At 44.8% G+C, this 61,573-nt stretch overlaps 1 protein-coding gene across 3 annotated transcripts; it reads left to right on the top strand.

Annotated features, from left to right (window-relative positions):
- Positions 1-8,549: 8,549 nt before the first annotated feature.
- LOC129695120 (interferon-induced protein with tetratricopeptide repeats 5-like) lies at positions 8,550-48,755 on the top strand. 3 transcript variants are annotated; one of them, XM_055631866.1, is made up of 2 exons: positions 8,550-8,689; positions 44,644-48,755. In XM_055631866.1, the coding sequence occupies exons 1-2, from the start codon at positions 8,676-8,678 to the stop codon at positions 46,112-46,114; spliced, it is 1,485 nt and encodes a 494-aa protein (XP_055487841.1). In that variant the 5' UTR covers positions 8,550-8,675; the 3' UTR covers positions 46,115-48,755. The 3 variants fall into 3 exon arrangements, with proteins under 3 accessions (XP_055487841.1, XP_055487842.1, XP_055487843.1); XM_055631867.1 differs by lacking the exon at positions 44,644-48,755 and adding an exon at positions 25,587-31,129 and having other exon boundaries at positions 8,551-8,689; XM_055631868.1 differs by lacking the exon at positions 44,644-48,755 and adding an exon at positions 25,590-31,129 and having other exon boundaries at positions 8,569-8,689.
- Positions 48,756-61,573: the final 12,818 nt, after the last annotated feature.

The following is a 61,573-nucleotide window of genomic DNA, read 5'->3' as shown; positions in this document are numbered from 1 at the left end:
TTCAAGTTGGCCTTATTAAAGTCCCCTGCGATTATGTGAACACCTTCGGGGTGATCCCGCTGCTGTTCGTTAATGGTGTTCAGCAGGAGAGAGAGCGCCTTGTTTACATTGGCGTCAGGTGGAATATACACAGCCGTGACAATCACTACAGTTAGTTCTCTCGTTAGAAAAAAAGGCCGGCATCTTACAGACATGTACTCGAGGTCGGGGGAACAATGTTTGTCTATGATTATCCCGTTGTTGCACCAATTCTCATTCACGTATATACAGAGGCCCCCTCCCCTGCTCTTACCGGAGTCCATTGTCCCGTCCCCGCGGAGCAGAAAGCGTCCTGCTAGCTGCATGCTAGCATCAGGTATCCCCGGGTGAAGCCAGGTTTCGGTGATAATCATAACACAGCAGTCGCGGACATATCGATTTCCAGCGAGTTGCACTTCCAGGTCATCCATTTTGTGAACCAGGGATCTGGCGTTGGAGAGATACAGGCTCGGTAGAGGTGGCTTGTGTGGTCGATTTCTTAGCCTTAGCAAAGCACCGGACCTGTGGCCTCGCTTCTGCTTCCTCTGTCTCCTCCGTCTGCGCCGCCTCCTAGACCCGACAACAATCCACGGGGACCCCGGTGGTCTTGATATGTCGCCCGGGATGTTATACTTGCGATGGAAGACACCCGAAACCGCAGTCTGACGCTGGTCACCGATATCACCGATATCCACGAGGTTCTGTCGGGTGTAGCGGATGTTCACAGAACCGACAGCAAAGACGTACACGGACAACACAACGTACACAAACAACAAAAAAGAGCACCGAGACAGAGAGCCGTGAGCCGCTGCGACCGTGCGCGCCGCCATCTTGGATCCGAATCCAGTAGATGGCGCTTCCTTTTTCGATCTCATTTTGTAATTAGCTTAATTAATTAATGTGCAGCTTTTGTCACTGACAGGTTACGACATCCTTCTCAATAATATTTTATAATTGTCCGTATTGTATATTTTATAATAATAATTCATGGCCCAAGTCTGGGATCTATTTGATATTTAGCTCAGATTTAGAACTGTACAACATTTCGTGAATCACAGACATGGGTCACGAAAGTTAAATTCGAGACACATTTTCGATGCTCGACCCACAGCCTAAATGTGAGGTTATCCACTTTGGTGGCAAGAACATGAAGTCAGATTATTATGTGAATGGTGTCAGATTATGTCAGAATGGTGTCAGTCGGTGGGGGTGTTGCAAGCCGGCAGCCCTGCCAGCAGCGTGTTCTTTTTTTTCTACATTTTAAATTTTTTTTTGTCTATCTTAATGTGTGTTTTTGGTGTCTCTCTGTGTGTCTTGTGTGGGGGTGGTGTGGAGGGGTAAGGGGGAACCGTTTTGGTCGCCTCATCCACAGAGAGGCGAGTTTTTCCATGTCGCCTCCCCCGTGGTCTAACATCGAGGATCGGTGCGGCCTTTCCCGGAGACGTGCCCGGGGCTTCAGCGGCGGGTGCAGCGTGGACTCTCATCGTGGAGCAAGCGAACTCTCACTGCTGCAGCCTGGAGCAGTCTGCGGAGCTCCAGCTGGCGGCCTCCTGGGCCTGGTTTCCCTCGTTCGGGACCTGGGAGGAGAAGAGCTCCGACCACTGGCCCGCGGCCTACTTTGGGCGCTGCGGGGACTTACCATCAGAAGCGGGGTCCCTCACCGGGGACCCCTGGAGAGGAGCTCCGGCCCTGCGGTCTGCGGTGCTTCCGGCTGCAGAGTCTTTATAACTTCGACCACCAGCCTGCGGCCTACAACAACCTGAAGCTACGGGCTCCGATAGGGAGGCACCGATTCAGGACTTACCTGGACTTTATCTGGACTTTACCTTGTCTACACATCTGGACGCCCGCAGTGGCGACTGCGGTGGTTTGAGGTCCCGACCACGGGGGAAAATGGAGGAGGACTGGCCAAATGTTGTGCCTTCCACCACTGTGATGAATGCTGTGGTGGATGTTTGTGTTAAATTTTTATTGTGTTTTGGCGTGTTCTATTTTCATTGTACCACTGCTGGCAAATTCATTTCACTTGCACTTTAGGTGCAAGTGACGAATAAACGGATTGTATTGTATTGATTGATTAGGAAAAGGGGAAGTACGAGACCTGGGTGGCCTTGTACATCAGTCACCGAAAGTAAGCGTGCAGGTACAACAGGCAGTGAAAAAAGCCAGTGGCATGTTGGCCTTCATAACGAGAGGATTTGAGTATAGGAGTAAAGAGATCCTTCTGCAGTTGTACAGGGCCCTGGTGAGCCCACATCTGGAGTATTGTGTGCCGCTTTGGTCTCCTAATTTGAGGAAGGACAACCTTGCTATTGAGGCAGTGCAGCACAGGTTCACCAGGTTAATTCCCGGGATGGCGACACTGTCATATGATGAAAGAATGGAACAACTGGGCTTGTATTCACTGGAATTTAGAAGGATTAGAGGGGATTTTATAGAGACATATAAAATTATAAAAGGACTGTACAAGCTCGATGCAGGGATTTGACACGCGAGATGCAGGCAGGAAACATGGTCCCAATGTTGGGGGAGTCCAGAACCAGAGGCCACAGTTTAAGAATAAGGGCTAGACCATTTAGAACTGAGATGAGAAAAACCTTTTCACCCAGAGAGTTGTGAATTTGTGGAATTCTTCTGCTTTAAAAGGCAGTGGTGGCCGATTCACTGGATTCAAAAGAGTTAGATAGAGCTCTTAGGGTTAACGGAATCAAGGATATGGGGAGAAGGCAGGAACGTGATACTGATTGTGGATGATCAGCCATGATAACATTGAATGGTGAAGGCTGGCTCGAAGGGCCGAATGGCCTACTCCTGCACCCTGTTTCTATGTATCCATGTGACTTGCTAATCTTGCCCTGTATATTCTCATCCAAATCAATCATGTAGATGACAAAGAGTAACGGGCCCAGCACTGAACCCTGAGGCACACCACTAGTCACAGGCCTCCAGTCTGAGAAGCAACATTCCACCATCACCCTCTGCTTCCTTCCATGGAGCCAATTTGTTATCCATTCAGCTATCTCTCCTTGGATCCCATGCAGCCTAACCTTCCAAAGCAGTCTACCATGCGGAACCTTGTCGAATGCTTTGCCAAAGTCCATGTACACAACATCTACAGATCTGCCCTCAATAAACCTTTTTGGTCACTTCTTCAAAAAAATCAATCAGATTTGTAAGTCAGGATCTCCCACATACAAAATCATGCTGACTATTCCTAATCAGCCCTTACCCATCCAAATGCATGTATAACCTATCCCTCAGAATACTCTCTAGTAACTTTCCAACTACAGATGTTAAGCTCACTGGCCTATAATTCGCAGCAATTCCCTGCAGCCCTTCTTGAAAAGAGACATAACATTTGCCACCCGTCAGTCTTCTAGCACCTCTCCTGTATTTAAGGACGACTCATAAATTTCAATCAAGGCTCCCGCAATTTCCTCTCTAGTTTCCCACAATGTAGGTATGTTACAATACTTACCTTCAGCGGCGCTGCAATTCTGCCACTGGCCGTGTGCGTGATTTTGGCGCGTTTGAGGGGGGGGGGGGGGGGGGGGGGGGGGGCAGGGCAGGGTTAAAACGTGTTTTTTTCTTGCCTTGTCCAGGATTATATTTGGTTGGAGTGCAAGATTAAATCGCCCGACTCGTTCAGCGCTGGAGTGATTTTAAAATCAGCTTCTGAAGCCGTCTACGCCGACAACGGGGACGGATTTCATGTAGGTGACAGGTAAAAGAAAGCGGTTTATTTTTATGTATAAAAGTGGTCCTTAAGATACCTTTAGTTCATATTTTAAGTTGCAAAATCTGATTTAGTCCCCATACCAACCGGCAGTGTTTTCCATGCAGATATGGGGATCTGAATCACTGCAAACCGCAATGTTCCAAATGGTCGCCTTCCAGAAAAACCCACAGGCAAGTTGATTTAAATGGCCATTAATTTACAGGCATTAAACATTAAATTCCTTCCATTTGGCCCATAAATCCATGACAATGAGACTTAGAAATTATGTTATATTGTGAATTCTTGTGTGAATGTTATTTGGACACTTAGACTATTTTAAAATGTGAATCTAATCTTAAGAAATTGATAATGTTTAGATCTAGTATTTAAATTTTGTAACTAGCTACAATTAGGTAACTAGCTAATTATATGCTTTAATTTGAAGTCATCTAAGTAAGATTGTTTCATATCTGTTTCAAAATGCTTCAATCTATAATAACTGAAAATTTATTTTCGTTCTCTTAATTTTTAAGAAATTTATGGCCATTTGACTGTCCTCGATCACAGCTTTTGTGTTAAGTCAATGGAAAAGCAATAGAGAACAAGGTGCTAATTCCCGAGTATGAAAATGGTCATAACTTTTTAAATACTGAAGATATGAAAGTGAATTAGATGACAAATTCAATTTCTTTTTATGCTTTATCTGATGGGATAAATAACAGACTTGATTTTTCCACATTCCAAATTCCCCACATTCCTCACTGTGATGAAAGGCAAAAATGTCCAAACTTCTTCCTCTTTATTCTCCTGCAGGGCGGTTGAAGCTCCCGTGTCGGGGTGATTGAAACTCCTGCGTCGGGACTATTGAAACTCCCGCGTCGGGGCGGTAGAATTTCCTGCGGCTTGGAGTTCTCGAAGTCCATCTTTGACCGGAGACCGCGAGCTCCGTGATGTAAAGTCTGCAGGCAACCATAGTTGGAGCTACGCAGACGATCCCTGGCAAAAAGATCACGGGCTACGTGATGTTATAGTCCCGGAGGCTCCCCGCGGTCGAGCTCTCAAAAGTCGGTCTCCTCGATGTTTGGCCACAGTGCGGACGGAGATATGATACGGAAAAAAATTGCATCTCCGGCGAGGTAAGACATTATAAAAAATTCACCCACCCCCCCCCTGTTAAACAAGCTAAAGAACACTATAAACTTACATTGAACACATACTATTAAAACACAAAGAAGGGACAGACAGACTGTTGGTGAGGCAGCCATTGCTGGCACCACCTGGTGGTTAATTGACCTACTTCCATTGTCTGGTCCAAGTTCCTTCATCCTACTGTCTTTCTCCTCGGTAAATACAGAGTTGAAATACTCATTGAGGACCTTGCCCATCTCCTGTGGCTCCTCACAGAGGTGACCGCCTTGATTGCTGAGAGGTCCCTCTCTCTCTAGTTACCCTTTTCCCCTTACGTATTTATAAAATCCTTTGGGGTTGACCTTAATGCTACCTGCCAGAGCTATCTCCTGGCCCCTTTTTGCCCTTCAGATCTCCCTTTTCAGTTTACTACTTAGTTCCTGAAACTCATCCAGGGATACACTTGATCCCCGCTGCCTATACCTGTCCCATGCAATCTTCATGTTTTTGACCAACGCCTAGAGTTGCCAACTTTCTCACTCCCAAATAAGGAACAAAAGGTCAAAATACAGGACAAATTTCCGACGGCAATTCGTTGACCGACTTGGCCATGACTGGGTGAGTGATGGGTTGGCCTAGATGCTGGACTGCACACAAAGCCCAACCGGCAGGCCAGATCAGGAGTTTTGGCCTCGACGACGTCACCCACAAATTCCGACATCCCGTCCAACTCATGAACCGATGATCGGCCATGAAAAGGAGGTTTGGTGGTGTCAGCGATAAGCGAAGGTCCGATGGCCGGAGGGCTGCCGACCGACGGGGCCATGGGCGAGGCGCTGCTGCTGCACTCCATGGGCTGGACTACGTCAGGACGGGTGAGGTGGGGCTGGACGCGGTGCTCTGACCTGACAGTCCATTCGACCCGAGTAGTAGCGGTCAAATATGGGACAAGGGCGGTTCCGTATGGGACAAACCAATTTAGCCCCAAAAACAGGATGTCCCGTCTAATACGGGACAGTTAGCAACCCTACCAACGCCTCAATTGCCCTTGTCAGCCAAGCTTCCTTACGTTTGCCTGCTACGCTCTTCATTCTAACTGGGTCGTAAATATCCGAGCTTTTGTCAGCTCAATTTTAAAAATGGTTGGTGCACTCAGTGGGCCGGAGGGCCTGTTTCCCTGCTGTATATCTAAACTAAACTGAACTAATCTAAACTAAAGAAGGGGAGTTGTGAGTTCAAAACTGAGAGACTCCTCGACCAACAGAGTGAATCTGGTCAATTCATTAACGTGGGTAATATCTGAGTCAATAGACAATAGACAATAGGTGCAGGAGTAGGCCCTTCGAGCCAGCGCCGCCATTCAATGTGATCATAGCTGAGCATCCACAATCAGTACCCCGTACCTGCCTTCTCCCATATCCCCTGACGCCGCTATTTTTATGAGCCCTACTTAGCTCTCACTTGAAAGCATCCAGAGAACCAGCCTCCAATGCCCTCAGAGGCAGAGAATTCCACAGGCTCACCACTCTCTCTGAGAAAAAGTGTTTCCTCATCTCCGTTCTAAATGGCTTACTCCTTATTCTTAAACTGGCCCCCTGGTTCGGGACTTCCCCAATATCTTGAACGTTTCCTGCGTTTATCGTGTCCAAACCCTAAACAATCATATATGTTTCAATGAGATCGCCTCTCATCCTTCTAAACTCCAGATTGTACAAGCCCAGCTGCTCCATTCTCTCAGCATATGGGAATTAATCTTGTAAACCTACGCTGCACTCCCTCAATAGCAAGAATGCCCTTCCACAAATTAGGGGATCAAAACTGCACACAATACTCCAGCTGTGGTTTCACTAAGGCTCTGTACAACTGCAGAAGGACCTCTTTGTTCCTATATTCGATTCCTATATTTCCTTTTCCCAACTTGACGCCATTTAGATAGTAATCTGCCTTCCTGTTTTTGCTACCAAATTGGATAACCTCACATTTATCCGCATTAAATTCCATCTACCATGCATCTGCCCACTGCCCCAACCTGTCCAAGTCACCCTGCATTCTCATAGCATCCTCCTCACAGTTCACACTGCCACCCAGCTTTGTGTCATCTGCAAATTTGCTAATGTTACTTTGAATCCCTTCATCCAAATCATTGATGTATATTGTAAATAGCTGTAGTCCCAGCACCGAGCCTTGTGGTACCCCACTAGTCGATGCCTGCCATTCTGAAAGGGACTCGTTAATCCCTACTCTTTGTTTCCTGTCTGCCAACCACTTCTCTATCCATGTCAGCATTCTACCCCAATACCATGTGCCCTAATTTTGCCCACTATTCTCCTATGTGGGACCTCATCAAATGCTTTCTGAAAGTCCAGGTACACTACATCCACTGGCTCTCCTTTGTCCATTTTACTAGTTACATTTTCAAAAAATTCCAGAAGATTAGCCAAGCATGATTTCCCCTTCATAAATCCATGCTGACTCGGTCTGATCCTGTTACTGCTATCCACATGTTTGACTATCTCATCTTTTATAATTGACTCCAGAATCTTCCCCACCATCGATGTCAGGCTAACTGGTCTATAATTCCCTGGTTTCTTTCTCCCGCCTTTCTTAAAAAGTGGGATAACATCAGCTACCCTCCAATCCACAGAAATTGATCCTGAGTCTCTAGAACATTGGAAAATTATTACCAATGCATCCACGATTTCTAGATCTATTTCCTTAAGTACTCCGTCATGAGTTTTGTAAAGCAAAGTAAATGTGAGGTTATTAGAAGTCAATGGTTTGCATGCATGCTTAAGTAACTTGAGTGTTAATAAAGATGAAGTTGTACTAAACCTAGGCTTAGTCTTTTGTTCGACATATCAGGTGACACCTTATAGAGGATCAACACAACAAACCAGGATCCCCTGGAAACAGTGAGAAATCACTACCAAACACTAAAAAAGACAAATTACCAGTCAAATTTTATTCTTGACAAGAAGTATGAACTGACAGAATTATGAATCTAACCCTATATCACACACACAAACTGTTGCCCGCAACAGTGATTACACTGCGAGTCGCGTCGGGTCAGGTTGGCTCCGGTTACTAAAATGGGCGGGGAAAATGCCCAGGATCCCCTCCGTAGCGTTCTACACGTCAGCCCATTGTATTTCGCAGGAGTAGCCCATCTTGCTCTGCTCTAAGATCTTTGATCACTACTACCAATGTTTCACACGTCCTTTTGAATGCGGCCTTGCAAAAAGAAAAACTTCTTTTATAAAATCAAAATCAACTTTATTCAGAATATACAGTATATACAAAACAAGAACTGGGAAAAATACTACCGACATTCTCGGAGGCTGCACATACATTTGTTTGCATCGCTTCCAAATGTTCACAAATGTTTTGCCTGCCACCCTTGTCATTCATGTGGCCTCCTGGGGTGATATCCCTTCTCTTATTTGATGGCAAAGAGATAAACATGTTATTTTCCGTTGGGCACAAAGAGTCAAAGGTGACTGGTGATAACTGACAGACGTGTTAAACAGGCAGAGAAAAGATCACCCAATCAGGCCGGGTGTGACAAATGCAGTGATTCTGTTGCTATCCTGTTCTGGGCTTGTATTGGATCCAGGCAGTTCCGCCACAGGCACACTGCAATATCATTGCCGTAATTTCTTGCAAAGCTAGTTTCACTTTCGAGGCTGAGTTTCTATTCAGCATCAGGAAAAGACTGAGTGAGGAAATCATTTCCTGCAGCACCTTCTCAATCGACTCAACAGTAAAAGTGCAGCTAAAGCTGTGAACAGAAATTCAAAGAGCGTTGTATCTAATGAACACCATGAGGTAGAGAACACTGTAATTCCTTCTGTATTAAGTTGATGTGTTAATCATTGTTGGTTTGAAAGTATGTGTAATGCGTTATGTTACATTTGATGCATGTAGTTGGTACTGTATGTTCAGAGATACATCATTAAATGTAGGTTCACGTGTAGAAAGAAAGTTATTTCAAGCTGATGAATTTTCATTATTAAAACAGCATCGTATCTCCTATCTGGCAAAATTGCAGCCAAACTTCAGAAAGCAAATGTCTTTGTTGTTATTCAGACAACTTGCATGTGTCATAGTTTCTCTGTCATTGTGGTTACATATGTGTTATTTCGATTAGCCCTTGCTGTCTCATCCCAACCCTCAGCCCCCGGGCTCCTCCTTTTCCCCATTCTTCTCCCTGGCCCTCCTGCAGCCTACCTTCGAGGCACTGGAGACATTAACCCGGTTCACCTTCCTACCGGCCCTTGGTCTCCACGCCCAATGTCTCCAGCAACTTCATCCCAGTATTCCACATCCGATGAGCTATCGGGCGGTTCCGCGTCCAAGGAGCCTCCAAGCAAGTCCAGCCGCCCGCTGAATGCGCCCGGTTTCGGCTCTTCTGCCGTCTGATGGACTGTCCAGTGACGGAGCCTCCGGCGGTTCCACGTCTAACGAGTTCTGGGTTGGTTCGGCCGTCCGACGAGTCTTCTGTGGCTTGGTGATGCAGTGCTCGACGAGATACATCTTAAACATTGTTCCTGTCTCAACACGCACTCAGGCGCTGGGTTTAGATTTAAACTATCCTCCTCTGTAACTAATTCCTTCTTGAGCTCTCTCTAAGCCTCTTATCTTTCATTCTAAATCTATGCCAGCAGGCAGGTTTGCCACTGCTACACGGGTGGGTTTAAACTAAATAGTGTGGGAGGGGGCGGAGACAAATTTGAAATGCAAGGATGGAGTTAAAGGGAAAGAGAGTATAGGGAAAGTTAAAAAAGACCCCAGAATTAACGGGGCGGAAAGCTCATGAAGGGAAAAGAGAGTATGGTCAAGTGAAATAGGAATCGGTGTGAAAGGTGAGGCAGTAATGGATTATAAGTATTATATATGAATGCGTGAAGTATTAAAAGTAAAGTGGATGAACTTGAGGCTCAGTTAGAGATTGGTAGATATGACATTGTGGGGATTACAGAGACATGGCTGCAGGAGGATCGGGGCTGGGAAATTAATATTCAGGGTTATACATCCTATAGAAAGACCAGGCAGGTGGGCAGAGGTGGTGGGATAGCTCTGTTGGTGAGGGGTGAAACTTAGTCCCTTGCGAGGGGTGACATAGGTACTGATGATGTACAGCCACTGTGGATAGAATTGAGGAATTGTAAAGGTAAGAAGACACTAATGAGAGTTATCTACAGACCCTCAAATAGTCGCCTGGATATAGGGTGCAAGTAGCAGGAGGTAAAATTGGCATGTAACAAAGGTAATGCCACTGTGGTTATGGGAGATTTCAATATGCAGGTAGACCGGGAAAATCAGGTTGGTTCTGGACCTCAAGAAAGGAAGTTTGTAGAGGGCCTCCCAGATGGATTCTTAGAGCAGCTTGTTCTGGAGCCTTGGTTGACTGGAAAAGGATCCTAGCAGGAATGATGGTGGAACAGCAATGGCAGGAATTTCTGGGCATAACCCAGAAGATGCAGCTTCATTTCATTCCAAAGAAGAAGACAGATTCTAAGAGGAGTAAGAGGCAACTGTGCCTGACAAGAGAAGTTAAGGATGGAAAAAAATAATAATAAAAGGTGTATAACACAGCATAGAGTACTGGGAAGTAGAGGATTGGCAAACTTTCAAAGGACAACAGAAGGTAACAAAAAGGGCAATACCAGGTGAAAAGATGAAGTACGAGGGTAAGCTGGCCAAGAATATAAAGAAGGATAGTAAAAGCTTCTTTAGCTATGTTAAGAGATAAAGATAAGTAAAGACAAATATGGGTCCCTTGACGGCAGAAACAGGTGAAATTATTATTGGGGACAAGGAAATGTCAAAAGAGTTGAACAGGTACTTTAGTTCTGTCTTCACTAAGGATCTGTCTTCACAAACAATCTCCCAGATGTACTAGAGGTCAAAGGATTTAGGGAGGAACTGAAAGAAATTTGCATTAGGTGAGGAATAATATTGTGTAGACTGATGGGACTGAAGGCTGATAAATCCCCAGGGCCTGATAGTCTGCATCCCAGGGTACTCAAGGAGGTGGCTCGAGAAATCGTGGACGGATTGGTGATCATTTTCCAATGTTCTATAGATTCAGGATCAGTTCCTGAGGGTAGCTAATTGATGGATAGCTAATGTCGTCCCACTTTTCATGAAATGAGCGAGAGAGAAAACGGAATTATAGACCAGTTAGCCTCACATCGGTAGTGGGCAAGATGCTGGAGTCAATTATGAAATAAGTGATAACGGGAAAATTGGATTGCAGTAAAAGGTCCAAGTCAGCATGGATTTATGAAGAGGAAATCCTGCTTGACAAATCTTCTGGAATTATTTGAGGATGTGACAAGTAAAATGGATGAAGGAGAACCAGTGGATATAGTGTATCTGGCCTTTCAGAAAGCCTTTGATATGGTCCCACACAAGAGATTAGTGGGCAAAATTAGAGCACATGGTATTGGGGGTAGGGTATTGACATAGATAGAGAATTGGTTGGCAGACAGGAAACAAAGAGTAGGAATAAACAGGTCTCGGTCAGAATGGCAGGCAGTTGTGAGCGGAGTGCAGCAAGACTCGGTGCTGGGGCTGCTACTATTTACAATATATATTAATGATTTAGATGATGGTATTTAAAGTAACACAAGCAAATTTGCAGATGACACAAAGCTGGGTGGCAGTATGAACTGCGGAGAAGATGCTAGGAGGTTGCAGGGTGACTTGGACAGGTTGAGTGAGTGGGCAGATGAATGGCAGATGCAGTACAATGTAGATAAATGTGAGGTGATCCACTTTGGCGGCAAGAAAAAGGAAGCAGATTATTATCTCAATGGTGTCAGATTAGGAAAAAGGGAAGTGCAACGAGACATAGGTGTCTTTGTACACCAGTCACTGAAAGTAAACATGCAGGTACAGCAGTGAAGTCAACTAATGACATGTTGGCCTTTGTGACAAGAAGATTTGAGTATAGGAGTAAAGAGGCACTTCTGCTGTTGTACAGGGCCCTGGTGAGACCACATCAGGAGTATTGTGTGCAGTTTTGGTCTCATAATTTGAGAAAGGACATCCTTGCTATTGAGGCAGTGTAGCGTAGGTTCATAAGGTTACTCCCCGCGATGGCGGGACTGTCATATGAGGAAAGATTGGAAAAACTGTGCTTGTATTCACTGGAATTTAGAAAGATCAGAGGGGATCTTATAGAAACATCTAAGGACTGGACAAGCTAGATGTAGGAAAAAATGTTCCCATTGTTGGGGGAGTCCAGAACCAGGGGCCACAGTCTAAGAATAAAGGGTAGGCCATTTAGAACTGAGATGTGAAAAAACATTTCACCCAGAGAGTTGTGAATTTGTGGAATTCTCTGCCACAGGCAGTGGAGGCTGATTCACTGGATGAATTTAAAAGAGAGATATATAGAGCTCTAAGGGCGAACGGAATCAAGGGATATGGGTAGAAGGCAGGCACAGGTTACTGATTGTGGATGATCGGCCATGATCACAATGAATGGCGGTGCTGGCATGGGGCCAAATGGCCTCCTCCTGCACCTATTTTCTATGTTTCTATGTTTGTGCCCTCAATCGTTAGATACCTCTGCCGTGGGGAAATCTTTGCTACAACTTACACTCTCTATGCCTTTTATAATTGTGAATACCTCTGTATGGTCCCGCTCAGTCACCATTGTTCCACGCAAAGTAAACGCAGCCTTTCCAGTCTATCCTCAGGAATCTTTGTACACAAACAGCAGATGTTCCAGCATTTCTTTCTTTGCAGTATCGTATCTCAGTTTAGTTTATTGTCTATTGTACCAAGGTACAGTGAAAACATATCTGGTGATAACACAAATAAAAACTAAAAAGTGCTTCCATTTGGGTCTCGGCAAATGTACAAAGTAATTATTTATTCAGATATTGTTGTTTTAAAGATTGTATGAGACCATGACTTCCTGCTTTGTTTCAGGTAAGATGCAGGTAGAGAATAGATGGGTGACCAGCAGCATAGGGTTCAGGAATGCCCTGTGGCCTTTCCCCCTTTTGGATACTGTTGAGGGAGATGACCATGTAGTGGGCAGCAGCAGCAGCCAGGTCTGTGGCACCGGCCATGTCTCTGAGACAGTGGGGTTGGGTGAAGGCAGGCAGTGCGATAGTGAGAGGAGACTCTATAAACAGGGGGGACAGACAGAAGATTCTGTGGCAGCAAATGGGATTCCAGGATGATCTGGTGCCTTCCTGGTGCCAGGGTTCTGGACATTTTGGATCAGCTACAGAATATTCTCAAGAGGGAGGGAGAAGTCAGAAGTCATTGTGCACGTCGACACAAATGATGTTGGTTGGAAAAGGGATGAGGTCTTGCAGAATGAATATAGAGAGTTAAGCCCTGTCCCACTTAGGAAACCTGAACGGAAACCTCTGGAGACGTTGCGCCCCACCCAAGGTTTCTGTGCGATTCCTGGAGGTATATGAGATGAGATCTATGCCAGGTTATTGAGAGAGGCAAGAGAGGATATTGTGGGGGCCTTGACAAGGATCTTCGTTTCTTCTCTAACCACAAGCGACGAGCTGGAGAACTGGGGAGTGGCCAATGTTGTTCCTTTGTTTAAGAAGGAATGTGGAGAGAATCCAGGGAACTATAAGCCAGTGAGCCTCACGTCAGTCCAGGGAAACTGTTGGAGAGAAATCTTCAAGATGGGATTTACTCCCAGGTGGAAGAGAATGGGCTAATTAATGATAGCCAACGTGGCTTAGTATGCAGCATCGTATTTTACTAACTTGAGCATGTTTCTGTGAGGTGACAGAGATTGATGAAGATAGGGTGGTGGATGTTTTATACCTGTACATGGATTTTAGTGAGTCTTTTGATCACGTCCCTCATGGTAGGCTGATCCAGAAGATTAAGATGCATAGAATGCACAGACATTAGACAACAGACAATAGATGCAGCAGTAGGGCATTCGGCCCTTTGAGCCAGAACTGCCATTCACTATGATAATGGCTGATCATCCACAATCAGTACCCCGTCCCTGCCTTCTCCCCATATCCATTAACTCAACTATCTTTAGGAGCTCTATCTAACTCTCTCTTGAAAGCATCCAGAGAATCGGCCTCCATTGAGGCAGAGAATTCCACAGATTCACAACTCTCTGTATGAAAACGTTTTTCCTCATCTCCGTTCTCCCCTTATTCTTAAACTGTGGCCCCTGGTTCTGGATTTCCCCAACATTGGGAACATGTTTCCTGCCTCTAGCATGTCCAATCCCCTAATAATATTATATGTTTCAATAAGATTTCCTCTCATCCTTCTAAATTCCAGTGTATACAAGCCCAGTCGCTCCTTTCTTTCAACATATGACTGTCCCACCATCTCGGGAATTAACCACGTGAACCTACGCTGCACTGTCTCAACAGCACGAATATCCTTCCTCAAATTTGGAGACCAAAACTACACACAATACTCCAGGTGTGGTCTCACTAGGGGCCTGTACAACTGCAGAAGGACCTCCAATGTGACTAGGTCGTGTTCATTCAGAACTGGCTGATTCATAGAAGACAGTGTGGTGTGGTGTGTTGGAAGGAAGATATTCTGGCTGGATGTCTGACCAGTGGACTTCGCAGGGATCTGTGCTGGGAACCCTATCTAGCTCTCTCTTGAAAGCATCCAGAGAACCTGCTTCCAACCCCCTTTGAGGAAATGAATTCCACAGACTCACCACTCCCTGTGAGAAAAAGTGTTTCCTCGTCCTTGTTCTAAATGGCTTACTCCTTATTCTTAAACTGTGGCCCCTGGTTCTGGACTCCCCCAACATCGGGAACATGTTTCGTGCCTCTAGTGTGTCCAAGCCCTTAACAATCTTATATGTTTCAATGAGATCACCTCTCACCCTTCTGAACTCCAGAGCGTACAAGCCCAGCTGCTCCGTCCTCTCAGCATATGAAAGTCCTGCCATCCCGGGAAATTAACCTTGTCTGCATCCCAGGGTACTTAAGGAAGTGGCTCTAGAAATTGTGGATGCATTGGTGATAATTTTCCAATGTTCTATAGACTCAGGATCAGTTCCTGTGGATTGGAGGGTAACTAATGTTATCCCACTTTTTAAGAAAGGTGGGAGAGAGAAACCAGAGAATTATAGACCTATTAGCCTGACATCAGTGATGCTGGAGTCAATTATAAAAGATGAGATAGCTGAACATTTGGATAGCAGTAACAGGATCGGTCTGAGTCAGCATGAATTTACGAAGGGGAAATCATGCTTGGCTAATCTTCTGGAATTTTTTGAAGATGTAACTAGGAAAACAGGTTGGGGCAGTTGGCAGATGCATGGCAGATTAAGTTTAATGCGGATAAATGTAAGTTTATCGACTTTGGTAGCAAAAACAGGAAGGCAGATTACCATCTAAATGGCGTCGTTGGGAAAAGGGAAGTACAACGGGATCTGAGGGCCTTGTACATCAGTCTATGAAAGTAAGCATGCAGGTACAGCAGGCAGTGAAGAAAGCAAATGTCATGTTGGCCTTTATAACAAGAGGACTCGAATATAGGAGCAGAGAGGTCCTTGTGCAGTTGTACAGAGCCCTAGTGAGACCACACCTGCAGTATTGTGTGCAGTTTTGGTCCCCTAATTTGAGGAAGGACATTCTTGCTATTGAGGGAGTGCAGCGTAGGTTTACAAGGTTAATTCCCGGGATGGCGGGGCAGTCATATGCTGAGAGAATGGAGCTGCTGGGCTTGTACACTCTGGAGTTTAGAAGGATGAGAGGGTATCTCATTGAAACATATAAGATTGTTAAGGGTTTGGACACGCAGGAAACATGCTCCTGAAGTTGGGTGAGTCCAGAACTAGGGGCCACAGTTTAAGAATAAGGAGTAAGCGATTTAGAACAGAGACGAGGAAACACTTTTTCTCAGAGAGTGGGGTGAGTCTGTGGAATTCTCTGCCTCAGAGGGCGGTGGAGGAAGGTTCGCTGGATGCTTTCAAGAGAGAGCTAGATAGGGTTCTTAAAAATAGCTGAATCAGGGGATATGGGGAAAAGGCAGGAACGGGGTACTGATTGGGGATGATCAGCCATGATCACATTGAATGGCAGTGCTGGCTCGAAGGGCCGAATGGCCTATTCCTGCACCTATTGCCTATTGTCTTCTCCGCACTGGCCATAAGCCTGGGCCATCATTCCCATAAGTCCAGGCAGAGCTGTAGGTTAACCTGGTGGGACAGGCAGAGTTGAGCTGGGTTTAGCGCTGCTTCTCTGTGCTGGATGTGGCCTGGGGGCACCGTTCCTGTCTGACTCCCAATGTCTCTGGCCACCAGGGGGAGGGGGAAACTCGGGTAGGGGCGGGGGCACTCAGGTAGGGATGGGGATGGTCCAGTGGCTGTTCGGCAGCGATTGCATCGCCAGAGACCCAGGATCGATCCTGGCTGTGGATGAGGCGCAGGTTTGTGTCCAGGGCTGCCGAGAGTGTTGTTTGCTTGTGACGTATGGCCTGGGCATGCAATTCAAGCTCTGCTCTCTGATCTTTGCTCCACCAGGACGTCTCCAATCACTGCGCTCTATCCTCAGTCCCACCCCCCTCTTCCGCCTCTCACCGACACCTCCCTCCTCCAATCATCACGCTGAATCATCATGGTCCCCCCCCCTCCCCCCATTGCCTGCTGGCCAACGTGTCTCTCGTCCAATCGGCGCCCTCGATCATCAGTCCCACCTCCACTGTCTCGTGCAAAGCAGAGATTTCACGGAGACAAGCGGACGTGTCCCCCCTGGCATCCCAGGGATTTCCGCCCCTGCACCATGAGCTCTCCACTCAGAAGGTTGAAACACACTGCATATATCGGGGGCTTCACTACAGCCACTGGTTTATCAGTGTGTCTGCTAACTCTGCAGGGACAATGTCAAACGTCTGCAGCATTCAAAGAGAAGCTTTATCTTGCATCAGTAAGTTGTGCCCTTGATGTTACAGCCACCATGCCAGACCATTGGTGGACTATTTGGGGAAAACACCTCCACTTGACTCCTGACCCTAACCCGGGACCATGTATATTAGTGGGAATGCTGCTACTACCTGCAGAGTCAGTGACTGCATCATCAGTGTCATCACTCACAAAACACATTCCCAACCTTATTACATGAATCAAAATTCGGTATTCCTACTGCGCCTGCCCAGGTCATAGGTCACTAGAGATAAACATTCACGGCAGCTGAGCTGCTGCATGTATACAGACCTGCGTTTCATCCGTAGTCAGGATCGAACCGGGTCTCCGGTGCTGCAAGCACTGTTCAATTGCTACTGGTGTTAACGACACTATTTCTCCACTGGTCCATGCAGAAATCTCAGCAGTGACAATCTAATGCATCACGGTCCGGTCCGCCTCAGCCTGGGTGTATGGGTTCCATTCTCACTCGAGCTGCCCTCCCGGGTTACACAGGGTTTTTATACAGGGGTGAACCACGCACCGCTCTCCTGCATATCCCCAGGAGGCAGATTTGTGAGTGGAGTCTCACTACCGTCCCCGTACCCACCCGAGTGTCCATCCTTGTCCAGGGGCGGCCGGAGATGTCCAGGTTGACCCTGGACTGACGGGACACCGGCCCGGAGCAGTGGCGGCCCCAGGCTTACAGCCAGCGCGGGTGCGGTTAACTCCAGCTCAACTCTGCTCCATCTCCCGAGGAACCTGTTCCCCGATGGGCCGGGGATAGTCAGCTGCACCTCTCACCTTATCCAGCGGCTGTTTGTTAACCCCCTCAGTGCCGGCAACAGCCGAGCACCAGACATCACTGGGGATACACACAAAATGCTGCAGTAACTCAGCGGGTCAGGCAGCATCTCTGGAGAAGGGCCTCAACCCGAAACGTCACCTACTCCTTTACTCCAATGATGCTGCCTGTCCCGCTGAGTTACTCCTGCATGTTGTGTCTAACTTCAGTGTAAACCAGCATCTGCAGTTCCTTCCTACAGTGTGACACGTGTCCACGGGTAAAGGCGAGGGGGCGTGAAGAGAGATAATAGACAATAGGTGCAGGAGTAGGCCATTCGGCCCTTCGAGCCAGCACTGCCATTCAATGTGATCATGGCTGATCATCCCCGATCAGTACCCCGTTCCTGCCTTCGCCCCATATCCCCCGACTCCGCTATTTTTAAGACCCCTATCTAGCTCTCTCATAAAAGTATCCAGAGAACCGGCCTCCACCACCCTCTGAGGCAGGGAATTCCACAGACTCACAACTCTCTGTGTAAAAAAATGTTTCCTCGTCTCCGTTCTAAATGGCTTACCCCTTATTCTTAAACCGTGGCCCCTGGTTCTGGACTCCCCCAATATCGGGAGTCGGGGATATGAGGAGAAGGCAGCGTGTCCAAACCCTTAATAATCTTACGTTTCAATAAGATCCCCTCATCCTTCTAAACTCCAGAGTATACACGCACAGCCACTCCATTCTCTCAGCATATGACAGTCCCGCCACCCCGGGAAGTAACCTTGTAAACCTACGCTGCACTCCCTCAATAGCAAGAATGTCCTTCTTCAAATTAGGGGACAAAAACTGTACACAATACTCCAGTTGTGGTCTCACTAGGGCCCTATACAACTGCAGAATGACATCTTTGCTCCTATACTCAACTCCCCTTGTTAAGAAGGCCAACATGCCATTTGCTTTCTTCACTGCCTGCTATACCTGTATGTTATGCTGTAGATTTGGGAGGAACAACAGCAGCAACAGATTAGCAAGAGATACGACTGATTGGCTCTAGCCCAAGTGGGAGGATAGGGGTGAAAACAGTTGAAAACTGAGGAATTTGCTTTGTAAATTGGTAAATCAGGCAATTTATCAGTCAATTTAAGCAGGACAGCTCTGAATGAGCGGCCTTGTGAGGGAAGTGCCCTGTGAGTAAAGTGTGAGTCTTTGGCGAGGAGGCTGAGGAGAGGAGACGAAAGAAGGAGATGTCAGGCAAGCTGATTCAGTGCGATGCTTGCAGTATGTGGGAGGTCAAGGACACCGCTGGTGCCTCTGGCTGCTACAAATGCGAAACGTGCATCCAGGTAGAGCTCCTGAAGGGCCGTGTTGGGGAACTGGAGAAGCAAGTTGCCGACCTCCGGTTCGTACGAGAAACGGAGTCGTTCCTCGACAAGTCCTACAGTACGATTGTTACACCTAAGGTACTGGAAGAGAGAAGGTGGGAGACAATGAGAAAGGGAGGGAAGCATGGAATGCCAATGTCCCCGGGTGGTGTACCTCTTGTAAACAGGTTCATCCGCTTAGAAGCTGTTGGGACAGAAGACGTGAGCGGCGGACTGGCTAGCGATGCGAATAGGGCTGTTGAGCCAAAACCAAAAAGGCCTAAGGCAGGCAAGGCCATTGTAGTGGGAGACTCCATCGTGAGAGGTACGGACAGGGGTTTCTGCGGCAACAGACGGGATGCGAGGATGGTGTGCTGCCTTCCCGGTGCCAGGATCCAGGATGTCACGGACAGAGTGCAGAAAATCCTCAAGGGCGAAGGTGAACCATCCAGAAGTGGTAGTGCATGTCGGCACAAACGATGTCGGAAAAAAGGGGATGAATATTCTGCAGCGTGACTTTAGAGAGCTCGGAAAAATGTTGAAAAGCAGGACCTCCAGGGTTGTTATCTCCGGTTTGCTTCCAGTTCCCCGTGCTGGCGAGAGCAGGAACAGGGAGATACGGGACCTGAACGGGTGGCTGAGGAACTGGTGCACGGGGCAGGGATTTAGATTCTTAGATCACTGGGATCTGTTTTGGGGTAAGGGGGTACTGTACAAAAGGGACGGATTGCATCTTAACAGGTGTGGGACCAGCATTCTGGCAGGCAGGTTTGCCACTGCTACACGGGTGGCTTTAAACTGAATAAGGGGGGTGGGGTGTCGAATGGGATAGTGGAGGATGGAGTTAAAGGGAAAGGGTTTCTTAAATGTGTGAGCGTAGAGACCGAGGGGTGTAAAATGAGGGTAGAAGAAATAGGTAGCAAGGTGAAAAGTAAAAGTGGCAGGCAGACAAAACCAGGGCAAAAATCAAAAAGGGCCACTTTTCAACATAATTGTATAAGGGGTAAGAGTGTTGTAAAAACAAGCCTGAAGGCTTTGTGTCTCAATGCAAGGAGCATTCGTAATAAGGTGGCTGAGTTGAATGTGCAGATAGCTATTAATGACTATGATATAGTTGGGATCACGGAGACATGGCTCCAGGGTGACCAAGGCTGGGAGCTGAACATCCAGGGATATTCAATATTCAGGAGGGATAGAGAGAAAGGAAAAGGAGGTGGGGTAGCGTTACTGATTAGAGGGGATTAATGCAATGGAAAGGAAGGACATTAGTTTGGAGGATGTGGAATCGGTATGGGTAGAGCTGCAACACACTAAGGGGCAGAAAACGCTGGTGGGTGTTGTGTACAGGCCACCTAACAGTAGTAGTGAAGTTGGAGATGGTATCAAACAGGAAATTAGAAATGCGTGCGACAAAGGCAAAACAGTTATAATGGGTGACTTCAATCTACATATAGATTGGGTGAATCAAATTGGCAGGGGTGCTGAGGAAGAGGATTTCTTGGAATGTATGCGGGATAGTTATCTAAATCAACATGTAGAGGAACCAACGAGAGAGCAGGCTATTTTAGACTGGGTATTGAGTAATGAGGAAGGGTTAGTTAGCAATCTTGTTGTACGTGCCCCCTTGGGCAAGAGTGACCATAATATGGTTGAGTTCTTCATTAGGATGGAGAGTGACATTGTTAATTCAGAAACAATGGTTCTGAACTTAAAGAAAGATAACTTTGAGGGTATGAGACGTGAATTGGCCAAGATTGACTGGCAATTAATTCTAAAAGGGTTGACGGTGGATATGCAATGGAAGGCATTTAAAGACTGCATGGATGAACTACAAAAATTGTTCATCCCAGTTTGGCAAAAAAATAAATCAGGGAAGGTAGTACATCCATGGATAACAAGGGAAATCAGGGATAGTATCAAAGCGAAGGATGATGCGCACAAATTAGCCAGAAAAAGCAGCATACCGGAGGACTGGGAGAAATTCAAAGACCAGCAGAGGAGGACAAAGGGCTTAATTAGGAAAGGAAAAATAGATTATGAAAGAAAACTGGCAGGGAACATAAAAACTGACTGCAAAAGTTTTTATAGATATGTGAAAAGAAAGAGATTAGTTTAAACAAATGTAGGTCCCTTGCAGTCAGAAACAGGTGAGTTGATCATGGGGAACAAGGATATGGTGGACCAATTGAATAACTACTTTGGTTCCGTCTTCACTAAGGAAGACATAAATAATTTGCCGGAAATAGCAGGGGACCGCGGGTCAAAGGAGTTGGAGGTATTGAGTGAAATCCAGGTTAGCCGGGAAGTGGTGTTGGGTAAATTGAATGGATTAAAGGCCGATAAATCCCCAGGGCCAGATAGGCTGCACCCCGGAGTACTTAAGGAAGTAGCTCCAGAAATAGTGGATGCATTAGTAATAATCTTTCAAAACTCTTTAGATTCTGGAGTAGTTCCCGAAGATTGGCGGGTAGCAAACGTAACCCCACTTTTTAAGAAGGGAGGGAGAGAGAAAATGGGGAATTACAGACCAGTTAGTCTAACATCGGTAGTGGGGAAACTGCTAGAGTCAGTTATTAAAGATGGGATAGCAGCACATTTGGAAAGTGGTGAAATCATTGGACAAAGTCAGCATGGATTTACAAAAGGTAAATCATGTCTGAAGAATCTTATAGAATTTTTCGAGGATGTAACTAGTAGCGTGGATAGGGGAGAACCAGTGGATGTGGTGTATCTGGACTTCCAGAAGGCTTTCGACAAGGTCCCACATAAGAGATTAATATACAAACTTAAAGCACATGGCATTGGGGGTTCAGTATTGATGTGGATAGAGAACTGGCTGGCAAACAGGAAGCAAAGAGTAGGAGTAAACAGGTCCTTTTCACAATGGCAGGCAGTGACTAGTGGGGTACCGCAAGGCTCAGTGCTGGGACTGCAGCTATTTACAATATATATTAATGATCTGGATGAGGGAATTGAAGGCAATATCTCCAAGTTTGCGGATGACACTAAGCTGGGGGGCAGTGTTAGCTGTGAGGAGGATGCTAGGAGACTGCAAGGTGACTTGGATAGGCTGGGTGAGTGGGCAAATGTTTGGCAGATGCAGTATAATGTGGATAAATGTGAGGTTATCCATTTTGGTGGCAAAAACGGGAAAGCAGACTATTATCTAAATGGTGCCCGATTGGGAAAGGGGGAGATGCAGCGAGACCTGGGTGTCATGGTACACCAGTCATTGAAGGTAGGCATGCAGGTGCAGCAGGCAGTAAAGAAAGCGAATGGTATGTTAGCTTTCATTGCAAAAGGATTTGAGTATAGGAGCAGGGAGGTTCTACAGCAGTTGTACAGGGTCTTGGTGAGACCACACCTGGAGTATTGCGTACAGTTTTGGTCTCCAAATCTGAGGAAGGACATTATTGCCATAGAGGGAGTGCAGAGACGGTTCACCAGACTGATTCCTGGGATGTCAGGACAGTCTTATGAAGAAAGACTGGATAGACTTGGTTTATACTCTCTAGAATTTAGGAGATTGAGAGGGGATCTTATAGAAACTTACAAAATTCTTAAGGGGTTGGACAGGCTAGATGCAGGAAGATTGTTCCCGATGTTAGGGAAGTCCAGGACAAGGGGTCACAACTTAACGATAAGGGGGAAATCCTTTAAAACCGAGATGAGAAGAACTTTTTTCACACAGAGAGTGGTGAATCTCTGGAACTCTCTGCCACAGAGGGTAGTTGAGGCCAGTTCATTGGCTATATTTAAGAGGGAGTTAGATGTGGCCCTTGTGGCTAAGGGGATCAGGGGGTATGGAGAGAAGGCAGGTACGGGATACTGAGTTGGATGATCAGCCATGATCATATTGAATGGCGGTGCAGGCTCGAAGGGCCGAATGGCCTACTCCTGCACCTAATTTCTATGTTTCTATGTTCATCCTCGACCAGAAAGCCCCCCATCAGGATGGTCTCAAAGCCCTCCGGTTCTTCCTCGACCAGAAACTGCATCTCCTCCAACCTCATCTATTACATCCGCTGCTCTAGATGTCAGCTGATTTACATCGGTGAGACCAAGCGGAGGCCTGGCGATCGTTTCGCCGAACAGCTCCGCTCGGTCCGCAATAACCAACCTGACCTCCCAGTGGCTCAGCACTTCAACTCCCCCTCCCACTCCGTGTCCGACCTCTCTGTCCTGGGTCTCCTCCATGGCCAGAGCGAGCAACACCGGAAATTGGAGGAACAGCACCTCATATTCCGCTTGGGGAGTCTACATCCTGGGGGCATGAACATTGAATTCTCCCAATTTTGTTAGCTGTCTCCTCCCCTTCCTATCGCTCCCTCAGCCCTCGGGCTCCTCCTCCTTTTTCCTTTCTTTTCCCCTCTTCCGAATCATTAATATATATGGTAAACAGTTGCGGCTCCAACACCGAGCCATGCGGCACTCCACTCGCCACTGCCTGCCATTCTGAGAGCCGGGTGTAGCAGCGAGAAAGACTGGGCAGATGCTAGTGGGAGATAGGGGGAAGAGACTGGACAGGCGGAGCCCCCTCCCTCACCCCCCTTCAGTCTGGAGAAGGGTTTCGGCCAGAAACGTAGCATATTTCCTTCGCTCCATAGATGCTGCTGCACCCGCTGAGTTTCTCCAGCATTTTTGTGTACCTGCTTACTTTCATTGACTAATGAACAAGGACCCCAGAACCCGTTGTACTTCCCCTTTTCCCAACTTGACACCATTTAGATAATAATCTGCCTTCCTGTTTTTGCTACCAAAGTGGATAATCTCACATGTAACCACATTAAACGGCATCTGCCATGCATCCGCCACTCCCCCAACCTGTCCACGTCACCCTGCATCCTCAAAGCATCCTCCTCATAGTTCACACTGCCGCCCAGCTTTTTGTCATCTGCAAATTTACTAATGTTAATTTGAATCCCTTCATCTAATTCATTCATTGATGTATATTGTAAATAGCTGTGGTCCCAGCACTTAGCCTTGCTGCACCCCACTAGTCACTGCCTGCCATTCTGAAAGGGGAGAGACGGGTAGAGAGATGGGAAGAGAGATGGGGAGAGAGGAACTTGCAGCTTCACTGCAGATCCCGGACTCCCCGTCTCCACAAAACTTCCCAGCGCTAGGACAATCCTTCCCCCCCACCCCCCTCCCTGGACTGGAGGGAGGGACTGGGGGACGTTGCCCACTTCTGCAACCAACGTGCAAACTCCGGCACTCCCCGCGGAATGTTAAACTAAACACATCTGTGAGCAAAACACAAACACGCATGTCTTTCACCCCATTCTCTCTTCTCACCATCTCTCCGCCTGTCCAGTCTCTTCCCCCTATCTCCCACTCGCATCTGCCCTGTCTTTCTCGCTTTTACACCCCGCTCTCAGAATGGCAGGCAGTGGAGAGTGGAGTGCCGCAAGGCTCGGTGTTGGGGCCGCAACTGTTTACCATATATATTAATGATTTGGAAGAGGGAATTAGGAGCAACACTAGCAAGTTTGCGGATGACACAAAGCTGAGTGGCAGTGTGAACTGTGAAGAGGACGTTAGGAGGTTGCAGGGTGACCTGGACAGGTTGAGTGAGTGGGCAGATGCGTGGCAGTTGCAGTATAATATAGATAAATGTGAGGTTATCTACTTTGTCCGCAAAAACAGGGAGGCAGATTATTATCTCAATGGGGTTAGGTTAAGTAAGGGTTAGGTTAAGTAAGGGGGAGGTACAGAGAGACCTGGGTGTCCTTGTACACCAGTCACTGAAAGTTGGCGTGCAGGTACAGCAGGCAGTGAAGAAAGCTAATGGAATGTTGGCCTTCTTAACAAGAGGATGTCAGTATTGGACTAAAGAGGTTCTTCTGCAGTTGTATAGGGCTCTGGTAAGATCGCATCTGTAATATTGTGTACAATTTTGGTTTCCTAATTTGAGGAAGGACATCCTTGTGAATGAAGCAGTGCAGCATAGATTGATCCCTGGGATGGCGGGACTGTCATATGAGGAAAGATTGAAAAGACTAGGCTTGTATTCACTGGACTTTAGAAGGGTGAAAGGGGATCTTATAGAATCATATAAAATCATAAAAGGACTGGACAAGCTAGATGCAGGAAAAATGTTCCCAATGTTGGGCGAGTCCAGAATCAGGGACCACACTTAGAGTAAAGGGGAGGCCATTTAAGACTGAGCTGAGAAAAAACTTTTTCACCCAGAGATTTGTGAGTTTGTGGAATTCCCTGCCACAAAGGGCAGTGGAGTCCAAATCACTGGATTGATTTAAGACAGAGTTAGATAGAGCTCTAGGAGCTAGTGGAATCAAGGGATATGGGGAGAAGGCATGCACGGGTTATTGATTGTGGACGATCAGCCATGATCACAATGAATGGCGGTGCTGGCTCGAAGGGCCGAATGGCCTCCTCCTGCACCTATTTTCTATGTTTTTATGTTTCTCCCGCTACCTGGCACCCCCGTTCGATTTTTTCCCCTCAAATAACCATTGACAGATCCTATGATTCCTTGCGTTTTTTCGAATACCAAACTCACTTGTTCTTGACACTGTGTTACTCATCCGAAATGATAACGCCCATCTGATCAGCTGTTACGACCTAAATATGTAATGTTTTTTTGAAGCCTTAGCAATAGAAACTGCATGAAAAGACAGACCTGCCTCAGCTGCTGTGAGATGGACTTTGATGAGTTTTATTCTCTTACAGCAGCACACCAAGGACTTTGCTGAAAGAGAAGCTCGATCAGCTTCAGTGTCACTTCACGTGGAGCCCACAGAAGGAGACCATTGACCTGGATGATATGGTGTACAGATTACAAGATTCTATCAATATTGCTGTCGAATATCAAGCTGCATCCTACAACCAACTCGCTTTTGTAAACTGCCTGCAAGGCAACAGTGAGGAAGCTATTCAAAACTTAAAGGAAGCTGAAAAGATTCTGAGGGAGAACCACAAAGATGCATTTGAAAGAAACAGCATCATCACCTATGGAAACTATGCCTGGGTGCATTACCACATGGGACAACTGGCCAAGGCCCAGTCCTACCTCGACAAGCTGGAGATGATCTGTAAACCGCTCACTGATGGTCCTCTCTATACAGCAATGATACCTGAAGTGTATGGGGAGAAGGGGTGGTCATTGTTGAGATCGGCATCTCAATACTATGAGGAGGCAAATAAATGTTTTGAGGAAGCTCTGGAGAAAGATCCTAACAATACAGAGTGGATCATGGGCAAAGCAACTGCTCTGTTTCGTCTGGAAGCATTTTCTGGAACCCAAGAAAATCATGAACGGAATCAGTCAGTGAAGTATCTGCGGCGTGTACTGGAGCTAGATCCAGATGATTCAATGGCCATGGTGCTGCTGGCTCTGAAACTAAGAGAGTGCAAGCAAAAAGAGGATGCAAATAAATTAATTGAACAAGCGTTGCAGAAAACCCCTGATTTTCCTTATGTGCTTCGTTATGCAGCCAAATTTTACAGAAAAGAAGGAGTTTTAGAGAAATCTGTCCAGCTGCTGAAGAAAGCATTAGAAATAACTCCACATTCTGCCTTTTTGCATGACCAAATTGCAATGTGTTACAGAACTAAATTACTTGAACTGATCGACAATCGTCGTAGCAAAAACCCTCGCAATCCTGAATTTCAACAAAAAACACAGTTGTTCAGTCAATGCAAGTATCATTTTGGAATGGCATTTAAACACCGTCCAAGGTCAGCAATTAAATCACAACTGGATTTCGCAGACATTTGTGTAAGAAATGGAGAGTATTCCAATGCAAAGGAGATTTACAGTGAACTGCTGAAATTAGAAGACATTCGTCCAGAAAACTTACAGGTAATATGTTTCAAGGCTGGGTGTTTTGAACAATACCAGAGAAGATCTGAATCCAATTCGATGAGCCTATTCAAGAAAGGACTGAAGGTTGAGTATGACTCAAAAGAACGGAAAAAGTGCTATGAAAAATTGGAGAAGTGGGCAGATGGGAAATTGTGCAAGGATCAACGTGACAGCACGGCCCTTGGTGTCAAAGGGTTACTGCATCAGATGGATGGAGACAAGCCGAAAGCTATTGAATACTTTGTGAAGGCCTTGGAGATCGATCACAATAATGAAGAATATCTGAGTGCTCTATGTGAATTACGCCTTTCCATTGAGGAACATTAGGGGCAGTACAATGGAGATGCGGTAGAGCTGCTGCCTTATAGCACCCTATCTGTGGAGTTTGCACGTTTCCCTGTGATTACATAGATTTTCTCCGGTTGTTCCAATTTCCTCCCACATTCCAAAGATTGGCAGGTTTGTAGGTAATTGGCTTCTGTAAATTGTCTCTATTGGGTAGGATGCAAAACTGGATTAATATAGAATTTGTTTACAGTGATCGATGGTCCGTGTGGGTCAAAGGGCCTGTTTCCATGCATGGTCTCTGAACTAAACAAACCCAAACCAAGCATATTGATTCTTCAAAGATACATTCCTTATATTGTCCAAGGACAATGCGGATTCAGTTTCAGTTCATGTATTCTGCCAGCACTGTCATCAATGTGGCTCTTACTCATGAAAATGTGATTTTCAATGAATACTTTGTAATAATCTTTGGCAATCCTCATACTTCATTGATGAAACAGATATAACTAGAAACAAAGGAGGGTTTGGGGGAGTTAAGTTAAATGGAACCAACTCAGAAAAACTCCTTATACCTCATAAGGAGTCTTCACCACCATCTCGACTTAAGCTGCCACTTTCAGTAAGCTATAGACTTGGACTCCCAAGATCCCTCTACACATCAATGCTGTAAGGGGTTTGCTATTATCTGTATACTCCTCTTACAATCCTCCCAAAGTTCAGCACCTCACACTTGATCGGATTCAATTCCACCTGCCATTTCTCCGCCCGTTTCAGGAATTGATCTATACCCGCTCTTCTGATGGCCCTTTGCTCTGTCTGCAACTCCTCCAATGTTGGTGTTGTCGGTATATGTGTGTGTATGCATGTGTGTGTATGTCTGTGTATGTATATGTAGACACAAAATGCTGGAGTAACTCTGCGGTTCAGGCAGCATCTCTGGAGGAAAGGAATAGGTGGCGTTTCGTATCGAAACCCTTACACACAAACAGCAGAGGTCCCTGCGGAACTGTACCGCTCACAGATCTCTAGCCCGAAAATCTTCCTTTCACCACAACCCTCTGTCTTCTACGAATAAGCCAGTTCTGCATTCATACAACCAAATCACTTCCGGTGGCGCCATGGATAAGTAAGAGGTGCTCCTTTTTAGCTCCGCTGCGAAAAACACGTTCAAACCCGTTAAAATACCTGAAAAGAAAAACGGACCGAATGAAAAACACCTACCGGCAGATGCCCGACGTCAGAAAACGACGCATAACACATACCCGACTGGATGCCGGTATTTGAAATGAGTAAACGGTTTCTGCCTTCTCAACCCCAGACCAGACAAAGAACCTGACTGCAGGCTCTTCAAGACAAAGAAACTTCTGGAAAATCTTCTGGAGAATCTGAGGAAGAAGGACTTATTTCTGCCATGGAAAAGAAAACACAAGAACAGGAAGAAACTTTAAGACGGGCTATGGCAAAAGACTTTGGAGAAATTCTGACTGAAAAGCTTGAAATCTAGAAACAAAGCTTGATGGTAGGAATAAAGAAATTTGTGGAAAAATTGACATTCTACAAGTTCACATCGAAGAGGTAAACACTGTTTTGAAAGGAGAAATTAAATGGGTCGAAGAAGATATTAGCAAAAAGTTGGAGCCCATTCTCCACACTTCAAAAAAACAAAACAACGCTATCGGAGAACTCGAAGTTACCACTACGGACATCTCTGACACAATGCAAAGACTGAAGATAGATCTAGACCATGTTTCTGGGCAACGGACCAGAATGACCGACAAATGTCTGGATCTTGAAGCCCGGTCCAGATGTCAAAACTTAAGAATTGTTGGAGTGAAGGAAGGGAAGGAAACTGGAAACGATTCTCAGGTCTTCACTGCCAACTTACTCCAAAAGGTATTTAATCTGCCTGAGAGACCTAAAATTGATCAGGCACATCGAGTCCAGAGAGCCCGATCAGGAGCTGATGCCCCACCAAGACAAATTATTCTTAAACTACATGACCTATCAGTTCTAGAAGATATCATGAAGAAAGTGACAAGCACTGCAATCCTGACGTTTGAAGGAGAAAATATAAGAATCTTCAGAGACTATCCAGCAGAAGTTGTCAAGAAGCGAACACTTTTCACCAAGACACGTGTTATTCTCAAAGACATCCCAGACTTAAAATATGGAATGATGTATCCTGCCAAATTAAGGGTCACATACGGAGGATTGGAGCGTTTCTTTATCGACCCAGAAGATGCATTTAAATATGCGCAAGAGTTAAAAAAGGACGTAAAGGGATAGGTAGATAAGAAATAATCTGTATGATTAGTAGGGGATGTCCAACTGAACTTTCACTGAATCTGTGTTAAAGCGTGTGTTTAACTTACACCTTTTATATGTGTTTATAAGGTGTAGACTGACATCATCTGTTTTTTTGAAATATAAAAATATATCTAAATACCTGCAAATAAGATGGCCGACAGGATCATAGGCGGTTAAGTCTAGACATACTTATCAGAGATAGATTGGAATGTAAGTGTGGATGACTGTTCAAGGTCCCTGTGTTTACGAGGAAAGCGTTCAAGAACTTTGAAATATTCAGCATTGAAAACAATTTAAACGTATGGTTATGATATAATACACTAACAAAATATATAATTAAAGCCATTATTATCACATAAAATACTAACAAACATACTACGTCTATTTTAATCTAAAACCTAATACTAACCCATTTATTTTTATCTAATACCTAATAGTTATGATATTTAATAATTCTAGGTAATGGTCAATGTATTGGTTTATATTTAAAATATAGTTATTATCCACCCGATTTGGGGGGGGGGGGGAGAATTTCCAGCAATTACCAGGTCAGAGTGAGAGGGAATATGTTAGAAAACTGGTTGAGGAGGTGTAAGGAAATCAATAGTTAGGGAGGTAGGGGGCAGAGGGAGGAGATGAACGAATATTGACGGCTATAACACTAAATATTCCAATAATAAAATATCATTAAATGCAGATTATATATTACTTTATATCACCAACTCTCAAGTTAGCATTCCAAATATACGAAGGTTTATAGAGGAATTCGGTTCCTTTTCACGATATAGAATAAATTTAATTTAATGAAATTATGTCAATAAAACCTCAAGAGCCGACTCGCCTCTTAAAATTCCCTTTTAGAATTGCTACGGAAAAATTTAAATATCTTGGCGTTCACGTAACTAGAAAATACACTTCTCTATTTCAAGCAAACTTTCCTCCCTTAATCACCAAACTAAATGCCAATACTCAATTTTGGAAAACGTTTCCGATGTCTCTCATAGGCAGAATAAACGCCATAAAGATGATCTTCCTTCCACAAATCTTGTAATTATTTCAATCAATACTGATTTATCTTCCTAAAACTTTTTTTTAAAACCTTGATTCTCTGATCACAAACTTTATTTGGGACTATAAAACACATAGAATCCATAAACGATATCTATGCAAACCCAAAGAAATTGGTGGGCTGGCTCTCCCCAATTTTTTATACTATTATTTGGCTACGAATATTAAAAACGTAATCTATTGGATGAACAACACATGCCAAAAGGTAGAATGGTTAATAATGGAGAGACCGGATTGTTTGCCGTTTAATAGAGGCGTGATTCTTCTCTCTCCAATAAATTTAAAGAAAACACTATATGAGAAAAATCCGATTATCCACAGTACCCTACGAATCTGGAGACAAGTGAAGTCAACCCTTAAACTGAGAAATTGATCTCTTCTCTCACCAATTGCCAACAACCCTTCATTCAAGCCGTCTATTTTAGACAAAACGTTCACACTTTGGGAAAGATTAGGAATGAAAAAACTCGGAGATCTTTATGAGATGGGAACTCTTCTCTCATTTCAAGAATTACAGTCGAAATATCATCTGAAAGGCAGTCAATATTTTAGATACCTTCAAATACGAGACTATCTGAAATCACATATCCAAGACTATCAATCTATGCTGCCAGACACACTAGACGAATGTATGAATAAAAACTCGGATTCAAACAAGTTAATATCATATCTGTATTACACCCTTATAAATAGAGAAATCCCATCGTCAGAAGTAATTAGAAGAGTCTGGGAAGATGAGCTTGGCCTAAAAAAAAGACAGATGGGAGGAAAACCTATATATACACAACTGTTCGCTTAACATTAGGCATTCGTTAATTCAATTTAAAATACTACATAAACTATTATTCAAAGTCTAAACTGAATACGATTTTTCCAAATGTATCCCCTATTTGTGATAAATGTCTTCTTCAGGAAGCAACTTTAACCCATTCCTTTGCCTCTTATATAAAGTTACATAATTTCTGCAGAGGATTTTTTGAAATGTTTTCAAAAACACAATAAAATTGGATCCCGACACGGAACTGATCACTCTAGGTACTTCAGAAGCCTGTTCTGAGCTATCACTATTTCAAAGACGTTTAGTTAATTATGGCCTGATAACGGCGAAGAAAATAATATTTAAATTTTGGAAACGTACATCAGTCCCTACTCTTAAGATGTGGATTATAAACATGTCTGAGACACTACATCTTGAAAATATTTGACTTGTCTTGGCAGAAAAAACAGATCATTTTTCCAAGACATGGACACCATTCATTGATTTATTACAAGGATAGTATGGAGCAACACTACTTTTTTCTCTCTTTTTCTTTTTGTCTATTTATTTTAATGTTTTTTCTATTCCTCTCTTCTTTCTTTCTTTTATTCACTCTTTGGCTACACTACTTTTTTTAGTCTAGGGGTTCCTTCTTTGCACATTTCACTTTTTCTCTTTCTTGCTTTTTCTCCTTTCTTTTCCTCCAACTCAAAGCTAAAAAGTGAAAATTGAAGCTGTATAATAACTGTATAATTTTATATGCCGTTGGTTCTATTTTTGTATATTTGCTAATGATAAATAAAAATAAATAAATATATAATACGACCGGATCACCGTGAATCCCGTGCATTTTAATCATCTGGATTAGCACAACCTGATGGATATAATTAAAAACCTTACTAAAATCCATGTGTACAATAACCACCACCCTACCTTCATCAATATCCTTCATCACCACAAACACCTCAATCAAGATAGTAAGACACAAACTGCTGCGTACAAGGCTATGCGGGCAACCCCAATTAGCCGATCTCTTCCAAATAGGAGTATCAAAGATTTCTCTCCAAAGGTTTCCCAACCACTGACGTAAGGATCACCAGTCTATAATTTGCTGGATGCTCTCTACTTTCCTTCTCAAACAAAGGAACAACATTGGCCGCTCCCCAGTGCTCCAGGTTCTTACCTGTGGCTGGAGATGAAACAAAGATCCTCTCCTGCCTCCCCCAATAACCTGGGATAGATCCCATCAGGTGCGGGGACATTCACCTTAATGCTCTTCAAGACCCTCAGCACCTCCTTCTTCTCAATCGCAAATCTCCCCAGCATATTTGTATTGTCCACCCTGATCTCACTGTCCACCAAGTTCATCTCCACGGTGTATACAGATGTGAAGTAATTTAGCACCTCACCTATATCCTCCAACTCCAGGCATTGATAACATCTTTATTCTTCATCATCCTACTTCTCACTGGTCACCCTCTTGTTTTTAACATAGTCATGAAAAGCTTTGGGATTTTCCTTAATCTGACTGACAATTACATTTCATGGGACCATTTGGCCCTTCTAAACACACACATGAGATTTTTCTTACTCACTTTATAGTCCTCATAATATGCCTGATTATAATATCATATGGGTGCTTCTTCAGTAAGTGTCTACTTAGGTGTCCCGCAACTTTGACGCTGTATTTAAGGAAAATTTGTAATTCTATCCCATTTATTTGTTCAAGAAGGAACTGCAGATGGTGGAAAATCGAAGGTAGACAAAAATGCTGGAGAAACTCAGTGGGTGCGGCAGCATCTATGGTGCGAAGGAAATAGGCAACGTTTCTGGCCGAAGAGTTTTGGAGTTTTCACTGAGTTTCTCCAGCATTTTTTTCGGCATATTTATTTAATGGGGGATCTATCTAAAATAAAAATACTTTTAAACGGTAGGTATTAATAATTCAAATATTTATCCCCCTTAAATAAATTCTTCTATTTTTGATAAAATTATAAATCTTAACATTTTTGCAAAAAATTCTTGTCCCGTTGATTGGAGACATTTACCATCACGCACATTTGTTGAGCCGTCCCGTATGGCTATAAATAGAATAGACATGAACTTCCGACCACAAAGACTGCAAATTCAAAAGTCCCCTACCTTGTGAATTTCTCCTGATTCGCGGGACGAGAAGCGTGTGAAAACTCAGTTTTCTGTTGCATAGCAGGTACATACCTTTACTCGGCGTCATCTCCGAACGGTGCTCAACTCTTAGAAAATTATCTGGAGAACAAATCGTGCCATATGCCATTCGGGAAATGATATGGCCAGGCATGGCCTTCCGGCGAGGCCATCTTGGACTAAAGGCTTGGGCCACCATTCCCATCATGTCAATCTCCGCAACGTAACCCACGGTCTCCATCCGGACACAAAGCCATCGCAGCCATCGCATCTTCCCGTGACCCAATGTCCCTCTCCACGCCCGGCCCTCTTCAGCCCTTGTTCAACGGTGGGGGGGGGGTGGGACAAGGGCTGAAGAGGGCCGGGCGTGGAGAGGGACATCGGGTCACGGGAAGATGCAACGGCTTTGTGTCCAGCTGGAGAAGGAGCTGGAGCTGGAGATCGGTGGTAAGTAGCCCCAGCCCCATCACCAGCACAAGCCCCAATCCCAGCCCCAGCCCCAGCCCCAGCCAGAACCCCACCCCCAGCCCCAACCCAACCCTAACACCAAACTAACCCCAGCCCTAACCCCAACCCCAGCCCTACCCCCAACCTCAGCCCAGCCCTAACCCCAGTCCCAGCCCTAACCCCCCCCCAGCCCTAACCCCAACCCCAGCCCTAACCCCTAAACCTCAGCCCAGCCCTAACCCTAACCCCCCCCAGCCCCAACCCAGCCCTAACCCCCAACCCCAGCCCTAACCCCAACCTCAGCCTCAGCCCCAGCCCCAACCCAGCCCTAACCCCAGCCCCAGCCCTAACCCCAACCCAACCCGAACACCAAACTAAACCCCAGCCCTAACCCCCCAACCCCAACCTCAGCCCAGCCCTAACCTCAGCCCCAGCCCCACCCCAGCCCTAACCCCAATCTCCCTCAGCCCCCAGCCCCAGCCCCCAGCCCTAACCCCAACCCCAGCCCTCAACCCCACCCCCCAGCCTCAGCCCAACCCCAACCCCAGCCCTATCCCCAGCCCCACCCCGCAACCCAAGCCGCAGCCCCAGCCCCCCAGCCTCAGCCCAGCCCTAACCCCAACAGCCCCAGCCCCAACCCAGCCCTAACTCAGCCCCAGCCCCAACACAGCCCTATCCCCAGCCCCCCTAACCCCAGCCTCAGGCCCCCCCAACCCCAGCCTCAAGCCCTAACCCCAGCCCCAGCCCCCCCAGCCTAACCCCAGCCCCAGCCCAGCCCCAACCCACCCAGCCCTAACCCCAGCCCCACCCCAACCCCAGCCCTAACCCCAGCCCAGCCCCCAGCCCCAGCCCCACCCCCCACCCCAGCCCTAACCCCACCTCAGCCTCAGCCCCAGCCCCAGCCCCAGCCCCAGCCCTAACCCCAGCCTCAGCCCAGCCCTAAACCCCAATCACAGCCCTATCCCCAGCCCCAACCGCAACCCAAGCCGCAGCCCCAGCCCAGCCCTAAAGATAATGGACCCAGTCCTATCCCCAGCCCCAGCCCTAGCCCTAAAGATAATTTTAGTCATCTCCATCACATGACCCTCCCAAACTTGATCATCTCCACCATGCTGAGTCATATCCGTCACACGAGTTTTTAATGCTCATTATGTGTAAAACAATACAATAATAACCATTATATCAATTGTCATTGATAAATGAACAGTATGCCTCTGCCTATTAATCTGAAGGGTTTCGGCCCGTAAAGTTGGCTATTTCCTTTGCTCCATAGATGCTGCCTCACTCGCTTAGTTTCTCCAGCATTTTTGTCTACCATCTGAAGTTAACATTGTTTTAGAGGAAGTTGGTGAAAAGTTATGTGAAGGTTACCATCCTTGCTGAAAATCACTTTTTTCCAGCAGTAAACTGTCACGAAGGTTTAAAATCAATGCGTTAGACTGAAAAAGTATTATTTTGGTGTTTTATTTGAGGAAGATACTCTATAATTTGAAAGACTGCGACAAAAAATTGATTTTATATTCTTAAATCAGTTATATTTTGCAGTGTGTTCATCATAAAAATATGACAGATAGGACTGAATGCAATGGACATCCTGGTAAAAGAGGAAAAAATAAGGTACATTCTCTAAAAGATTGCGGCAAAGATATTTTTCCCACAGTAGAGATGTTCATCTATGTGAATGAAACAACATTCAAAGTTGTATACATTTAAGTTTTATTTTCGGGTTTCCAGAAACTTAAAAGTAGACACTTACTGAAGGTCTGATGCCACCTGCTTAAACCTGACGTACGCTTCCTTTTTCTTCCTGACCAAGTTTACAATCTCCTTGGTCATCCATGGTTCCATTACCTTGCCGTCCTTATCCCTCCTCCTTACTGGAACATGCTGACCCTGCACTTTGATCAGCTGCCTCCAACATGTCAGCTGTGGATTTACCCAATAACAACTACCTTCACTAGCTGCTGCCTAATGACATTGTAATTTGCTTTGCCCAATTAAGTACAATCAGACCTATTCCAATTCAAAACAGTCTTCAATGTTATGGCAGGTAGACAGGGAGCAAAGGAATAGGTGACGTTTCGGGTCAAGACCCTTCTTCAGTCTGAGAAGAGCCACATCCATGCCCAATTAAGGGTCATTGGTCCAATTAACCCAGTCCTACCGACATTCCCCTTATAAATCACGCAGCTCAGAGGGGATTAAGTCACAGGATTGGTTCTAGATATCATCTTGCTTTGTCTCCTGAAATAAAGCCCATTGGATGAGTTTGCCTGTGTGTGTGTGTGTGTCCATTCTTGATCCAGTGTCATGACTGACACCACATTACTGGAGATTGTGGGCAAGAGTGCATTGGCTCCTCACACAATGCAGGGACTGATCTGTGGATTGTGTGGTAATGGATCATTATCTAAGGTCAACCTTATGGGGAGATTATTGTCAGTGTTGAATGAGCCCAAGCTCTCCGAGCCCTAGCTTGGGGTCCCTGCATGAGCAAAAGCCCTGCTCTACACTGGAGGGAGAGAGCGCTGACTGGCTCAGCTAGCAGGCAGGAGTGCCCCCTAATGACCAGAACTCGAGGATGAGCCTATGTTTGGAGACCCAGGACACCTCTTGAGCCAGTCCAAACTATGGCTGGCAGTTTGCGCCTTCCAAGGGGGGGTCAGATGAAAGGATAGCCACCCTGAGTGTACACCCTCTAATGGCCAAAATACATTAGCTTTATTAGACTCGGACAGTTACATTACTCTGGTGCGGCTAGAACAGTTACACACAGGCCAAACGTTATCTGTGACTACCACTGACATGTGGCATGGTGATGTACTCCAAGTTCCAGCTGCCTGTGTATCTGTTGCCATGAAGCACCACAGCTAGTCACTCTCTGTAGGGGTGGTTAAAGACTCCTGGATCCACTCCTAATTGGACAAGACTGTCCACGGTTGAATAACCTATTTGTCAGCCACTGGAAGGTCCAAACTTCACAGAGTAGAAGCCCCATGAGGCTGGTTTGCACCCACTACACCCGGCTGAGTGGGACCATGCCTTGTACATTCTCATCTAAATCATTGATATAGATGACAAACAGCAATGGATCCAACACCAAACAAGGAAAGACCTGGATAAATCAGAGCAAGCACCGAACCCTGACACACACCACTAGTCACAGGCTTCCAGTCTGAAATGCAACCTCCACCAACATGCTCTGCTTTCTTCCATGAAGCCAATTTTCTATTCATTCAGCTATCTCTCCTTGAATCCCATGGTATCTACCCCTCCAGAGCAGCCTCCCACGCAGAACCTTAGATACATAGACAATAGGTGGGCCATTCGGCCCTTTGAGCCAGCACAGCCTTTCAATGTGATCATGGCTGATCATCCACAATCTGTACCCCCATTCCTGCCTTCACCCCATATCCCTTGATTCCGCTAGCCCTAAGAGCTCAATCTAATTCTCTTTTGAATGCATCCAGTGAATCGGCCTCCACTGCCTTCTGAGGCAGAGAATTTCACAAACTCACAACTTTCTGCGTGAAAAAGTGTTTCATCATCTGTTCGAAATGCCTTACCCCTTATTCTAAAACTGTCCCCTGGTTCTGGACTCCCCCAACATCGGGAACATGTTTGCCTCTGCTTGTCCAAACCCTTAATAATCTTAAATGTTTCAACACGATCCCTTTTCATCCTTCTAAATTCCAGAGTATACAAGCCCAGCCACTCCATTCCCTCAGCATATGACAGCCCCGCCATCCCGGGAATTAACCTTGTAAACCTACGCTGCACTCCCTCAATAGCAAGAATGTCCTTGCTCAAATTGGGGGTCCAAAACTGCACACAATACTCCAGGTGTGGTCTCACTCAGGTCCTATATAACTGCAGATGGACCACTTTGCTCTAATACTCAACTCCTCTTGTTGTAAAGGCCAATATGCGATTCGCTTTCTTCACTGCCTGCTGTAGCTGCATTCTTACTTTCATTGACTGATGACCAAAGACCCCCAGATCCCGGTGTACTTCCCCTTTTTCCCAACTTGACACCATTTAGATAATAATCTGCCTTCCTGTTTTTGCTACCAAAGTGGATAACCTCACATTTATCCACATTATACTGCATCTGCCATGCATCTGCCCACTCACCCAACCTGTCCAAGTCACCCTGTATTCTCATAGCATCCTCCTCACAGTTCACACTGCCACCAGCTTTGTGTCATCTGCAAATTTGCTAATGTTATTTTGAATCCATTCAACTAAATCATTGATGTCCCAGCACTGAGCCTTGTGGTACCTGCTTCACACTGAGCACCTGCTCCCCTCAGGGCTGTGTCCTGAGTCCGCTGCTCTTTACATTGATGACGCATGACTGTGTCGCCAGGTCCACTACTAACCATATCATCAAATACGCGGATGACACAACAGTAGTGGGCCTCATCCGCAATAACGACGACCAGGCATATAGAGAGGAGGTGGAACAGCTGGTGAGCTGGTGCAGCAGGAACAACCTTCTCCTAAATGTGAACAAAACCAAGGAGATTGTCGTCGATTTCAGAAGGAAAATTCAGCCCAGTCACACTCCACTTTGCATCAACAACTCAGCAGTGGAGCAGGTGAAAAGCATCAAGTTCCTGGGGGTGCATATAACGGACACCTTAAACTGGTCCACAAACATTACATCTCTGGCAAAACGGGCACAGCAGCGGTTGTACTTCCTCCGCAGGTTGAGAAGTTTACACCTCCACCCTCCCATCCTCGCCACTTTCTACAGAAGCACAATTGAGTCGGTCATGACCAGCTGCATCTCTACGTGGTGCGGCAGCTGTACAGCTGCGGACTGGAAGTGCCTTCAGACAGCGGAAAAAATCATTGGGACTTCTCTTCCTTCCATCATGGACATGGGGTACAAGCGCTGTCTGATTAGAGCTAAGGGCATTACCAGAGCCCCCACACACCCACAATTTGGACTGTTTATACTGCTTAACTCTGGGAGGAGGTACCGCAGCATGAAGAGCGGGACAACCAGGTTCTGCAACAGCTTCATCCCCCAGGCCATAAGATTACTGAACAATCAACAAAACCGAGGCTAGAACTTTTTAAATATCGACACTTTTTAAAAACTTTTTATATATATTTATTTTACAGAACCATGCACATGAGGCATTTTTATGGACGCACCTAGCAATTTTTACTATTACCTGATCTTGGAGAGTCAAATGCAACGAAATTTTGTTCAAGTGTGTCTGTGTCTAGGTGTATATCTGAATGACAATAAAGTTTTCATTCATTCATTCATTAATTCATTCATTCTTTCATTCATTCATTCTTTCATTCATTCATTCACCTCACGAGTCACTGCCTGCCATTCTGAAAGACACCCGTTCGTCTCCACTCTTTGATTCCTGTCTTCCAACCAATTTTCTATCCATGTCAGCACTCTACCCCCAATATCACGTGGTTTAGTTTTGCCTACTAATCTCCTTATGTGGAACCTTATCAAATGCTTTCTGAAAGTCCAGGTACACTACATCCACTGGCTCTCCCTTGTCCATTTTATTTGTTACATCCTCAAAAAATTCCAGAAGATTAGTCAAGCTTGATTTCCTCTTCGTAAATCCATGCTGACTTGGACCGATCCTACTACTACTATCCAAATGCGCTGCTATTATATTGTTGATAATTGACAACAGCATCTTCCCCACCACTGATGTCAGGCTAACTGGTCTATAAATCCCTGCTGTTCTCTACCTCGTTTGTTAAAAAATGGGATAACATTAGCTACCCTCCAATACACCGGAACTTATCCAGAATCTATAGAACTTTGGAAAATGATCACCAATGCATGTCTTGAACCACCGCCTTGAGTACAAGCTTGTTGAAGTTGGATAGGTACATGGATAGAATAGGTTTGGAGGTTTATGGACCAAGCGCAGTTAAATGGTACTAGGTTAGATGCGACATTGTTGGCTGATATGGGCGAGGTGGGCAGAATGGCCTGTTTCCACACTATATTACTTTATCACTCTGTGACCTTTATGGTCACATCTTCAAAAAACTCTCAGATTTGTGAGAGACGACATCCCACCTACAAAACCATGTGGACCATCCCTAATCCCTAAGAAAGTGATTAGTTAAAACAAATGTAGGTCCCTTGCAGTCAGAAACAGGTGAGTTGATCATGGGGAACAAGGATATGGCGGACCAATTGAATAACTACTTTGGTGCCGTTTTCACAAAGAAGACATAAATAATCTGCCGGAAATAGCAGGGGACCGCGGGTCAAAGGAGTTGGAGGAATTGAGTGAAATCCAGGTTAGTCGGGAAGTGGTGTTGGGTAAATTGAATGGATTAAAGGCTGGTAAATCCCCATGGCCAGATAGGCTGCATCCCAGAGTACTTAAGGAAGTAGCTCCAGAAATAGTGGATGCATTAGTAATAATCATTCAAAACTCTTTAGATTCTGAAGTAGTTCCAGAGGATTGGCGGGTAGCAAACGTAACCCCACTTTTTAAGAAGGGAGCGAGAGAGAAAACTGGGAATTACAGACCAGTTAGTCTAATATCGGTAGTGGGGAAACTGCTAGTCAGTTATTAAAGATGGGATAGCAGCACATTTGGAAAGTGGTGAAATCATTGGACAAAGTCAGCATGGATTTACGAAAGGTAAATCATGTCTGACGAATCTTATAGAATTTTTCAAGGATGTAACTAGTAGCGTGGATAGGGGAGAACCAGTGGATGTGGTGTATCTGGACTTCCAGAAGGCTTTCGACAAGGTCCCACATAAGAGATTAGTATACAAACTTAAAGCACACGGCATTGGGGGTTCAGTATTGATGTGGATAGAGAACTGCCTGGCAAACAGGAAGCAAAGAGTAGGAGTAAACGGGTCCTTTTCACAATGGCAGGCAGTGACTAGTGGGGTACCGCAAGGCTCAGTGCTGATCCCCAGCTATTCACAATATATATTAATGATCTGGATGAGGGAATTGAAGGCAATATCTCCAAGTTTGCTGATGACACTAAGCTGGGGGGCAGTGTTAGCTGTGAGGAGGATGCTAGGAGACTGCAAGGTGACTTGGATAGGCTGGGTGAGTGGGCAAATGTTTGGCAGATGCAGTATAATGTGGATAAATGTGAGGTTATCCATTTAGGTGGCAAAAAGGGGAAAGCAGACTATTATCTAAATGGTGGCCGATTGGGAAAGGGGGAGATGCAGCGAGACCTGGGTGTCATGGTACATTGAAGGTAGGCATGCAGGTGCAGCAGGCAGTAAAGAAAGCGAATGGTATGTTGGCTTTCATAGCAAAAGGATTTGAGTATAGGAGCAGAGAGATTCTACTGCAGTTGTACAGGGTCTTGATGAGACCACACCTGGAGTATTGCGTACAGTTTTGGTCTCCAAATCTGAGGAAGGACATTATTGCCATAGAGGGAGTGCAGAGAAGGTTCACCAGACTGATTCCTGGGATGTCAGGACTGTCTTATGAAGAAAGACTGGATAGACTTGGTTTATACTCTCTAGAATTTAGGAGATTGAGAGGGGATCTTATAGAAACTTACAAAATTCTTAAGGGGTTGGACAGGCTAGATGCAGGAAGATTGTTCCCGATGTTGGGGAAGTCCAGGACAAGGGTCACAGCTTAAGGATAAGGGGGAAATCCTTTAAAACCGAGATGAGAAGAACTTTTTTCACACAGAGAGTGGTGAATCTCTTGAACTCTCTGCCACAGAGGGTAGTTGAGGCCAGTTCATTGACTATATTTAAGAGGGAGTTAGATGTGGCCCTTGTGGCTAAGGGGATCAGAGGGTATGGAGAGCAGGCAGGTACGGGATACTGAGTTGGATGATCAGTCATGATCATATTGAATGGCGGTGCAGGCTCGAAGGGCCGAATGGCCTACTCCTGCACCTAATTTCTATGTTTCTAATCAGTCCTTGTCTATCTAAGTTAACCATTTTGCTGAACTTTTATGCCAAGGCCTACTGGATCTCTCGGTTGCTAACCATTTTAATTCCCCTTAAACATCACATATCCATTGTCACCAGAGATGCTGCCTGACTCGCTTCGTTACTAGAGCATTTGTGTCTATCATAGGAAAGATGTTGTAAAGCTGGAAAGGGTGCAGAGAAGGTTTATGAGCATGCTGACAGGACTAGAATGCCTGAGCTACAGGGAGAGGTTGGGCATGCAAGTACAGTATTTGTTGGAATACAGGAGGATGAGGCGTGATCCAAAGGGCCTGTTGGGACAAAGGGCTTAAACAGAGAAACATAGAAAATAAATGCAGGAGTAGGCCACTCGGCCTTTCGAGTCAGCAACACCATTCAATATGATCATGGCTGATTGTCCAAAATCTGTACCCGAATCTAAACTTTCCCCATAATCCTTCATTCCCCTAGCCCGAAGTGCTAAATCTAAATCTCTCTTGAAAACATCCAGTGAATTGGCCTCCACTGCCTTCTGTGGCAGAGAATTCCACAGATTCACCACTCTCTGGGTGAAATGTTTTTCTTCATCTCAGTCCTACCCTTTATTCTTAAACTGTGTGTGACCCCTGGTTCTGGACTCCCCCAACATCAGGAACATTTTTCCTGCAGGTACCCTGTCCTCTAAGAATTTTATATGTTTTATAAGATCCCCTCTCATTCTTCTAAATTCCAGCGAATACAAGCCCAGTCGACACATTCTTTCATCATACATCGGTCCCGCCATCCCGTGAATTAACCTGGTGAACCTATGCTGCACTCTCTCAATAGCAATAATGTCCATCCTCAAATTAGGAGAACATAATCGCACACAATACTCCAGGTGCGCTCTCACCAGAGACCTATCCAACTGCAGTAGGACTTCCTTGCTCCCAAACTCAAATCCTGTCGCAATGAAGGCCAATTGGCTTTCTTCACTGCCTGCTGTACCCTGCATTCTTACTTTCAGTGACTGATGTACAAGCACACCCAGGTCTCGTTGCACCTCCTCCTACCTGCCAACCAGTTCTCCATCCATGTCAATACACTATCCCCAATGTCTTATGCTCTAATTTTGCACACTAATCTCTTGTGTGGGACCTTGTCAAAGGCTTTTTGAAAGTACAGACACACCACATCCACTAGCTCTTCCTTATCCATTCTACTTGTTACATCATCAAAAAATTCCAAAAGATTAATAAAGCATAATTTCCCTTCATAAATGCATTCTGACATTGACCGATCCCGTCACTGCTTTCCAAATACACTGCTATAACATCTTTCATAATTGACTCCAGCATCTTCCCCACTACCGATGTAAAGTTAACTGGTCTATAATTCCCCGTTTTTAAACATTAAACTCACTAAATTCTTAAGGGGTTGGACAGGCTAGATGCAGAAAGAATGTTCCCGATGTTGGGGAAGTCCAGAACAAGGGGTCACAGTTTAAGGATAATGGGGAAATCTTTTAGGACCGAAATGAGAAAAACATTTTTCACAAAGAGAGTGGTGAATCTCTGGAATTCTCTGCCACAGAAGGTAGTTGAGGCCAGTTCATTGGCTATATTTAAGAGGGAGTTAGATGTGGCCCTTGTGGCTAAATATATCAGGGGGTATGGAGAGAAGGCAGGTACAGGATACTGAGTTGGATGATCGGCCATGATCATATTGAATGGCGGTGCAGGCTCGAAGGGCCGAATGACCGACTCCTGCACCTATTTTCTATGTTTCTATGTTTTCTCTCCCCCTCCTTTCTTAAAAATTGGAATTACATTGGCTACCCTTCAGTCCACAGAAACTGATCCAGAGAGAACATTGAAAAATGATCACCAATGTATCCACGATAACTAGGGCCACCTCCTAGAGTACTCTGGGATGCAGACCATCTGGCCCTGGGGATTCATCTGCCTTCAGTCCCAACAGTTTACCTAACATAATGTTCTGATTAATGTGGATTCCCTTCAGTTCCTCCCACTAGATCCTCAGTCCCCTAGTATTTCCGGGAGATTGTTTGTGTCTTCCTTCGTGAAGCCAGAACCAAAGTACTTGTTTAACTGTTCTGCCATTTCCTTGTTTCCCATTAAAACTTCACCTGTCCCTGACTGTGAGGGACCTACATTTATCTTCACTAATCTTTTCCTTTTTACCTACTTATAGAAACTTTTTGAAAGTCCAGACACACCACATCCGCTGGCTCTTTCTTATCCATGGTACTTGTTACATCATCAACAAATTCCAAAAGATTAGTCAAGCATGATTTCCCCTTCTGAAATCCATGTTGACATTGACCAATCCCATCACTGCTTTCCAAATGCACTGCTATAACATCTTTAATAATCGACTCCAGCATCTTCCCTATTACCGATGTAGGTTAACTGGTCTATAATTCCCTGTTTTCTCTCTCCCTCCTTTCTTAAAAAGTGGAATTGGCTACCCTCCAGTCCATAGAAACTGATCCAGAGTCGAGAGAACATTGAAAAATGATCACCAATGTATCCACGATATCTAGGGCCACCTAGGAGGGAATGGGCTCTGCGTAAAGGAGAAAGTGGTGGGGATAGGCGGATGTGTACCTCCAATCCAAGGAGAGATAGCTGAATGGATAGATAAATGGCTTCATGGAAGGAAGCAGCAGATGATGGTGGAAGGTTGCTTTCCGAACTGGAGGCCTGTGACTAGTGGTGTGTATCAGGATCTGGTGCTGGGCCCTTTGCTAGTTGTCATCTATATCAATGACTTGGGTAAGAACTCACAAGGCAAATTAGCAAGTTTGCCGACGAAACTAAAATGAGTGCTATTGTGAATTGTGAAGAAGGTTGTCTAAATATGATATGATAGAGGCATATCAGAAAAGCAAAACTAACATGCCTGATCTGCTGACTGTGAAGTGTTAGATGTGTTCTGAGACTGATTTTCATGTGTTTTCTTCTCTTACAGCAAAACAGTGAGGGATTTGTTAAAGGAGAAGCTCGATCAGCTTCAGTGTCACTTCACGTGGGGCCCACAGAAGGAGATCATTGACCTGGATGATATGGTGTACAGATTACAAGATTCTATAGATCTGAATTTGAAGTATAAGGCCAGGTCCTACAACCAACTCGCTTTTGTAAACTGCCTGCAAGGCAACAGTGAGGAAGCTATTCAAAACTTACAGGAAGCTGAAAAGATTCTGAGGGAGAACCACAAAGATGCATTTGAAAGAAGAAGCATCATCACCTATGGAAACTATGCCTGGGTGCATTACCACATGGGACAACTGGACAAGGCCCAGTCCTACCTCGACAAACTGGAGATGATCTGTAAACCACTCACAGATGGTCCTCGCTATACAGCAATGATACCTGAAGTGTATGGGGAGAAGGGGTGGTCATTGTTGAGATCGGCAGCTCAACACTATGAGGAGGCTATGAAATGTTTTGAGAAAGCTCTGGAGGAAGATCCTGACAATACGGAGTGGATCATGGGCTATGCAACAGTTCTGTCTCGTCTGGAATCAATTCCTGGAACCCAAGAGAAATACAAAAGTAGTCAGTGCGTGAATCATCTGCGACGTGTTCTGGAGCTTGATCCAGATGAATCTTTGGCCATGGTGATGTTGGCCCTAAAACTGCAACAGGACAAGCAAAAGAAGGAAGCAAATGAATTAGTTGAACGAGCTTTACAGAAAAGCCCTGATGTTCCAAAAGTGCTTCGTAATGCTGCAAAATTTTACAGACTAGAACGAGCTGTGGAAAAGGCAATTGAGCTGCTGGAAAAAGCATTAGGAATCACTCCAATGAACAGTGTCCTTCACGACCAAATAGGTATGTGCTATAGAGAGCAACTACTTGAACTGTTCAAAAATCCATTGAGCTCTGATCCACAATATCCTGAATTTCAACAGAAAATTGTGTTGTTCAATCATTGCAAACATCACTTTGGAAAGGCATTTGAACACCGTCCAAAGACTGCTACTAAACCACAACTAGATTATGCAGACATCTGTATAAGAAATGGAGAGTATTCCGAAGCAGCAGAGGTCTACAGTGAACTGCTGAAGTTAGAGGGCATTCGTCCAGGAAATATGCAGAAAATATATTTACAGGCTGGCACATTTGAAATGTACCGGAGAAAGTCTGATTTAAATGCTGTCAACTTGTTGCTGAAAGGACTGAAGATCAAAAATAACACACATGACTGGAAATTATGCTATAAACATTTGGACAAGTGGGTAAACAGGAAGCTTTGCAGGGATGCACATGACAGCAAGGCCCTTGGTGTCAAAGGATTTCTGCATCAGATGGATGGGCACAAGTCTGAAGCTATTGAATACTTTGAAAAGGCTTTGGAATTTGATCCCAGCAATGAAGAATATCTCAGTGCTCTTTGTGAATTACGCCTTTCATTTGAAGAGCATCATGAACTTTGAAAGATGCAATACTTTCATCTGACCCAAGAAAAGAATGAATGTGGTGTTTGTTTCACTAATTATATTCTGTTCTCACCTTCTCCAATTGGGAACTGTACGCATGAAGGTGTCATTTTTAAATTGTTAATTGTCAATTTAAAATGTTAAATTGTTGTAATACTAACCGATGTGGTTCTTAGAAGAATAATGACACTTTTGCTTCATAGAAACATAGAAAATAGGTGCAGGAGTAGGCCAATTGGCCCTTCAAGTCAGCACCACGATTCAATATGATCATGGCTGATCATCCAAAATCAGTACCGTATTTTGGCTTTTTCCACACATCCCTTCATTCCCCTAGCCCGAAGAGCTAAATCTAACTCTCTTGAAAACATCAAGTGAATTGGCCTCCACTGCCTTCTGTGGCAGGGAATTCCACAGATTCACAACTCTCTGCATGAAAAAGATTTTCCTCATCTCAGTCCTAAATGGCCTACCCCTTATTCTTAAACTGTAAGCACTGGTTCTGGACACACCTCGGATCGGGAGCATTTTTCCTTCAACTACCCTGTCCAATCCTCTAAGAATTTTATATGTTTCCATAAGATCCCCATTTTCAAATTTGCAAACGACGCCACCATTTTGCCACAAAGCCTTCAACCTCCTTGTCTAAATCATTAATATACAACATGAAGAGTAGTGGCCCCAGCACCAACCCTTGCAGAACTCCACTAGTCACTTGAAAAGGCCCCCTTTATTGCCACTCTTTGTCTTCTGCCTTCCAGCCAACCTGCTTTCCATGCTAGTATCTGCACTTTGATACTGTGGGCTCTCATCTTCCTAAGCAGCCTAACCTGTGGCACCTTATCAAAGGCTTTCTGACAATCCAAGTAAACAGCATCTACTGAATCTCCTTTGTCTGTCCTGCTAATTACTTCTTCAAAGAAATCCAGCAAATTTGCCAAGCAAGACCTCCTCATCACAAAGCCATGCTGACTTCAGCCTATTTTAGCGTGAACTTTTTCTCTTTTTTTAATCTTTTTATTAGTTTTTTTCAAAAGCAAAAACAAAACAATAAGAAAATTAATGATAAACATAACAGTGATATTGATACATAGGGATCAGGGTTACATTAATGGCAGGTATAACCTAAATATGAGTCCAGTGTCAATATACACATTGAATATAGACTTCCCAGTCTCTATGTAAATATAGTTAAGTGTTTAAAAGAGAATTTATACGTATAAAAACAAAAAGATAAAAATCAAAAAAATTAAAAAGAGAAAAAAACAAAAAAATAAAACCCCCCTAAACTAAAGAAGTAAAGAAAAGCAAAGCAAAACAGAATCTGGGCTGCAAAGAGTTTCAACAATTTAAGTCCTTGTTTGTCGTCAAGTCCGTTCCACCGTATACCAGTAAAAAATAAATTATTATAACAGTTGGAGAGGGGACAATTTATGTCGTATGAAAATGTTGAATAAATCTTCCCCAAGTCCTATCAAATTTAACCAAGGGTTCAACAATGCCACTCCTGATTTTTTCTAAATTTAAACATGATATCGTTTACGAATACCAATGGAGTGTGGTCGGAGGGTTGGAATCTTTCCATTTAAATAAAATAGATCTTCTGGCAATTAATGTGGTAAAAGCAATCAGCCGATGGGTGGAACGGGACAGATGGATATAATCTAACATTGGCAGCCCAAAAACTGCAGTAATAGGGTGAGGTTGTAAATCAATACCGAAAACTACAGAAATATCAAAAATCTATTTCCAATATTTTTCCAAAAGTGGGCAGGACCAAAACATATGGGTCAGTGAGGCTACTTCAGAATTACATCTGTCACAGGTCGGATTTATTTGACGATAAAATTGAGCTAACTTATCTTTTGACATATGAGCTCTGTGAACCACCTTGAATTGTATCAAAGCGTAGCTTGCACACATTGAGGAAGTATTAACTAATTGAAGAATCCTCTCCCATTTCTCTATAGATAAAGAAAATTGAAGTTCTCTTTCCCAGTCATTCTTAATTTTATCAAATGTACCTTTTTTTAATTTCAAAATCAACTCATAAATAGTCGTTATTAAGCCCTTCTGATAAGGATTAAATATAAAAATTTTGCCAAGATATCGGTTTGATGTGGTAACGTAAAAAAGGGTAGAGTTGCCCTCAAAAAATGTCTAATTTGTAAATATCTAAAAAAATGTGAGTTAGGTAAATTTTATTTATTGGAGAGTTGTTCAAAAGACATAAAACAACGAACCGAAAACAAATCACGAAAAGCTACTAATCCCTTCCTCTTCCATAACAGAAAGGCTTGATCAGTGCTAGAAGGTTGGAAGAAAAAATTAGATATGATAGGACTCGATATAATAAAATCATTCAATCCATAAAACGTACAAAATTGAAACCATATTCAGTGTATGTCTTAATATTGGGTTAGTCGTATATTTATTCAATCTCATAATTGCAAAAGGTAACGAGGCCCCTAGAATAGAAGCCAATGATAGCCCTTGCATAGAATCACGTTCAAGATTTATCCATCCAGGACATTGGGTATCTTCTAAATCTTTTGTCCAAAACATTAAATAGCGAGCATTAACTGCCCAATAGTAAAATCTAAGATTTGGCAGTGCCAAACCACCAACTTTTTCTGATTTCTTTAAGTATATAAGTCTGGAATTTTTATTTTGCCATATATATAAGGACATTTTGGAGTCAATAATATCAAAGAAAGATTTAGAAATAAAAAATTGTTATTGTCTGAAATAAATATAAAAAATTAGGTAAGGTAAACATTTTAATAGCATTGATTCGGCTTATTAGAGATAAGGACATTGGTGATCATTTAGTGAACTGTTTGATGTGGTCAATTAAAGGCGTAAAATTGGCTTTAAATAAATCCTTGTGTTTCTTAGTAATCTTAATGCCTAAATAAGTAAAACATTTGGTAATCAATCTAAATGGAAACTGTCCATAATTTGAAACAAGATTGTTTAATGGAAAGAGCCCACTCTTACTAAGATTTAGTTCATAACCAGAAAAACGACTAAATTGATTAAGTAAAGCTACCATTGCCGGAATAGATTTCTCAGGGTTAGAAATGAATAATAACAGATCATCTGCATAAAGAGATAGCTTATGTGTCTTATTCCCACGGACAATACCAGAAATATTAGGGGATTCCTTAATAGCGGTGGCCAAAGTTTCCAAAGCGATATCAAACAGTAAAGGACTTAAAGGACAGCACTGTCTAGTACCTGGACAGCTGGTCCTCTCCCACATCAAATCCAGCATTCCTGCCTCACTGGACTCTCTTCAATTTGCATACAGAGCAAATAGATCCACAGAGGATGCCATCTCTCTGGCTCTTCACACTGTCCTGACTCACCTGGACAGACAGGGCAAGTAGGTGAGGATGCTCTTCATAGACTATAGCTCTGCAATGAATACGGTCATCCCCACCAAGCTCACCACCAAACTCCACCAGCTAGGCCTCAGCTCACCGATATGCGATTGGATCCTGAATTTTCTGACGGAGCAACTGCAGGCAGTGAGACTGGGCCCGCACCCGTCCTCCACTATCACCCTGAGCACCGGCACACCACAGGGCTGTGTACTGAGCCTCGTGCTCTACTCCCTCTTCACACACGACTGTGTTCCTCCATTCGACACCAACACCATCGTCAAGTTTGCAGATGACACAACGGTGATTGGGCAGATCACCAACGGTGATGAAACAAAATACAGAGCGGATGTGCAGAACCTGGTGGACTGGTGCTCATGTAACAACTTGTCACTAAACACCTCCAAGACCAAGGAGCTGATTATTGACTTCAGGAAGTCACATAATGGAGAATACACCCCAATCTCCATCTACAGGGACAGTGTGGAGAGAGTGTCCAGCTTTAAGTTTCTGGGCACTCACATTTCAGAGGACCTCACATGGTCCACCAACACCGCTGCGCTGGTCAAGAAGGCACAGCAACGACTGTTCTTCCTGAGAACATTAAAAAAGACTGGTCTGCCCCAACAGCTGCTGACATCCTTCTACCGCTGCACCACAAAGAGCATCGTAACATATGACATCTCTGTGTGGTATCTCAGCTGCACGGAGGCGGAGAGGAGAGCTCTTCAGCGCGTCGTCCACAGAGCGCAGAAAATTATTGGGACACCGCTACCAGCCTTGGAGGGCATCTACTACACACGGTGCCTCAGGAAGGCCGTCAGCATCCATAAAGACTCCTCACACCCTTGTAATGGACAGTTCGAACTACTTCCCTCTGGCAGACGTTACAAGGCCTTCTAACGCCCGCACCTCCAGACTCAGGAACAGCTTCATTCCCAGAGCTATAGCGGCTGAACCGGCCCTACTGGGTGCCCCCCACCCCCCATGGACTGTCTCCCTCGGGTGGTCACGTCGCACAGACACATCTGCACTTTAGTCTATTTGAACTGTTTTGACTATTTTACTATTGTAATGTTCTTTTTACAAACCATGTTCTCGGGGTATCTAAATCTAAATTTTATTAGTTATTTAAGTTATGACATCGGATGGAAGTTGCATACCAAATCTTGTTGTGCTTATGTGCAATGACAATAAAATGTATTATTATTATTACCTCGAAAGAGCCTGAAAAAAGAGGATCTCTGATTATTGGTAAGTACAGAAGCCTGAGGTATATGATATGTCAGCTTGATCCAAGAAATAAATTTGGGACCCATCTTAAATTTTTCAAGTGTATTCCCATTCTACTCTATCAAACGCCTTCTCCGCATCAAGTGAAATGACACACTGTGAAGTTTTATTTGATGTTGTATATACGATATTCATTAATCTCCTAATGTTAAAGTATGAGTGACGATTTTTAATAAAACCTGTCTGATCTTCAGAAATAATTTGCGGTAAAATATTTTCCAATCTCATAGCTAATATTTTGGAAATAATTTTGTAATCTACATTTAACAGTGATATAGGTCTATATCACTTGCATCACTATATCACTATGCACAAACCTTGCATAGCCAAGGTGACAGTAAACTTGAGAAATACTTCAAAAAAAATTCCAATGTGAACCCATCTAAACCAGGAGCTTTACCAGAATTCATCAAAAGGATTTCTTCCTCCGCGATGGGTTTGTCTAACAACAGAGATTCATTATATGGTCAATTTGGCAAGTTGCGTTTCTTTAAATACTCCTGCATTATATTGGAATCAGTAGGAAATTCTGATTGGTATAGTGAGGTATAGAATTCCTGAAAGGATTTACTAATTTGATCATGGTCTACAGTCAGTGTACCATCCCGTTTACACACTTTAATAATCTGACGTTTGGCCGACACCGCTTTCAACAGCGATTAATTTATCAGATTTTTCTCCATATCCATAAAATTGACTTTTGGTTTTAAGTAGCTGATTTACAATCGGTGATACTAATAACAAATCATGTCTCAATTGAAGTTCAACTCTATTCTTATAGAGCTCTAAACTAGGAGCTTTTATTAAAAAATGGTAATTTAAAATAGGAAAGGATGCAATTAACTTAAAAAAACTCAGGGTGATCAATATTAAGTGCATAAGCATTCACCATAGCAACCTTTTGGTTATGAAGAACACCAGTAATCACCAAAAATCTACCATATGGATCAGAAATTGTTTTATAATGAACAAACGGAATTGAGGAGTCAATAAAAATGGAGACTCCTTTCACCTTAGCCTGTGAATTTGAATGAAACTGCTGTCCTCTCCAAAACTTGAAAAATTGTTGATTGTCATCTTGCCTTAAATGGGTTTCTTAAACAAAGATAATCTGAGCATTTCGTCTACAAAGAACTTAATTAAAAAAAATCCTCTTAATGGGATGGTTCAAAACATTCACATTCCATGAAAGGAAGTTAATAACTTTATCCATATTGTTTGTAAAAATCGTGTGGAGTGTAAAGGGTTAATTTCTTAAAGCATAATAGCTGATGATACTGGAAGGAGAAAAATCTAGGGCGGAGCCGGAAGTGACGACATTTCAGACATTTTTGTAGTTCAGATTCTGCACAGATAAAAAAGGCTAAGCTAGAAGCGAAAGACCCCACCCATGCAAAGCCCAAAACTGACCATTAGACATTCAGTACGCTACCTAGTCCCTTCTGAACCCCCAGCTCTCAGAACGACAGCACCCAATGTAAAAAGAATGCATATTTACCACTCAATAGCCAAAACAAGATTAATGTTATGGTTAAAAAATACGTGTTAACTGTGGAACACGAGAGCTACTTCATATTATTTATCCAAGATCAAAATATGAAAAGTCCAAAGTGGGATTCAGAGCAACCTTACTTTTGTTGGAACCACACACAATTGGGCTACCCAGGAGATACCTAGTCACATCTCTTCTCCTTTTTACAAGGAGCTGGCACACCAGTTTGTTCAGGGTGTCCAGATGGGTTGTTTACATAGGAAGTACCCTTTTTTTTAAATTTCACGTCTTGTGTGTAAAGTTTTATTGTTCACTGATTTGTTTGATTTGCAAATGTCCTTTAATGTAAGGAGTAATACCACAGCATCGCAGTCCAGTAAATCGTATTGGGAGTATAACGGACATTTTCAGGCCAACCAGAGTAAGAAACAAAAATGGTACAGAAAGCAACTAGTGGAATACACAACGATGGATAATGACTAATTTAAAGATACAGGTCCACAACCTTTTATCTGAAAGCCTGGGACCAGACACTTGTCGTTATTCGGAATTTTTCGGCCTTCGGAATGGAAGATTTTTAGCGTAGGTTTTAACGGCTGGCTCAGTGGTAGAGTGCTCGGCTCATATCCGCAAGGTCGCGAGTTTGAGCCTCGATCCCGGCAGTTACTCGGTCGCGAGTTTGAGTCTTCAATGTAGTTTTTTCTTACAGAATAAATGTTTGTATGAAATGCGGTGTAGGAGAGGTGTACTGACTCTGTGGGCAGAACTTTGGAAGTGATTGCCCACCAGTCTCAAAAGCCGATGTGTCTCCCTGTCCCTGGGATAGCAGGGGGCGATCAAACAGCACAACACCCCCCTCCCCTTCCAACTCCAGAGGAATCCGCTCCCCAATGGGCCACTACGGCGACAAGTGGCAGTTCGCCCCCCGCCCAAGCTGCGCCCCCTCATCCGCCACCCCAAGAACAAGACGTACCTTGCACACCATCAGCTTCTGCCCCTACAGGGAGCGTGTTCCTCTGGAGTTGGAGCAGGGCTGGGCTGGAGTTGCTGATCTGGGATCTCCGTGCTTGCAGTGGGCCTGGGGGTCGGTGTCCTGATGAGGGGGCGCAGCTCGGGCTGTGGGCGAACTGCCACTTGTCGCCGTAGCGGCCCATCGGGGAGCGGCTTCTGGTGGTCCTGATGTCTCCGGCCAGTTTGCAGTTTTCCTCTGGAGTTGGAACGGGGCTGGGCTGCTGCTGGCTGTAGGTCTCTGGGATCTCCGTGCTTGCAGTGGGCCTGGAGGTCGGTGTCCCGTTGGTCCTGACGTCTCCGGTGACTGGCATTGACCTGCTGGCATCGCCGACGTGAAGACAGTGCAAAGCCCCCGCGCCGGTGCAATGGGTGGGGAGCTGGAGAGGGGAGGCAAGGGGTCACACACATGGCCGGGAAGCAGAGGGGTGTAGGTGGGATGAAACTGAAGGGAGCGACAATCTGCTGCTGCCTGCCCGATGAGTTAAAATGTTCCCACGCAAGACTCACGATACACTGTGTATCGTGAGTCTACCGTGGGAACTTTTTAACTCAGCGGGCAGGCAGCACCAGATTGTCAATTATTAACCCTCCCGCGCAATATACCCTCACCTTCTCTTTCATGAATGGGGATTTAGTTCCCCTTTCTTCAAGGACCGACCGGAGGTTCCGCTGTCACCTCTGCGGGCCGCCCTCGGTGAACGTCTTCAAGGACCTTTCTTCAAGGACCGAAAAAATGTCCGCTATTCGGAGCTTTTCGTTATTTGGATCTTCGGATAAAAGGTTGTGCACCTGTAGTAAGTCATAATGTTCACGGTCTAAATCACCCTGTAACGAGGAGAAAAATTCTGAGCCAACTCAAAAACCTTGGATGCGGAGTCGCATTGATACAGGAAGCTCATTTGTGGAAACTGAACACAAAAAGCTTAGAAGAGAGTGGGTGGGTGCGGTATGTAGCGCCTCCTATGGGTAAAGAAGAGGGGTGGCCATCCATTTCAATAGAAATGTAGTTTTTTTCCGTAGAGAAAGTGCTCCAAGACACACTGGGGAGATACGTAATGTTAACTGGTACAATAAGTGGAAGGAAGTATTGATAATAAATATTTATGCACCCAACAGAAAATGATTACTCTTTCTTTAGAGACTTTGCAAATATAATTGCAGAAAACGCCAAAGGTATGATAATACTTGGTGGAGACTTTAATGCTGTTCTCGATGGGAGGCTGAATAGATTACCAGATGAGCACAACCAAGCAAAAAAATCCAAAACACTAAATAACATGCTTGGGGAGTTAGGATTAGTAGACCCATGGGGACATAAAAACCTAAGGGGGAGGGATTATAGTTTATTTTCGAACGTGCACGGGAGCTACTCACGCATAGATATGTTCTGTGTCTCCAACCAATATATACATAAAGTTGTAGATTGTAATATAGGCTCAATAACAATTAGTGACCATGCGCCCATAACTCTCATCCTGGAGCTAGGAACAGAAAAGTGCTTTAAATACTGGAGAGCAAACACTTCTTTACTGACCGATACTGTAGTGACCCAGGAAATTAGGAATTGTATTGAAGAGTACTTTGACAACAATGATACCAGTGAAGTAACACCATCCACTCTTTGTGATGGCGCGAAAGCAGTAATAAGGGGTAAAATGATCGAAATATCGAGTAGAGTAAGAAAGAACAGGTTAAAGAAGCAATCTAACCTGGAAAGTAAAATAAAGGTATTAGAAGTAGAATGTAAAAATAACAATAAAAATAAGAATATTTTAAAAGAACTAAAACAAAAAAGACATGAGTTAGAAGAGCTTTTAACATACAAAGCGGAAGGAGCCCTGTGATTTTTAAACCAATAATACTATGAGAAGGGAAACAGGGCCAGTCACCTTCTGGCATTTCAGCTGCGCAAGGAGCAAGGTAATCGAGTGGTTTCCAAAGTTTCACATCCAACCTCTAGAAATTTAGTTTCACAACCACGAGAAATTGCAGATGCGTTTGCATCCTTTTATGAACAACTATACGACTCTCCTGAAATTGTCGAGAAGGAGGAAAAGATTAGACCATTCTTTTCTGGGATTAAAAATGCCCTCCCTTTCCCAAGAAGAAGCGATAAATATGACAACACAAATAGAAGAGCAGGAAATAAAAGAAGTAATAAAAAAATGAAAGAACAACAAGTCCCTGGGGACGGATGGGATTCTGGGAGAGTTATCTTAGTGTTATAATTGTTATATGGTAATATGGTTATAAGAAAGAGCTCTCTCCGATTTTGGCCAGAGTCTATAACTATGCCGTCTGAAGGTAACCCACCGAGATCATGGGCTGAGGCTATAATGTCTGTTATTCATAAGGAAGGGAAAGATCCTACTAGATGCGAAGGCCATAGACCAAAAGATACTTAGTGCTATATTAACTAAGAGAATCCAAAAAATTATAACACAACTGATACATCCTGATTAAACAGGGATCATACCAGGTAGGCAGGGAGCTAATAATATCAGCCGTGCCCTTAACATTATGGCATGTGCAAAAAGGAAGCATCAGCTTTCAATGTTACTCAGTTTAGATGCCCAAAAGGCTTTCGACAGAGTAGACTTGGTCTATCTTGAACATACATTAGATAAGATGGGGTTCCACACAAAATTTATAAATTGGGTGAAAGTACTGTATTTAAATCCAAAGTCAAGAGTGAGGGTGAATGGGTGTTGCTCTAAGTTTTTTCAATTGAAGCGGGGAGTTAGACAGGGGAACAGTTTCAGTCCCCTATTCATTGATTAATGTTTAGAGCCGTTCGCTGAAACCATTAGGCAAGAGGATTATATTGAGGGTATTAAAGATGATAGGGGGGTGGAATGTAAAATGTCATTATTTGCGGCTGATGTCATGCTCTATGTGAGCAATCCTATTTCCTCAGTGCCTCGCCTAATGCAAGTTTTAAAAGAATACTAGACCAAGTGCAGACCCGTTGGGTCTGGTCCCCGAACGTGCTTCAGACCCCGAGTACGGGGAGTGAGGTGTTGATGTGACTCGGCCGCCCGCAGCTGTTGCAAGACGCGCCGCGCGCGGGATAGCTGGACAGCAGCCATTTGAAGTTGACAGCAGCTGCTATGGCCAGACATGTTCGGATCTCGGGTGAGCATACAGTATACACGCAGCAGCAGCAGCTTGGCTGCTTTAAATTAATGATTCACTTTACCATCACTTCCAGCTGTGAGGTTAGGAGCGGTTAACAGCGGCGATGAACGGTGGGGGGGGGGGGGGGGGGGGGGGGGGGGGGGGGGGGGGGGGGGGGGGGGGGGGGGGGGGGTGAATAGAGTAGGCGGAGGGGAAAGCAGAGTATACGAGTGCGAGTTGACTTAACATTAATGCAGGGGAGTGGGCAGCTGCTGGGCCACACAGTTTTAATACTTTGATGTTTATAAAACCTGGGTTTTGGGGGCGGGTTGTCGGCGGAGAGTCTCAACGGCCGTTATGTTCATCACATGATCACGCGCCATCTGTGATCACGCGCTTCGACGCAGGCGGCGGGGGGGGCGGGGCTGGGGCAAAGGCATATGTAAATGAGATCCATTGCAATTGGCCATCTGTGAGGGATGGCATTGTGACATCACCCGTTTCCCCAACGCGCGGTTGCCGGGGGGGAGGGGGAGGGGGCCTGGGGCATCACACACACACACACACACACAGACACACACAGACACACACACACACAGGCGGGGTGGGGAGGAGGAGAGGGGAGGGTGGCGAGGGGGAGGAGGAAAGGGGAGAGATTGGGGAGTGAGAGGAGAGGGGGATTCCAGGCAACCTTAGTTGCCTGGGTTTCAGCAACTAAGTTACAGAGAAAGGTTGAACAAGTTAGGTCTTTATTCTTTGGAGCGCAGAAGGTTAAGGGGGGACTTGATAAAGGTCTTTAAAATGATGAGAGGAATAGACAGTTGACGTGGATAAGCTTTTCCCACTGAGAGTAGGGAAGATTCAAACAAGAGGACATGACTTGAGAATCAAGGGACAGAAGTTTAGGGGTAACATGAGGGGGAACTTCTTTACTCAGAGAATGGTAGCTGTGTGGAATGAGCTTCCAGTGGAAGTGGTGGAGGCAGTTTCGATTTTATCATTTAAAAATAAATTGGTTAGTTATATGGACCGGAAAGGAATGGAGGGTTATGGTCTGAGTGCAGGTAGATGGGACTAGGGGAGAATATGTGTTCGGCACAGACTAGAATGGCCGAGATGGCCTGTTTCCGTGCTGTAATTGTTATATGGTTATATGGATGGGGAGGGGGGGGGGGAAGGGGAGGGGGTGGAGAGTTGGGGAGAGGATGTGAGAGGGGCGGGGCAGAGGTGGGGAGAAGGAATGAGGGGAAAGGAAGAGAGGGGTAGGGGAGGGAGAGGGGGGGTGGGAGGGAGAGGGATGGGGGAGGGGTGGAGAGAGGGGAATAGTGGGTAATGAGGGGGAGAGGGGTAGTGGGGAGTGGTGCAAGAGGGAGGGGTAGGACGAAGGGGGGGGGGGGGGGGGGAAGAGTGGGAGAGGGGGGTGAAATGGGTGTGGGAGGGGATGTGAGGGATGGGGCAGAGGTGGAGAGAGGGGGTGGGGGGAGAGGGGGGGGAGGAGGAGTGGGGAAGAGGGGTGAGGAGAGAGAGTGAGATGGAGAGGGGGGAAGGGAGCAGGCGAGGGGTGGGGAGCGGTGAGAGAGGCTGGGGGAGGGGGCAAAGGCATATGTAAATAAATCCATTCCGATTGGCCATCTGTGGGAATTGGGCATTGTGTCTTCATATGAAAGTCCTGACATCCCAGGAATCAGTCTGGTGAACCTTCTCTGTACTCCCTCTACACTGTACTCCCTCTACACTGTACTCCGTCTATGGCAAGAATGTCTTTCCTCAGATTAGGAGACCAAAAGTGTACGCAATACTCCAGGTGTGGTCTCACCAAGACCCTGTACACTGCAGTAGAACCTCCCTGCTCCTATAGTCAAAACCTTTTGCTACGAATGCTAACATACCATTCGATTTCTTCACTGCCTGCTGCACCTGCATGCCTATTTTCAATGACTGGTGTACCATGACACCCATGTCTCTTTGCATCTTCCCTTTTCCTAATCGGCCACCAGTCAGATAGAAAACATAGAAACTAGAAAACATTGGAAATAGGTGCAGGAGTAGTCCATTCGGCCCTTCGAGCCTGCACCGCCATTCAATATGATCATGGCTGATCATCCAACTCAGTATCCCGTACCTGCCTTTTCTCCATACCCTCCACCGCAAGGGCCACATCTAATAGTCTACTTTCCTGTTTTTGCCACCAAAGTGGGTAACCTCACATTTATCCACATTATACTGCATCTGCCAAACATTTGCCCACTCACCCAGCCTATCTAAGTCACCTTGTAGCATCCTAGTTTAGAGGGGTTTAAACGGTTTAGAGATGTTTAGAGGGCTTCAGATGTGTTCAGATGGGTTTAGAAGTGTTCAGAAGTGTTATAAAGGGAAATAGGGGGGAATAGAGGGGGTTTGGATGTGTTCAGAGGGGTTTAGAGACGTTATAAGCCCCCCGTGAGAAATTGTATATCTCTGAAATTGAAGATAGACATAAAGCTGGAGTAACTCAGCAGGCCAGACAGTGCAGTGACTCTGGAGAGAAGACCCTTCTTCAGACTGAATTTAATTCTCGTTGGTGAGAGTACTTGTGATTGGCCGAAGAAGGGTCTTGACCAGAAACGCAACCCCCTTCCCAGAGCTGCTGCCCGTCCCGCTGAGCCACCTTCAACTTCAGAGCCAAACAAAAAACACAGAGTGCTGAAGGAACTCAGCGGGCAAGGCGGCTGCCTCACCCGCTGGGTTTCTCCAGCATTTTTGTCTACCACTAAACGTCAATGATTCCGGGAATGCTGAGGCGACAAGGCGATAGAGAGGGATTGGGAGAGCTGGAGAGAGACGAGATGGGGAGTGGGAGAGAGACCTTGAGAGAGAGAGGGAGGGAGAGAGAGCAAAACACAGAGAGACACAACGTGGGTCGGTAGGTGAATGACTAACCTGCACACCAGGAAGAAGCCCCTTCTCGCAGTCCGGGGCCCTCACTCATGATGGTGAGTTTAAAGAAATTCTCAATGTGTCATTGATCTACATTCCTCAGTAAATGTAATTGTGTTTTAAACGAGTATTATTGACGCCGCGTGAATTTTATTCAAAGGAACACGGCGTCATTAATACTCGTTCAAAATGCAATAACATTTACTGAGGAATGTGGATGGATGCAGATTGATGACATTGTGTAACAACTTGTTAATTGCTTCATGTTAAGAAGTGCTAACAGTACGAGTTAACAAATCGTTTCTGTCTGATGGCCATGCAGCGGTTGTTATACATGTTCGTTTAAAAAAAAAAGAGAATTCATATTTCCGTATGAAATACGGAACATTAGTGCGGGGCCCCCATTAGTGCGGGGCCCAATTGTGAGCAATCGGTCAAATCGGCTTAAGGCCGGCCCTGTAAGAGGGCATCGTTTTTAGGTGATGGGGTAAAGTATAGTGGAGATATGCGGGGCATGTTTTTTTACACAGAGGGTTGAACGATTCAATAATTAAATGATACTTTATTGTCACATGTACTTGGGTGCAATGAAATTCTTTATTTTGCATACAATATTCAAAGTACACAAAGAGTCGCCACGTTTCTGGCCAAAGTTACAGAGTATAAAGTATTATAGTCATTATAGTACAAAGTATTACAGGAATGCCATCTGGCTATATCCACACTGTTGGGGATGGCCACGTGGAAGGGTTCATCTTTCCATTAATCACTTCCAATTTCTGGTTCCATTACCAATCCATTGGTATTTTCAAAATGGATTAGAGTTTTGTAGCGACATTGTCCTTGATTAATTATTATGCCTGTTAATGTCAACTTGAATCTTTCCTTTATCAATAATATCATCTCTTGAAATCCCATTAATTATCCTGGTACCCTCCCCTCCCCAACAGACCCCCTCCCCAGCCTTTCCTCCGTCACTCCCTGTAGCAGGATGCACACTTTAAGGATCTGTTCTTTGTGTTCCTTCGATTTGGTTGTGGCTGAACCAATCTCTGCTTTGAAGCTTTAATTAATAGACATGTCAATGTAGGACATCTTATAATGATCCTGAAAATTAAATCATGCCAAAGTTATAATTGTGCATTGAGAAACAACAAAAAATAAAGAGTAAATGATTGAGGTGAAAGACTCAGATGAGGAAACTTGCCAGGAGCCTCAACGATATCTGGTTCCACGTGCTTCAATTTACAAATTCCCATCTTTCCACACTAAACACAAATTCCACACTTACACAACTAAATTCCATTCGATTGGTTTGCTTGAGGTGTTATTATTTTTAAAAGTAGAATAATTTAAAAAAAAAGTATGAATGAGGCACAAGATCATTTTTGAAAACTTCACACTCATAACTAGAGCCTTCATTCAAAGAAGATGCTATCAGAATATAATTAGTAAAACACACACATCACCCAACCTATCTCCCTGTTCACTACTCCCGCTATGTAAACTCTTCGCGTGCCAGTAAGTTCTCTGAGGCTCTCATAGCCGCCCCCGACATCTGCACCATGGAGGCCTCTATCTCATCTCCTCCATCTCAGCACTGATGACCTAATTTCTTTATTCAATACCACTTGCTCTTCCACCCTGGATTCTGTTGCTCCTCTTAAAATGAAAAAGCCTAAGACTGAAGCCTGGCCCTGGCTCAATGATGCCACCAGAGCCCTAAGAAGAGAGGGCTTCCAAAAACGCCCACAACTCCAAGGTTCTTTTTAGTACCATTACCTCTGTCATATGTCCTGCCCCCAGTACCAGCTTAGCTGGGTCCCCTGCTAAGTGTGAAGAATTTATTACATTTTTCACCAGCAAAGTTAAGAACATCCGAACAAATATTTCCCCTCCCATCCATGACCTAGCTGTCTCATTGGTCCGTTCTTCTAAATTAGACTGTTTCCAACCATTACTCTATCCTCCCTTGTAAAGCTGGTCTCCACTATGAAACCTGCTACCTGCCCCCTCGACGTTGTCCCCTCTGCCCTTCTGAAGGATGTCATTGCAATAGCCGGTCCCAGCATCCTCGCCATCATCAACAATACTCTGGCCACTGACACTGTTCCAACCTGCTTCAAGCACGCGGTGGTCCAGCCCCTTCTGAAAAAACCTAACCGAGACCTCACATTGCCTAGCAACCACAGACCTATTTCCAAACTGCCTTTCCTTTCAAAAGTCCTTGAAAAGGTAATT

Source organism: Leucoraja erinacea, unplaced genomic scaffold (genome assembly GCF_028641065.1).
Source record: "Leucoraja erinacea ecotype New England unplaced genomic scaffold, Leri_hhj_1 Leri_947S, whole genome shotgun sequence".
NCBI lineage: Eukaryota > Metazoa > Chordata > Chondrichthyes > Rajiformes > Rajidae > Leucoraja > Leucoraja erinaceus.
This window is presented reverse-complemented; position numbering and strand designations above follow the sequence as displayed.